General features: G+C 43.0%; 1 protein-coding gene across 1 annotated transcript; it reads left to right on the top strand.

The window, feature by feature from the left end:
- Positions 1 to 14,097: 14,097 nt before the first annotated feature.
- On the top strand, positions 14,098 to 18,576 carry hoxb1a (homeobox B1a). The gene is made up of 2 exons (XM_010874638.4): positions 14,098 to 16,367; positions 17,216 to 18,576. The coding sequence occupies exons 1-2, from the start codon at positions 15,743 to 15,745 to the stop codon at positions 17,539 to 17,541; spliced, it is 951 nt and encodes a 316-aa protein (XP_010872940.1). The 5' UTR covers positions 14,098 to 15,742; the 3' UTR covers positions 17,542 to 18,576.
- The last annotated feature ends 52,430 nt before the right edge of the window (positions 18,577 to 71,006 follow it).

Below are 71,006 nucleotides of genomic sequence, written 5' to 3'. Positions count from 1 at the left end.
TGTTTTTAGCTATGACTTGCATTTGACTAGTAACTGAATAGAGAACTACTGCTGTTCAGCTGTTCTCAATTTATAGGTGATTAGAATGCTCTCTCATGGGGAAAATTACAAGACCATTATAAATGGTAAAGAAACTTGCATTTTCTCAAAAATGTGCAACAATTTCACAGGGTATGAATAATGTTGGACATGGTATGTTTTGTAAAAATGTGAAGAAATTCTAATACTTACGTTATTCATTTGTATCTCGAGCACAATGTTGTACCATGTTTTGTCACTTGTTTATGTCATTTCCAGCCAGAAGAAACATATTGGTCAAATACAAATTCACTATGGCTCAACATTTGGCATGGGTATGAATACTTTTGGGCTTCACTGTATATTGTTTACCAGCATTCAAGCCATGACTGTGGAAATCACTTGTCCAGTTTGGATAAATGGCTTGGATCTTGGAAGGAATGCCGGAACATCCACATGGTGAAGCTAACTAGCCTGCTATCCAAGCAACACATAATACGTTGCTTTAGCTTGTGTTAGCCTCCTTTTGTCAGTATGCACAGGTGACTACCAAGGAGAAGTACAGAAAGACATGATCACAAAACTAATCCAAGGCTGGTTTTGTAGACACAGATTAAGCCTACGTTAAGACTAAATAATAAAGGTCCATGGATTTCTTTAATATGTATTTAGGCCGTCATTTCAATGTTACATGACATAAGGTTTTAGCAAATTAGTTAGTAAAAAAATCTACACCACATTCCCTGATTACAATTAGGAGTTTTATGTGTGTTCACATGGATTATTTTCTAGTAGGAAGTTGTGCTAACAAATTTCCCACATGACTTAAATTAAGGATTAGAGCTAGATTGCTTGTAAGTGTCAGGATATGATTTGGAATTCACCCCCTGCTTAAGGATTTTTCACCTGAAAACACTTCAAAGGAGGAACTTTTCATAAACAGTTGTGCTCAAAAGATTGCATACCCTTGGAGAACTGGTAATATATGTACCATTTGTAAAGAAAACATGAGTGAGCAGGCAAAACACGTCTTTTATTTTTTATGGGATTCACATTCAGCTGTAGGTCATAACAGAATGGCATAAACATAAAACAAAACATGGCAACAAAGAAAAAAAAGTCCTAGTTCTTAAAACTGTGTATTGCCTTCTTTAGCATCAATGACAGCATGCAGTCTTTTGTAATAGTTGTCTATGAGGCCCCAAATTATTTTAGGTGGCATACCTGCCCATTCGTCATGGCAAAATGCCTCCAGGTCATGCAAAGTCTTTGGTCGTCTTGCATGAACCGCATGTTTGATATCTCCCCAGAGTGGCTCGATGATATTAAGCCTTGTGCCTTGTGCTTAGGGTCATTGTCGTGCTGGAATGTACAAGAGCGTCCCATGTGCAGCTTTCATGCAGAAGAATTCAAAATGTCTGCCAGTATTTTCTGATAACATGCTGCATTCATCTTGTCATCAATTTTCACAACATTCCCGTGCTTCAGAGCTCACACACCCATTAGAGCTCACACATTAGTGAGCCACCACAAAGCTTCACAGTGGGGATGGTATTCTGTTCACTATAGGCTTTGTTGACATCTCTCCAAACATAACGACTCTATTTTGGTCTCGTCACTCCAAATTACAGTGTGCCAGAAGCTGTGAGGCGTGTCAAGGTGTTGTCGGGCATATTGTAATCAGGCTTTTTTGTGGCATTGGGGCAGTAAAGGCTTCTTTCTGGCAACTGGACCATGCAGCTCATTTTTGTTCAAGTATTGTCGTACAGACACTAATTGCAATTTAAAAAGCCACAGGTGTGGGAAATTCACCTTTAATTGCCATTTCCACCTATGTGTGTTACCTTGTGTGTCTGTAACAAGGCCAAACATTCAAGCAAGCAAGTTTATTTATATAGCACAATTAATACATAGAAGCAATTCAATGAGCTTTACAAAGAAAGAGAAAAAATAGAAAAAATACAATAGCATAAAAACAAATACTCAACTGAAAACATCAAAACAACATCATTATAATTAAACATAGAATAAGAAAATAGAAGTAGAATAAAAGGGGATAAAAACATAGTAAGCTATAAAAGCCGTAAGGCTAAACAGTACGATTAAGTTGAAGTGCTCAGTCATAGGCGTGTGAAAAGAGAAGTGTTTTTAACCTGGATTTTAGAAATGATATGTTTGGAGCACATTTAAGATCTTCTGGTAGTTTATTCCCGTTGTGTGCAGCTGGAAACGCAGCTTGACCATGTTTAGTTTGGACTCTGGCCTCTACTAGCTGACCTGTGTTCATGGATCTAAGAGTCCTGCTTGATTTATATTCTTCAAACATATCAGAAATGTATTCAGGGCCTAAACCATTCAGTGATTTATAAACTAAAAGCACCACTTTAAAATCTATTCTGTAACTGACTGGAAGCCAGTGCAAAGTTTTAAGAACCGAGGTGATGTGCTCTGTTCTTTTGGTCCTGGTTAACTTTCTAGTCTTTTTGGGGAGTCCAGTTAAGAGGCCATTACAGTAGTCAACCCTACTAGAGATAAAAATATGGATGAGCTTCTCTTGGTCTTTTTGGGACACCAAGCTCTTGATTCTGGCTATATTTTTAAGATGATTTTTGGTGACCACTTTGATATGACTGTTAAATGTGTTGTCTGAGTCAATCAGAACACCAAGATTACGCACTTGGTCCCTGGTTTTTAGGGCCCGTGAATCTAGCTCTTTACTAATACTAGTTTTTTCATTTTTGTTGCCAAACACAATAATCTCTGTTTTATCTTGGTTTAATTGTAGACAATTTTGGTTCATCCAGGTATTTATGTGCTCTATACAGTAACAAAGAGAGCCTATTGAGCTGTTGTCATATGGTTTGAGAGCCATATATATTTGAGTATCATCGGCATAGCTGTGGTAGTTAATGTTGTTGTTCTGTAGAATTTGGCCCAGAGGTAGCATATACAGATTGAACAGAAGCGGTCCGAGAACTGATCCCTGGGTAACTCTGCATGTCACAGCCACCCTATCACATTCATGAATACCCATGGTCCCGGTGAGTCCTACCCAATTTTCCAGCCTATCCATAAGTGTTATACGATCTACAGTGTCAAATGCTGTATTGAGATCTAATAGAACCAGAACTTACTGAACTTACTTTATAGGAATCAGTATTCAGCCGTATATCATTTAAAACTTTTATCAGGGCCATTTCAGTACTGTGATGAGGGCGGAAGCCTGACTGAAATTTATCTAAGAGACCGCTTGAGTTCACAAAACTGCTGAGTTCATTGAAGACAACCTTCTCAATGATCTTGACTATAAAAGGGAGATTCAAGGGTATGTAAACTTTTGATCAGGGCCATTTGGGTGATTTCTGTTATTATTATGATTTAAAAAGGAGCCAAACCACTATCTGTTAATACATGGTTTCATATGATCACTATCATTACATAAAAGTTTTGTTGCATGATCAGTCATATTTTCAAAATCACAATTACTGCCAGGGTATGCAAACTTATGAGCACAACTGTATGTAAGATTATGTATTTGAAGAAATGTTGTAGTGTATTCCTCTTGCAAATGTGCAACACTAGCCAGCAGCTAATTTCAGCTACAAGCAAAAATTTTGCATTTGATTGTTTTCCTGTGTTTGCTGTGCTGTTTCATATTAGCAAGGCTGTGGCAATTGACCTAACACTAGAGTTGTTTTTCACTTTGTTACAAACTTTTCTCCGCTGATACATCTGCTTCTAAGGAGTGTGCTCCACATTTTCAATGGTTTATTCACTTCTCCTTGACCACCTTTGTAGCTAGTATCCAGCTTGGTCGTGACTAATTTTAGCAGTCTGTGTTTTAGTAGCCATAGTTAAGCTGACACTTTGCGCTGGGCATGATTCTGGGTTTAGTTCGTTTGTGGTTGAACTAACAGAGAGGGCTGTTGTTTGGTGGTTAACAGTTGTATTGCTTGGTTTCTTGTAAACTTTGACCCGATTTACACAGATGTTATTGAGTGTGTAAATTTGACATTGCGTGGTGCCCAGATTGTAATCTCAACGTTCTATTCAGCTCTAGCCTCGCTGACTATAACGTCCACATGCACATGCGTGTAAGTAACAGATCTGAAGAACTACTTCCCAGCGGCTGAGCTTCCCCAAAGCCCCTCCAGTGGACAGCTTGCGTATAGCAGTGGCATTTGTGATACAACGTAGCTATGTTTGCCAAATCACAGTCCTGAGCTGTTGAACAAAAAGCCATTTTTGACCGCTCATTTAAGAATTGTCGTGCAGTTACACAATTTGAAAGAGGGCACATGACTGAAATTAGAGGTCCACCTTTGGGCATTAACCCTGTTGCTGCCCATATCCATAGTCTGGCAGTGGGCCAAGTTATTCCATATTGGCCGGTCTGTCCGCCTCCTTGGCAAATGTTTACAGTGACAATGAAAAAAGAACACTATGCTGTCTATCTTGCATGTGTTTGATATGCTGCCCAAAAATATTTATTTCACACATTTTTTTGTGATACGTATGGACGTATATTGAAAATGTACGTCCATAGAAAATGTCTGATTATCGTCATGGGTTCTGGGGACTGTCGTGAAATACTCTATATAAAATGCTTAATTTGGAGTCTATAGTCTGATTCTATATCTATAGTCCGATTGTAAAGGTTTCTTATAGGACATAGAGTCGTGGTTAGATTAACATTTGTTTTGGCCAAGATTGATATGGTTGTTTTACGTTACCAGAACCTTGGAATCATTTTTGTCTTTGCCCAGATTTGAATGGTTGTTTAATGTAAACACAACCTTGGATTAACATTTGTCTTGGCCCGGATTTAAATGGTTGTTTTATATAAACACAACCTTGGATTCATATTGGTCTTGGCCCATAGACGTCTTTGCAACTGGTAAGGAACGCTTTAACATTGAGTCAAAAATTGAAAGCGTGCATTTCATGAAGCCCAATTTACATTAGCAGTTGTTACAAAGTGCTTTAACAAAGACCCAGACTGAACAATAAATTGACACAGTGGCTAGACAAAACTCCCTACTGGGGTTGGAACCTAGAAAGAAACCTAGGGAGGAGTGGGACTCTGAGGGGTGGCCAGTCCTCTTCTGGAAGATAAAAAGAGTACATTATCTTTTTGTAGCACGTCCATTTTTCTGCATGTTCAAATGACCAGCATGTCAATATATGCATGTGGACTGTGTCCATAGACTTCGGGCAGAGAATCAACAAATATGGGCTATATAAATACCCTTGACCATCAAGTAGACCACCAGGTCCTGGTATCAAAACTGCTCTGCAGACACTACAGGCCCAATCAACTATGACAGCCCAGTTGGCTATGATGGCCCGCACACGCATTTCATTTACTTTATTTACTCTTCTGTTTCAGTTGCATTGTCGTGAGGGAGCTAACAAGTAAGCATTAATTCATACCTGTTTCCTGTTCATATGACTATGAAACACTTAAACTACTGGCATGTGACTTTTACTCAGTAAATCAGGTATTAAATGAGGTGAAAATGAGACTTGAAGAGTCACTTTAAGGTTGGAAATGGCAAATGGTGTTTGTTATCGACCGAAAGGAAAGCCCATCTGAACTGCCCAAACTTGTATCCTCAGTGGTGCATCTCAGCCGAGAGTTACTTGGCTCAAGTTCAGCTATCTCATGCTAGCACTCCCAGTCTCCTAAAAAAAAAATTGCTATGAGAATGGACATGTTCATTGAGCTTCTCATGCGAAACACCACTCGCCTCTACCTGGGACCAGACAACAACACGGATGTAAGCACGAGGAAGACGCCGGCCACTGTTTAGATAACAGAAGTGGTGCCCTGGAGCCCTGACCAGCTTGGTAAACAGAGCTGAGGGGAAGCAATGGCAGACCGAGATGGGTTATGGGCTTGATAATGTGAGGCGTGGCACCCGCGTCCACCCTTATCTATTGGTATTTGCTTTCTTTGGCCTCCCGCCAATACTAAGAGAAGGCGTCTATCAGCTGTGTTCTCTCACAGTTAGCGAGAATCAAAATGTTTGTTTATTTCCCTTTCAGACAGTGGCCATATTGCTGAAGTTCTTGCTGTGTATTTGCCTTGGGAGGTGCCGGCTAGTCAGGTTGGGCACGCAGAGGTTTTTGATGTGAAGAGGAACTTTGCTTCCCCAGATACCTGGATTGCTGTTTACACAGTCATGTTTAAACGTACATGCAGACTGGCTCTGGGTTTGCACCTTGGCTGTAGTGAATTATATTTGTATGGGCAAAATGGCAACGAATCAAACTAGGTGTAGCGTATCAAACTCTGATGAGACTAATCACTTTGTCCTATACGGCCTGATGTAATCGCACAAGAGATCAAGCCCCTGTAAAAACCTCACACAAGGTCGGAAAAAAAGCTCAATTGGAAAATTGAGGCCACACCACGTCTCCTCACACTGTATGAATTAGACAAAGGGTTCGCTGAGGGAAATGAGAGACACCCACATGGTTCTAGTTGGATCAGAGGCAGCCACATCAAAGTGCTGCTGTGTTTAAAAAAAAAATCAGGGATGAGGGAAAAAAAAAAAACAGTCCCGTGAGGTGCTCGACATGACAGTTCACAGACAACTGCCTGAAGAGATGCCGCTTGATGCCGTCTAGTCACGTCCAGTGGTGGAATTACAACAAAAGTCTCTCTAACACACTGGGACAGATAACCCTTTCCATGTAGCTGTCTTACTGTCATAGCCTGGTGGTTAGAGCGCTTGGATCAGTTACCATCAGGTTGAAAGTGAGCAAGGCACTTGACCACAATTGCTCCTTTAAGACGGGCTGGATGATAGCAAAATTACACGTGTTAAAATCTACACGTGACTTATTCTTTAAGTTTGTAACTCGGTCGGCAATTACACACCTATTCCCAGATACATTCAAATTCCATGTGGTTTCCAAGACTACAAAGCAGCCCGTAAAGTACTGAGTAGGTAGACGGTGTCTCCGTCTCAGCCCGTTGGTATTTACTTCTGTTTTTCCAGGTGGCACTGTGCGGCGATAACACCAGTTGACAGCCAGATAACTTTAGGGGCTTATCAGTGATGGTTGCACACAGATAGGACAAATCCATTGTGGCAATGAGTGGCCGTCCAATATGGCTGCCAGAGCGCTGAACATCACACGACTGCCAATGTCCTTCAAGTGCACCCGGGGCGATCCGTATGGAAAAGGAGGCAGGAGCCAAGAAATAGACACTTCTTCCGATTGGTTGAGAACTGATTAGTAGTACTGCATTGTTCTGCGTCATTCTTCATATCTCATTTTATTGCCTCACTAAAGCTGCACCAGGCCCACACATAAACACACACACAAACTGTTTTTGTCATCCTTATGGGGAACTGAAACCCTGTCCACTAGCCATAAACCTTAACACCTAACTGGTAATGACTGAAAGCTAAAATAACCTAAATTCTAACAATTTGACCAATTGTAATTTTTGCCTTAAACCTAACTCCAAATTGTAATTTTTACCATAGTCCTAACTCCAAATTGTAATTTTAACGTTAAACCTAATTGCTAAATGAGAAATGGTTCATTCACACACACACACACACACATATACACACACAGGCACGCACACACACAGACAGTGAGAGTTCATAGACATTGGTGTGGATACATTACTTTGTCCTCAGTAACTCACACACACACACTGTAACTCAGTATAGGTAACAGGCAACAACAATAGTTTTTGTAACCAACCGTATTTTGCAATGTTCTCTCATGTAGTTACATGAAACATGAAAACACCCACAAAATAAATAATGAGCAATAACATTGAGCAATAATATTGACTGGTAATACTGACTTATATGATTTGTTTTCATTTTGCCAAAACGGCAACATTATAAATAGGTCTCAGTTGATCTTCCTGTTCAAATAAAGATTAAATACAGAGTAGAATTCATATTTAGACACACAAAAGCACACACACTCATAACACTGCATATCAGTTAAAGATTTCACAAGTTTCGCCTTATCCTATCAAGTTGGAAACTTCCACATCTGACGCCACTTGGTAAATGAATTATACATAAAACTATATTATATCATAACAAGCCTGGTGTGGCCGCTGAAGGGATTTGGGGTTGGTCACATCCTGTGGTCAAGAACACGGGCGGAGAATGTTGCTATAGGCGGTTCTAGATTGTCTCCTCCATCAGCGCCTCATTCAGAACCCAAACAGCCATGACTCTAAGGCTTCCACATTGGCCCTCCAAATCTAAGGCGGAAAAAAAAACTATTGCACAGTCATGTTTATTTTTGCCCTGACCTCACTGCTTCCTGAACGTCTTCTCCCTGATACATGACACACACACACAAAGGGAAGCCAAAACGATGCACACACAAGAAAATCACTAATAAACGGCAGGCTTATTTTGTGTTTCCCTTCGTCTGGTGTTGTTTGCTTCCTGTTTCAGCCGGAGAGTGGCTCTGCCTTTTACATTGTGGCAGTGTTAATGTAATATAGAGTCTACTCAGGCCGTCGAGAGGGAAATCTCCTCGCCCCGTCGCCTATCACATTCCACTCGTTTTCCAGAAAGACGGGGGCCTGGTTCCAGGAATGCCGTAATGGGCTTGGAGTGTCATGTGACTGTCTGAAAGGCCCGGAGCTTGCTCTGTGGTTGTTAGTGTGCCATCTTCTGTATAACGGAAGGATCTGATGACAGAAAGCTTGAGAATAGGCCAGCGACAATCCAGGCACTTTGACAGTAATGTCTATAAAGTATGAGTACGTAGTTTTATCCATATCAATACATCGACGTGTCAGAATACACACTGTCAGAAGGTAGAATGACACTTGCAGGGGCTGACAAGCTCTTTAAGGAGTGTGTCTCACACAAAGTGGTTTTAGTCACAGGATGGGACTCTGGCCAAGCCAGCGGTTTCATCTAAATGTTTTGCTGTGTTCACATGCTTTTAGAGTTATCACAGGCTCCCAGTTCCCAGTGGGAAAATGTCATTTGAATGACGCTCCCTGAGTTGGTTGGAAACTCCGAGAAAATGTACATACCAGAGTGGCCAAGTTTCACCCCTTCTTTACAACCCTTTTTATCCAACTAAATGTTTTGACAATTAAAACTTCATTTACATAGATTTTTCAGCTGGACTATGGTTAGAGTCACTACAAACAGATGGTTAGAGTCACTATAGACAGTTGCGTAGTGTCATTAAAGAAGTTGGTTAGAGTAACTACAGACAGGTGGTTAGAGTCACTACAGACAGTTGCGTAGTGTCATTAAAGAAGTTGGTTAGAGTTACTACAGACAGGTGGTTAGTCACTACAGACAGGTGGTTAGAGTCACTACAGACAGGCAGTTAGAGTCACTACAGACATGTGGTTGGAGTCCAGGTTAGAGACAAGTGGTTAGAGTCACTATAGACAGTTGGTTACAGTCACTACAGAAGGTGGTTTGAGTCACTACAGAAGGTTGTTAGAGTCACTAATGACACATGGTTACAGTTAATGTTAGAGACAGATGGTTAGAGTCACTACAGACAGACAGTTAGAATCCAGGTTAGAGACAGGTGGTTAGAGTCACAATACTCACAAGGCCCATTAAGCATCGTAGAGATAACTGAAGGCTGAAATCTTCTTGTCCCCCAGGAGACCCTAAAAGGCATTGGAATAATAACAGTTAAAAACAGTAAACTTTATTATAATGTTTAATTATAAAGTGATTATAATCCGGGTACCTTTGAGGGTGGTATCAAATAACGTCAAATATTTGTTTGCACAAGTCAATTCAAACTTCAAAGAACAGTGCTATGACATTAGGAGTTCAGAACCTGATCAGACAAAATAATTTAAACAGCAAAGTATAATGTATTAAATACAAACTGTAGCTATACCTATGAAGTATGCTTATTGATTAATGCTCTTTAATATAACGTGTCTTATGTGCGTTGTGTCCAGGATCTCAGCAGTCTAATGGATTCAATTTGATCAATTAGCGGTGTTGCGATAACTCGGTATTGACGATGACCGTGATATTCAAAACATGTAATATTGATATCATGTTAATATACAGATATGATAATATCATATTAAGAGTTCCTCTGTGTAGTGCAGTTGCTTTTATTATTATGGTGTATTCAACACTGTTTTAAACCCTTTTTCCCCCATTCAAACAGGTAAAATCTAAATTCACCAACATGTTTAGATTGCCAAAATTCCTCGCAAGAGTTTCTTCAAAATGTTAAAGTAAATTGCTTAAATTCCTTAAAATAGGCATGCATCTTAAAACATTAAAACATATTTTCATAAACATTTTGTCCATAGCGATGTGTTTGAACATATTTTTCGCTATTTATTTTAAGGGTCATGCTAATATACAGTACCAGTCAAAGGTTTGGACACCCTTTGGTAAATGAATGGGTAAGGGTGTCCATACTTCAGACGGGTACTGTAACTCTGTTGCTAATGTAACATACTGGTATGACCTGAATAACTACCAATAGAGGGATACTTCAAATCCTGTGCCATCAACTGAGTCCCCGTTGCATTTGATAGATGACGCTCAAAACACTATAGAGACAAGGATTGAAATGAATTTTCTTGATGGTCCAGCTTATCTCAACAACTTCCCAGGAGGTTTGGGAGAGTTGAATGTCAAGACATGTGTCCTCCGACGCACAACTCTCCCTGTTGTTCGGCTTCTTTTCCCATCCACTCGCTCAACCTGAACATATTTTTAGCTGGGGGGAGCAACAGATTTGTCCTACCTTACTGGCTCTGGGAATCAACTGGATGTCCTTTTGGTTCCGGTCAAATGATCTAACCACTAGCCTGTTATACTGCTCCAAAAAGGCGATTTTGGTTTGACTGCCTTGTTCAAGGGTAGAAGGACAGATTTTTAACCTTGTTGGTGAAGAGGTAAGCCACCAATGGGTAAGCCCCTCCATGGGTCACTAGGTGATTCGGTTATGATTTAAATGGCCCTCTCATTCTGCCACTTAAGAACAACAGATTGTTTTTAAATAGTAGAACCAGCACACCTGCTCTGATATCAGTATAATATGTTGACAGTTTGTTTGGAGAAACCTATCAAAACAACAAGTACAGCTCAGTTCATGACACTGTATACTGCATACTGTTTCTTTCCCACTTTTATTTACAAGAAGTTATTCATGATGTTCAGGAATAACTGTCGAGAACCATGAATTGCCCTAAGCTTTTCAATGTCGGCGAAAACCTAGGAGAGATGTCGTGGTTAAACTGGTTAGCCTCTTCAGAGATGTTAAACACAAAGTAACATTATAAAGGCTATATTTAGACACTTTAGTCTGTTTCTGTTCATGCCAAATCAGATTCTAAATCCAATACTGGTAAAATATTTCTACTCAAAGTGACACAAAGGGACTCATTTCACGAAACAACCACTGGCCTTATCCCCAAAATACTGCAAGTGGATCAACTGCGACCCATTCAAGTCACCCACCAGACATACTCCGTCATGTCAGCCAACTCTAATCCCTCAACAAACACACGGCGCCATTAAACATCCTGAAACAACACACGGGTGCATAACTTTTCATGTTTTCCAAGCAGGTGAGACCAAATGCAAAGAGACCAGGATATTTGAGTACAGTACACAAAATGAGATCCCATCACCGAGTGAAAACATAAAGTATGTCTACCTTGCTTGGATGGAGCTAGAGGAGAGGAGGTTTGCATAGATAAATGCTGTCTTCATCTGTCCAAGGCACTCCGGAGGCAGCAGGGCATGTCTAAAAAATAAAGGTCCAAAAGAGCCTGTCAACATTTCAACACAAACTAAAACAACAGCACTCTAAAACAATGGCACTTGCTGGCAAAAAATCGCTTAGTGCCATTTGTCCAGTTATCTGCAAAAAGCGTTTGGGAGTCCGTCCCAAATGGCACCCTCTAAAGGACCCTATGGGACCCGCGGCCATTTGCGACACGCCCTTGGTCAGGGCCAGATCAGCACATCTTGGCAGCTGAGGAGGGCGGGGGGGGGGGGGGGGGGGGGGGGTGATGCCTCCATATAGAGTTAAGCATTCAGATCAAGACGTCGTTCCTAGGATGTTAGCCGACCATCCCACAACCTATTCCTGCCAGGGACTCATATGACAACATGGCTTCAAAGTAGTGCACAAAGGATGCACAGAAGGCCAGACTTGGATCCGGAGTGTACACTCTAAATGATATGGTTCTAAGACAGATGTGATCCCGAGAGGGTCAGTTGGAATGGCATGATGCTGGCCAGTCACACCACCAACGTCACTGAACACAGGCTTCTTGTTTGGGCCACAAGACGGTGTTAACCCACCGAGCTCATGTCTAGGCCTTCGTCTGGGGAGCCAACACCATTCTCTAGTTCTCAAGTGAGGTTACTGATCCTATGAGAGTGGATTGTGAACAACCCCTGTTACACAGACATTGTAATAGTCTGAGGAAATCAAGAGGTTCTAAGGCTATGCTTCAGCTGCCTGCCGTAGACAGTCTTATGGGAATTCCTGAGTCATTCTCAAAGAATCCTCTTTGCACTTAAGTTTCCCTTATCTGCCTGCCCTGGAATCTTGCACTGAGCATTTAACTAAAGGCGAAAAACTGGTTGGACTTTATTCAACGGTAAAGAAACACTGTTACAAAATGTTATACTTCTGATATTATGTGTCCTTTTAAACTGTGTAGGCTATCAGTGCATTTTTATTGTAGCTTAATTTCCCATATATCTCTTTCCACTTGCTTTACTCTATCATAGACAAGGCAACACTCAGATTGGCAATCTTGTAATGACAATGTTATGACGATTACAAACGGTGAAATCAACGCGCATTTGTGTGCGTTATCACATGAAATGTTATCTTATCCTTTTTAGTGCTACTACAAAGCTATAACTGATCCTGAAAAGATAAGACGAGCAGGAACGCGAAGCTGAAGAAACTTCGCACAGAAGACCAAACTCTCAGAGTTGTCGTTACCTCCTCGCGCCACTAGGTGGGTATCACTGGTGTAATTGCCATTAGCTTGTAGGCCCTATCAATTCTGTTTGTTAGCATTTGCTGTAAAGGGATTACACGTGGAGAAGTGTTAAGTGGGGGTCGATGATCAGAGAGTCCCATTCTAATCTCTTCTCACATTTGCATTTGAATTCATCTGTAGATGGATTAAGATTTCTTTCTGTGAACTTTTGTTAACCTTGCAGCTACTGTTGATTTTTACACAAGAGTGTAAATACAACAGAAATGTGGCTTCATGTTCCCTCAACGGCTTGAAGGAGCTCCCGATGTGGATTGTGTTTAGTTAAATATAATATTATTTTCTAAATACAATAACTTAGATATTTCGAAGAGCATGTAATAAAGCATTTTAGACGAACGAATTTGAAGAATATCCAGACGCTTCCCTGACTATGATCTCATTTAGTTGGCGAAAATACAAAAAAATAATCACAAACTTTTCGGGAGGGTATTACGGTTTTAAAAATGCCTAACCTAATTTCTAAACTATTCCAGGATCAGCAACCTTTTAAAGAATCAATTCTAAATGTATTGAAAGCTAACCTACACCTAGGTTTTAAAATCCTTCTGTCTACATTTTTGTTACTCCGTAATACATTAATTGCCAGTTAGAATTACTTTGCTAAACAAAATCGCGATAAAAAATTATTAATTGTTCTTATTAAAGTGAAGCATAGACTAGTGTATGGGCATGGATAAGTTTATTGCATGGCTACACTATTGATATTTGAGCCCATTTCCAATCAATAATAACTTCGCAACATCACATATTTGTATGGTCAACAGCGCCTGAATACAATGCAACCTCGCGTGTTTTCCATTAAATGTAAAAATATATAACATTTAAAATACAAACAAAAGTTTGATGATCAAATAATATCCAGCGAAAAATTCTAATCGAAAGAAGATAATAATAATCAAGAATAATTAGATTTTATTGAGTTTTCAACGCTATATTCAACTAATGATATGGGTCAGTTGTCAGGGGTAGTGTGTGCTTGATGGGGGTGAGCAGGTTGACATTATTCCCCCATCCCCCGTTCATCCCCACCCCCTGAGAAATACCAGGCCTGGTCGTCTTCCTTGCAATCAATGTTTTCTGAAGAAACATTCTTAACCAAAATACAAAATGTTTCTATTACAGTCAATGGGAAAATGATAGTAGACATACCTATTAAGGGGAACTATATAAACCGTGATTATTTAAAACGAAACAGGGACTAGGCTATGGGGGAACATATCGAATTACACGCTAAGGGTTGGATCTCCTAAACCGATAAGTAAATTCGAAGGGTAGCTAAAAGGTTGGAGTACTCTGAAGAGAGAAAAGATATCACTTACGTAAACAACAAGCTACTTGGACTGAACTTTTGGCCGCGCGGAGCAACCATCCCATTCTCAGAGTTGGGAGCCCAACAGTAAACATCCTGACAAGTAACAAATTACTGTGGGCGTCATATTGTTAGTCTCTCTTGTCCACCATATACCAGCGAGCAAATATATCAGAGATTCTTCAGTCTCCCCTCTTTTGAGTGTGGGCAGCTTCATCAACAGGCGTACTTTCCAACCTATTGTCACCGCAATTAACAATTAGCCTTTTCCATTTCCTCCTTTCCCCGAAGTCACCCAACTAAAGTTTTTAATAGATGTAGCCAACGCAATCATTACACATTCGCGTGGGTCCTGGTCACGGTGGAGTGTGGAAGACAAAATCTATTATTATATTTCCACATACGTATGTGGCGCTTAAAATGGCTGATCGGTGATATAAAGTGATATGAAGTGCGGTCAGAAGTCAGAATAGAATGTTAGGCTATATGAAGCACTCCAATAATGTGATTCCGATAGGAAACTGTACCTACAATCCTAATCAGTGAGATATTCTGCCATCTCTCTTTTGGTCCAGGGTTACCAGAAGGTTTGCTGTCGGCCTAACCTCGTTTTTGTAACAGATCAGCTCACTGATTCAATTAGATAAGCCAATGCAAGCTCGGGACCGATCTGAAAACGATGGCGTCACATTGAATCTGAGTGTTAAACAGATTTCCACCCAAAAACAGGTATTGGGTTCTGTGGTGGGCTCTTTTCGCTTGGAACAAACATATCTAATAACATTACGCAATACATTGCCGGCCATGTTTGTTTGTAATGCAGGCCAGGCAATGGAATATACTGGAGCAGATTTCAGCCAAAATATGTTTGCTCAGTGAGAAAAGGGCCTCCACCTCCCATACCTCAACCCCGATAGGCTTAATGAAATAGAATTTTACACTTTATAAAGAATTATAGGACATCCAAGAATTTGGAAGAAACTAAATGGGGGATATAATTCTAGAGAATTGTTAGAGAACTCTTTATTTCTTTCTCTGCCGGTTCGGGAGAGGCTTTTCAGAAGGGTTTGACATATACGTGCTGTTATCAGATTGATGGGCCAGTTTGATTGAAGTGGCTTTGTCATGCAAATGTCAGCCGCTTGATGGATGATCGCAGTGCGCTGACAAACTTCTGGAGGTCCCCCTCACCATTGGCGCCGTGACGTATCACGTGACCAGCAGCTGAGGTAAGAAAAGTGTTATAGGGAAGCCCGGAGTGACTGCTCAGGGAGGTGAGCTCTTCTTTTTTTTCTCTTCCGCATGACATACGGCCGAGAGGTTGCAGGGCAGGAGGAATCCCCCGAAACGCAGGTTGACCCTCCGTCATCAATTTGCGCATGGACAATTCCAGAATGAACTCTTTCTTAGAGTACTCAATTTGTAACCGTGGGACGAACGCCTACTCACCCAAGTCCGGATACCACCACTTGGAACAAGGCTTTGCGGGCCCTTTTCACTCGGGCTCCGGCACGAGTGACAGCTATAACGGTGATGGACGGCTTTACGCGGGGGGCAGCGCCCCGGCGCCGGTGCCACAACATCAGCACCAAAGCGGTGGTTACACGCATCATCAGTCCCAGCAACATCACGCCAACATGGGCCTTCCTTATGCCAGCCCAGGGACTGCGGGGTACGGGACGCAAGCTTGCGCGAATCCGGACTATGGACCCTCACAGTACTTCATCAACGAACAGGACGGCTTGTACTATCAATCATCGGGCTTCTCGGCCTCCAACGTAGGCCCCAACTACGGCTCCCTAGCCGCGGCTTACTGCGGGGCGCAGGGGGCTGTCCCCGCAGCACAGTACCAACACCTCGGCTGCGAGGGCCAGGACCACCAGCGAGGTTATTTGCAAAGCAACTATGTTGACATTTCGGCCTCACGGGAGAGGGACGCAGAGCAAACGCAACAGGGAAAGACATTCGACTGGATGAAAGTAAAGAGGAATCCCCCTAAGACAGGTGAGATGGGAGAGTCCAAGCAATACTACTGCTTTACATAGAAACGTTGCTGTCACATTAACTGTAGGTAATTCAAAGTTAATTCAGTCATCCAAGTAACCCAGCGTGTCAACCCTGCCGGTGTAGGCTAGCAGATGCTGAGGGTCCATACACTCTTGACCGGACAGACACGAGTTACCTACTAGTGTATCTGACTTAATACTCTGTCTCTGATCCACAGCATAGGGGAGGTTTCTCAGCACCATTCCGGGTCAGAGAGGTCTCTCTGACTCTGGCAGGTCTCTCTGACCTGGCAGGCCCGTGTGCCTGATGTATTATTATTTCCCTGTCGACTCGGTCTGTGCTCTAATACATCCAACAGACTTGCTTATTTACGCCCTGTGAAGTGGCCAAACTCTGTTATCTTTTATTTGTACAAATTGTTGGTTTGCTCTATTCGCCTATTTTATTTTTTAATTTCCAGTTAATTCCTTGCCATGCTGTCGCGGTCTGAATGGAGTGCACCGATTCACATTTGAACTTCACTCAGTAGGCCTGCAACTGTGGGTATAAATAATATTCCTAGTAGGCTATAAATTCACCACAGCAAATACAGAACTGTACGTATCATATGCGTTTTTATCTCACCTAACGTCGACTAATTTTTTTCTGGAGTGAGGAATTGGGGGAAAAGGAGTCTGTAAACCTGCCCTACAGTATAGTAGTTTATTGTTATGTACTTCAAAGGTCGTCATTGATAATGGATGGAAGAATTTAATATGACTTCGAATATTGGGTCAGTTGCATGTTTTAAGGAATGCAATATATCTCAGATTCTAACGCGTCTGTGTCTCTCTATATTCTCACAGCTAAAGTGGCTGACTATGGAATGGGACCTCAGAACACCATACGCACCAACTTCACTACCAAACAGCTGACCGAGCTCGAGAAGGAGTTCCACTTCAGCAAGTACTTGACGCGGGCAAGACGAGTGGAAATCGCCGCCACTCTGGAACTCAACGAAACGCAGGTGAAAATCTGGTTCCAGAACCGCAGAATGAAACAGAAGAAGCGCGAGAAAGAGGGCCTAGCTCCCGCCTCAGCCTCGAGCACGGGTTGTTCCAAGGACCTGGAAGACAACTCAGACCATTCCAACTCCACATCTCCTGGTGCGTCTCCCAGCTCTGAGACATAAGTGGACCAAAAAAACTGAAACTCCATGCACTAAACTTCAAACTGATGATCTCGAATGCGAACAAAAACGTCAAATGATGAGGGTAACTCAAATACCCTCATGTTTGGATATTCCACTCGTTATGCAAACCGTCTGTAAAAGGGCAGTTTATAATTTAAACAAAAGTAATTGCACAAAACGAGGTGACGAAAGCACAAATGTGGATTATGTGCGTAAAACATTTCTAAACTATAGACTTTTTTTGCCACCATAAGCAATCTGTTTGGATGTACAGTGTCGTAAATCTAAATACCCACAACGATGGGACTTGGGGAGTGATGCACTTTCGCATGTTTACAAATCTCATAGCGAGCCGTAAAAAGATGGTTTTACAGGGAGCCTATTGGCAAAATATTAACGTCTTGTGGAAAGTGTTTATATTTTGTAGAATATCTCTGAATGTATTTTTTGTTGTTCTTGTTCCTGTTTGTATAGTGGTTTTGACATCAGGAAACCGTACGGTAGAAAGGGTTAATGTTTCACTCTCTGCACTACGATTACAGGGTATTAGTTTACGCGTGTATGTTGTGTGTGTGTGTGTGTGTGTGTGTGTGCGTGTGTGACTTGGCCAATGATCCTCAATTAAAATCGAAATCGAAATAACACAATTAAAAACAGGTCTCTGGATTACCCCCTCTGATAATATCAACACTTGACGTGATATAAACATATACTGAGAATGACATAAGGTTACGCTATCTAAAAGTATTCATGGAAATTACTGTGTGTATTTAGATTATGAAATGGGTTCATTGCAACTGTTGACACCTGCCTAAGTGGGGGGAAAAAAACTATTTACTTTTGAATAGAGAGTTTTGGTGGTATATGCAGTGCTTCAAACATGGAATCATTCGTTTAGTGTCTTGGGAAAACTAAATTCTAAAAGTTAGTTTTATTTAAGAAAGTTAGACGTAGATTTCAAGACATTAAGCGTAATTATAATTATTTGTACGTGCAGATTGACTGAGTTTTATTAGTTATGTCTGTTTTACACGTTTTTGGAAAGCATATCAATCAAGATGTTGTTTTACCTCTGTCTACCTCAAATAAAATAAAATATTTTAGATATTCTGTTGTTAGTTTTGTTATTTGTTACATTTACTTCATTTATTGTTCTTAATAATGTTGTCAAATATTCCCTTTCCCCTCTATTCCATTTAGGCGTCCCAGCGCAGCTCTATTTGTTGCCTGGGTCCATTAATTTTGAATCCGTTTTGTTCCAAAATGTGGGATAGGCCTAGGCCCATAGCTAAGAGGCGACTCCACACCTTACATTTACATGAATATAGCATACGCTCTTATTCAGCAGGATTTTCAGTTACAATTACACATGGACATTCAATGGCAGCCCTGCAATACAGTAGGGTACCCTTGGTTTGACCCCCGCAGAACTTACAAAACTGGCCCTACTAGACCAATAGTGTTGCCCTGCGCGGGGAGTGGAATGTTGCGCTGCACTCCGGGTGGCTCGCGCTGACCTTTTTACCCCTGGACGCCTCTGGGATATCTAAACATGTAAACACACTCTCCCCTGCCCAAGCCTCTTTATGCCTCAGCAGTCTCCGTATTGGATCTAAACAAACTTGTACTAATTCTGTACTCTTTAGTTCATTCCCTGAAACTGAAACACACCCATTATTTTGGCAAGGGTAAAATCCTATGAAAAAACGTCGTTCTGACTGTATAAACAGACCCATGACATCAGGACTATAAGCACATATTTGGATAACACGGTTGTATAGAAAAACAATTATTTTATCTAGGATGCTATTTCAGTTGTAGTATAATGCAGTATCATTCTTGTTGTATTCATTTTAGAGACGTAAGCACAGGCCAAAAATGGCAATATACTGTACATCACAACACCCCAAAGTGCCTTATTGCCATTATAAACGGGGAAACATGTTATTTAATATATTAACACCTAAAACCTGGAAAACCCCGCCTGATATACTACACCTGTCAGTCAACCAGCATTCTGGGCTCAAACAACCCGGTACATAATGTCTGATCCTGAGGGCTCTAAACCAATCAGCAGTCAGTGTTCGGGTTTATCATGTCTGACACGGCAAGGTTTCGGCCAATCAGAATTCTGGGTTCGGACCACCCGGTCTATAAAAAGTATTGTCTGTGATTTTATTTATGTATGCTTCATTATGAATTGGTTTAATCACACAATTAAGTTTAATTATCAGAAGTTTAATTATCTGTAAGTAGTTCAATTAGCAGAAAGGCTATTTGAATTGGAATGTTTCTTTTATTACCATCGCGTAGTCAAGCTCAGTCATCAGCTTGTCTCTACCACTGGGGTTTGATGAAAGGCGTCTGTCTCTCTCCCTCTCCCTCTCTCTCTCTCTCTCTCTCTCTGTCTCTATCTCTCTATCTATCTAATCTCTCTCACACACACTCTGTAACTCCCTGTAAATTTCAACAGCAATTTGGGATATTTTTTAAAGCAATACTGGTTAAAAAAAAGTGTACAGAAAGTATTCTGTGTAATTCACAAAAAAGTCTGGTTGGTTGTGTGAATAATCCAACATGCTGGATTGTTGTATAAATTGGGTTTACCCAACAGCCTGGTACAAGTTATTTCCAGGGGGTGTGACAGAGAATCATCAGAATATTTAAGCGATGTGTAATAGTGAATGTAATTCGTCTTAATTATTTATTGTTTGGACGCTGTGAATTTACTATTTTGACCACTTTTTAAAATTCATATCCCAATGAGAAATGCATAACAATATAACTTACATTCAGTTGTTGCAGGTATGTGTCCACCTCAGGAACCTCACCGCTTATTACTGCATTTCAGTGGCACATGCTCTTTGTACATTTAATGTGTCTCTTTGCACATTTAGAAATGCCATTGTGCTTGCATTATTTTAAACAGTTGTTATACAGGACTACCTCGGACTACCTCGGGGTAGTCCTGGCTATCTCTGCATCCCGGTTGTTAATGCTACCATACTACATTACTCCTTTATTTGCCTCGTTTGCACATCTAGAATGTCATATAGAAACTGCCATTTGCACCCGAACAACTATTATCCCACTTTTAACATACACTATACCTAATACTTGTAAACTTTCTGACCTCCTCTATTTGCCTTCATTGCACATCTGAACATTCCACTTGTAGTATACGTATACTTTATACTGGTAAATACTTGAACATTTTCTGCTTTCTGTTTAGACTTCCGGTTAGATGCTAGCTGCATTTCGTTGTACTGTACTTGTACTGTTCAATGACAATAAAGGTGAATCCAATCATCTAATGTAATATAACATTCCCCCAAACTTGGTATGTGAACAATCGATTGAGCAACTCAAGCGCTTAAGCGTCATCAAAGCTGCTCAAGTGCTTTTGTCCACCCTTAACCCCAGCGAATATTACATCAGAATAATTCGAGTTATTTTTTACTTTAACATGAACCCACGCCTCCTCCCCTACTGCATAAATAACCTAGCATCCAAATAACCCAGCCATCAGCATCAATAACCCTGCAATATATATAGGAAACAACTGTGCAACCATCTGTTAGGTCATCCAAAAGCACACACATGCGCTTGTGTTAGGACCTGCTAAGGCCTTATTCCGACAACAATAATTTTTGCGGCAAAAATGTAATTCAAACAAACAATATTTGTGCAATCTGTAAATAACATTTTGGTTTTTTCACGTGCAATGCGAAAGAGTCTCACTCACAAAGCTCAGCAATAATTTGAAAACAAGCAAGAGGCCCCTGTCAGTCATGGAAAGAAGCATGCTAACAATGTAGCTGAGCTTGGCAGCGCTGTGGGTCATGTCAGCCAGGCTAGATAACCAGTGAAGCACACGCAATGTTGGGCACATTTTAATGAATGTATGCTAGAACAAAGGCTAGCTAGCTAACTAGCTGTTGCTGAGTTAGCTAACCAGTTTTCACAACTGTCCTTCCACCAGGTGGAGAGTTGGTTAAACCAATCAGTATTCGATAATGCTGACTGGCAGGTAGACTAATTTATAATGTTACTTTTTCACAGGCATTTATAATGTTACTTTTTCACCTTTACATTGGACATTTTGACTTTTGTAGTGGACTTTTATTGTCTCTTCTGGAGGTGACAGGCGACAATTTGACTTTTCACGTTTCCACTATATATATAAAAATACGACGCAAATGTTAATTTTATCTCGATATACGTAGACCAACTATGTAATATAAAATAATTTCGATCCCAAATGAAGATATAGACTTAACTTATTTAAAGTAGTAGAAAATAATTTGACCCTCTTTGAAGTCACCTAGATTCAAGCATGTCACACTGTCTCTCCTGTATAAATTACCAGCATAGATTAGCTCTCTGCTGACATACAGAAATACTGACTATCAGACATGGTCTCAGAGATGGTTAACTGTAGAGATAACTAATATCCACCAAGTTCGGTAGATCAGCATTAAGTTTTTCTGCACATCACAATTGAAATTAGTTAATTTTAAATTGATTGAATTGTCGCCTCTAGGGCAATCCAAAACAATGATATAGGAATATTTCTATGATGAATGCGTTTGTGTCTTATGAACAGTGTGTTCCTGTTTTTAATTGCATTTTTTGGGGTATGTGATCCCCAATCCCATTCATTCTACTGTTTACTATTTGTGTCTAAAATAAAGGTCAAATAATAATAATAAAATAAATTCAATTGAATCTTGACTTAAACCCATAGGAATTATGTTGAAGTGTCTCTCAGTTACTGGTATAACCCTCTTATCATAGGTAATCTGTCAACCATCCCCATGATTAGTCAATAAGCATTTGTTCTTCGGGGTATTGTATTGCATTTTTGATATTATTTCCTTAGGGAGTATTTACAGTATGTATTTTGTAAAAAAAAATCTCTCATATTTAGGCCTGCTGAAAAAAAAACCTAAGGACATGTAATCACTGTAGCTTTCGCAAATGACCATAAATGTGAAGTTTTATACTTTTTCATATATTAATCAATCGGGATTCTGTTGGTTCTGGAATTATCCGAAATGTATTGCCATCGAAACATTTCGTAAGATGAAAAGTCGGCGATATAGACAATCCTCCTATGATATAACAGAAAGTCGTACCATCTGTCATACTGTGAATCCACACTGTGCCAATGACGTGCTCTTGTGACCATCTGTGGTGAAGTTGGTGTTAATTTCAATCCTGCTGTTTGGGAGTTTCTCCTGAACCCCTCCCGGTACACCCTTTGCAGAGCTTTGATCCGGCCACTGATCCCCGCAGTGGCACGGCCATCACTAGTTGAAGAGGCGACGTGGTCTGCCATGCTAGTCCATAGGTTCAAAATCCCAAATCGCCGGCAACAAAGACTCTCTATGACAAATCATAGCATTGCATAGACCTATATTAGGCAGGCGAGTAGGCAACTTCGTTTTTTTTTAGTTCCACTAAATTGTTTAATGGAGTGGGTTGTTTTTCTGTACTACTCTCCATTTTAATTGTATTCAGCCTGACTATATTCATCTTACCTACCAGTGGTATCCGAGTTAGACCTAATCTTTTTCCGATTATGTGTTAAGTGTTTTTTGAACTGTTGAACTGTTGAACATTTGACTTCATTTTTTACCCATTTTAACTCATGTCACCCTCTCCCCAAATTCAAATGGGCTACTCCATCAATGTAGGGGGAAAAAATGTTTGCAGTAGTAACATCAGCTTGCTGAACTTGAGATGAGTTATGGAAAGAACACTGAAGTCAGGGGGTAACCCGATGAGTTCACCCTGAAAGAATCTCAACCTCACCCCCTCCACTCACTCCACCTCATTCCCCTCCATCCAAAACACGAATCTCAAGTCATTTCGACGGCCGCGAGATAGCGCGGTCTAAATGTGTCACCAATCAGAAGACCCAATTTAGCCCAGAGTGGACAGGTGAGCACCAGGGCAAGCGCTGTTTAAGGAGTTAAGAATGGGTTCCTGCAGGGTGCTGACAACAAGCGGGGAGGGGAGGGTGTATGTAACATTCGGGGGGTCCTGACCAGTTGAGGAAACGAGTTTGCTAACTTTTTTCCAAGCTCTCTCTCTCTTGTGGCCTCACCTCTTCTCCAAAGTTTACGCGGACTTGACAGGTCCATTTCATCCCCGACCCTCTGACGAACTGCTTCAATATTTACACAGGCGGATAGGTTTGCCCAGGGCCCTGCCTCAAACAGCCCCGGTCTGCCAGCCTTGCTCTCCCCGGGCCCAGGTTCACACGGAGTTCAGGCCCAAATTAATTCTGGATAGGCGTGGGTCAGCCTGTCAACAGCCACGGATGAGCTTCCATCTATTTGGGGTCATACACGGGTCTCTCTCTTTCTCCAAGCGCGCGCCCCGGAGCAGCACTCGGGGGGGCTTGCTTTGTCCGGGTTAAATTCTATAGAATCTCACCGTTGTTCTCTGTCTTCCAGTTCTCCTGCCTTTGATTTTGTTTAGGGAGTTCTGTACTGTAAATATTCATTTTGGTGGCGACAAAAGGCCCAGCTTTACAAACACATGGCCAGGCGAACCAGTTTCTACACGATTGACCGGAGTTTTGTTTCTCCTCTTCTTGCCTGTGAAAAGGTCAAAGTTCAGGCCTTCTCTGAATACAGGCGTACATGAACGAGATGCGTAATGTACGGTGGCCGCACATAGCACAGACCGGCCTTGTTGTGTAAGACTATAAAAGATGCTAGGCCAATGGTGCCAAAACAAATGCTTTTATTATGCACTTTCGATTGTCATATGCTAAATGTATTTTTAAAAGCCTTTCTACAAATATTTTTATATATTTACAGACAGAGACCAAATTATGATTTTCCCTTTTGAATATCCTACATTGTTTCTTATATTATTGTTTTCTGTATCAAAATCATTCTCACACATCATTGTATTACGTTTATTATAATTTTTTTTGCCAATGAATGCTCAAAGGTTACACTTTGCATTGACTTGTAGGGATATCATTCATTTAGTTTTCATTAGATAGTTGGCGAGTCTATGGAGTTTCTAAATGTTAAATAATTTGAGTTTGGTTTGAGGCCTTTATATCCCCAGATGCGTTGTCCATAATTTCGATTACCAATATCTTATAAGGTTAACTTTTTGTAATTAGATGTAAATAGCCTCATTTAAACGTTATTACAATCTAATAACTTAAGCATTGGCCTACTCGTTCACTCATTTTAAATAGCCAAAGGCAAAGGGAATAGTCTGAAACTTTGAAGGGTTATTCTGAAATGAAACAAATGTGTTTCCACTTAATATTTTGGTTGAACTGTATTATCCGTATCCATTTTTATGCCTTTCACTAAAATAGATTTCAGCAGACAACACGATTTCTTAATATAAATAATATTTATATATTTATATTATAAGTTTGCATATATTGTATGACTTATGTATGGATAAGAACAGAGAAAACTGACACTGATAGCGAAACGCTTACGATTGATAATTAATTTATGATATTCTTCCCCCATAAAAGATTAGTCGTCGAACTGTTTTCTATGAACATGTTGAGACACACGTTTCGAATTTACATAATTACAAAATAATTTCTCCTTACATTTTATTTAGAAAAATGCAGAAAATATTCTAGGGTGTATTGATTCACTGAACAGCATCATACATTTCAGCAACGCTTTTGATTGTGTCCGTCTCAAAAAAATTATAATATTAAAATAGTGAATACACTATATATTATATAAAGGACTTTTTTATATCGAATAATTTTTACCAAAGGCCTATTGCTAATTATTTTATTGAAAACCTTGATTTTGGGTCAATAAAAAAAAGTGGCTATAAGAACGAATGATACGCGCAAGTCATTACAGAGGCATAGAAAGTTCAAGTAGCTATTGTAAAGGAGCCCAATCGAATGATGCATTACATCGCTGTGTATTGGCTTCGGTTGAACAGGCTAACTCATTTGCAGATCACTGTGTTTGATCGTGTTCCACGTCTGGTCCAATTCTGTGCCATATTTAGAAACGAAAGTCATTAGGCCTACTTAATTATTCCTATAATTCGCTAATAGATGCTCAAAACACATTTATTAAATACTTATTTTATCCGAGCAATAATGTTAGATTTCTCGCTATGCGGTTTCTAAGTCCTGTTTTTTTCTTGAAGAAAGTCCTACAGCCAATCCCTGTTTCACATCACATTTTTGGGTGAATTCAGATCAAAAGGTTATCGCCTGAAAAATTCCTTAATCCTTGCGTACCAGAGTGAAAAAGGCCAGAGACAACACCAGAATGCTGTCAGGCGGTGGAAAAGAGAAGTTTCAAGGTCACAAAAACACACAGGTTTTATGGAATATTTAAACAAAACATTTCACAGAGTGGTTGATTTCATAATAAAAGTTTAAAGTATTTTGTGGCAAGACTGAATTCTATTCTATTCTAAATCTAATCAAGAACAATATTGTAATGTTCGAAAGTAATACGTTACAATGCTTGATCGTGCTTGACTGCTTTAAACGTCGCCATGCATTCATATTGTATTGTGTCTCCCACCGTAGCAATAATTCAACTGCAATGTCAATGTATCTCACATTTGAGCACCGTGATGTCATAGTCAGGTGATTGAAACAGGCTCACTCCCCAATGCTTTTGAGGGGTATTGCCCAGGGCTGCAAAACTCTCTTCCCTGGAGCTCTTCTCTTCAAACCCAGTCACAGCTTACCTGATCTTTTATTTAATCCAGCTAATTATTAGAATGAAGTGTGCTGTATTAGTGTTGAAGAGAAAACCTATAGGAAGGTACCGCTCAGGGTGGAACAGGAGACTTTTTCATTTGATTCCCAAGACACATTTGATGCTTTACTGTCAAAGACAGTATGGAATGAAAAAGGAGCAGAATTAACTTTGGGATGGATTCGAACCCACACTGCAGCAGTACATGTGCCATGGAGGCAGTGGCTGTGACCTCTGGACGACCTTAGGTCATGGGTATTTTTAGGCAGTGCCTTATTGACACGCCTTATTTTACACATTTATTTCCACAAAGTTTGGAAGGTATGACAGACTAGCAGACAGAGGGTTGGGGGCATGAGACAAGGAATATGTGCAGAAACTTGACCCACTCATCAGTCGCCAGATATGGGAAAAAGGCTTTTCAGATAAAACAGGTAGCCTAGCGGTTAGCACGGCCAGTGAGAGAAAGGTTGTTGGATTGATTCCCAAGCTGACAAATTTGATTGCTGTACATGAGAATGTGTTCACGTCTCCTCTGGCAACAAAAACAGCAACATATTTGACCCTTTTACCCTCTTCCTCTGACAGTGATTTATATATATGTGATCATGTGGCTGGTTCAACCCGCTTGAAATAGTTTTGTTGAGTGCAGTGCTCAGGGCTTGAGCAGTAACTATTGTATGTTCCTAAGATAGCACGACATCTACCGCTAAATGAAAGTAACGTGGGAAAGTGTTGTTTAAACATCTGTTCATAATGCTCCATTACACCCCCCTGGCAGATAAAGCTGCGTAATGTTAGCATTGAAGTATTTTCTTTCTTAAAACATGCTTAAAACATTGTATAAAAAAACTATAACATCATTTTGAAGTATCCACAATCCTTAAAACATTTTTTTTAATGTGTTACTTTATTTTTTATATATTTTTTTGTAATTTTGCATACATATGGAAAGTCACATTTACCACCTGCATATGCCCTATAATATCACTATCAACAAACTATCAAAAGTAAATGCTTAACATGATTGAAAAAAGGGTTACGTTGAGAATAATTCTCAAGAGTAAGAGTTAGGGAGAGGGTTAATGTTAGGGTTCGTGTTATTAGGTAGTTAATTGTAATGTTTCTGATAATCTGTAGGGCATCTAAAGATTAATTATCCAAATGAAGTCTTTATTTTTGCTTTTTGGGTTGTCAGTTGAATTCACAAAACCTATGCTACAGTGTTTTGTCAAAGGCTGTGTGTACCATCTAACTACATCTGCCTGTCCTGCTGACACACCTATCCCGTCCCCTGTTGCTAATTGGTCTGAATAAAGAATAAAAAAAAATGCATGTAGACATCCACAAAACATTGTCTCTTACCATCAAGTCATATGAGGATATTGGTCATTTGGATTAAGGATTTTGTTTTGATGCTGTCTTTTACATACATTCTTACCTCCCAAAACATTCTTTGTAACCTCTTGAAAACCTGCCCCAATGTTTAGATTGAGAACCAGTGTTACAGGGTACCTTATAACACTGCTTTTTGTGTCACGCGCACAAAAAAAACTTTCAAACACACTTCAATCATCTGCATTTCTATATTTGCCCATTCATCCTGATAGATTGTCCATAGGGTTATGGTCATTACAACTTGATTTCAGCCAATCAGCATTCAGAGCTCAAGTTTTCTTCCATGCACTATACACATATTCTAGAGTAAAACCCCTTCAACCCTGTGACCTTGTGATCACATCATGACGAAGTTAATGAACACACATCAGGATGTGGTCCTTCCATGATGAAATAAAGAAGAATGGACGTTTGCGAGGGCAACGAGTCACACTGACGCAATTACCAATATATTGTAGATATCAGAAGGTGAACACGGTCCTCTGGACTTGATCAGGAACTGGGAGGGAGCAGGGGGTTGGAAGCACACACTATACTTACAACTACGACACACACACACACACTGGTGGTTGCTGAATGAAGCTGGCCACAATAGCAATGTTTATCTGGGCCCAACACAGCATGTAGGCACATGACCCAGTTGGTGCAGAGAGGACATTAGTGGCTAGCGCCTAAATGCTCCAGTCATTCTGCTCCTCCATCAGGGCCGAGGCTGGAGCCGATCCGTCATGTGGACAATAATGACCACCCTGCAACCACACTTGGACCACACAAGGACCGCAGCCCATCGCACAGCAAACGGACCGCAACCACAGTCGCTCAGTTTTGGCTCATTCTCTGTGACGACCAGATGTTTCACGATCACTGCTGTTAGAAAGCACTTTTAAACTGTCTGATAGTTTGTCTTTTAAACTCTGTGGACTCCTCTTAATAGCCAACTTCAAGTGTCTCCCTTTTAAATAACCTAGTTACACAACCAGTGAATTTACGAGACAACCAACAAAACATAAATTACGTTATTCCAGCTGTCATGACCACACACACATTGACCATGTTAAATCTCAGTGCACTGGCCACATCATAGCCAGTCATTATGGGTCCTGGGGTTGCCAGGTTAAGTTGCTGGGTGAGGAACTCTCATGGCCTGACTGTAAATCCATTAGTCTCCCGATGACGACCACCGTGCCTCTATCACCCCTGGCTCGATGAAGACATCCTAATCTCGGAGAGACACCCGGGTCAATTGCCTGGGCTCAGTGACGGTGTTTGACAAAGAGTGGCAAGCCTGCGTTAATGACGTTTTGGGGTCAAGAGGAATGTTTGTGTCAAATGTAAGCCCCTTGCACTCTGCCTAGTCCCGATGGTGCTCCTTATGCTGTGCTCTTTGTATTGGACTAAACTACACAGGCCAAGTCAGCTATAAATGTTGGCGTGTCGTTTAGCAAAGTCTGTGGACAATTGTCAGCATCACATCATATGAAGTAAGCTTCATAAGCTTCATAATGTTGACTCAGAGGTCGAGCATCCATAAAATGACATGCTAGTCCCTGTCAGTTTATTACCACAAACTGATGATTGGGGCCAATTTCAAATGAACTGTGCATCTCTTGCCTTTCGGTTTTTACTTGTGGTTGTTGTAGTCGACTGGGAGAGTGGGTTTGACTCCAACTCCCAGAGTTCCCTAAGGCTTTAGAGGAAATTCAGACAGAAGAGGTGTGATTTCCACTGAAAGGTTTTAGACCGCAAACTCTCCCCAATGTAAACCCCTCTGAACCCTGTCTGAGCCTCAGCCATCACACAGGGTCTCCCAGGGGCCTCTTCAGGGGCCCCACACTTATTGGGCCAAGCAGAAGGAGAACGATGGAAGTTGAAGACAAAAGAAGACAGTATATTAGAAAATATGGGGGACAGAAGGCGAAATGGTGATGAACAGAAGTGGGAGTTAACCCGGAGGACTGGCTAGGGACAAAGAAGAGGCTGAAGAATAAAACATTACAAACGGCAAAAAAACATGATATTATTATCTGCAAAGGCACTCAAGCATCCTCCAGATGTAGCCCCTTCTTCCACTCCTTGTTTGTATCTTCATGGTGTAATTCTGTTCCATGGTGCAGTCAAAATTCTGCTAAAACCATTATTTCCCCTGTTGATTTCTGTCCACTCTCTCTATTTCACCTAACATCAATTTGTCTTTCAATCCATCTACTCTCTTTCTCTCTCCCTCTCTGTCTCTCTGTCTGTATCTCACGCTTCTCTAATTTTCTTCTTTGTATCTCCCCCGGCCCCCACCCCCTGCTCCCCCGCTCCCCCGCTCCCCTTCTCATCACCTCTCCCTCGCTGCGTGTGAAAACAAGCTGATGGGCCTGGTTGGATCTGGTCGGGTTGCTGATGCTCGGTGTGCTGAAACCTATCTGCAGGAGCCGTCTCTTTTCTCATCACCAGCCGCCATCAATAAACAATGAGGTCTCTCCAATTATAGCCAGCACCCGCTATTCGACACCCCCTCCACCCCCACCGCCAGCCAAGGAGGAACAGTGCGTACACATGTGCGGAGGGGTGCTGGTGTCCAGGGTTGAGGGAGGAAGGGGTTACACCGCTGGGAGGGGGGGGGGGGGTGGTCAGGGGTCGGTCAGCTGTCACTCTAAACCCTTTTTTTGGACATTCCCGTTTGTGTTCAGACTGGAGGCTCCTTTGGCTATTTCTCCCAGTCCGTCTTTCCCATTTCTCCTTGGCTAACAATAACAGGAGGTACCAGCATGCCAGTCTGTTGTCCCCACCTGTGTGACTGTCCGCGGAATGGGACAGGCAGTGGGCATCCAGCCTGTAAGCTCACCCTGAGCATGTTTTAGAGTGGTGTGAGCGGCTGGTGTATCCAGTGATTCTCTCTTCAGTTACATGTGAGAAAGATTAAGAGAAAGACATTAGTATACACTGTAGATATTTAATGCCTAACAGACCCACACCGTATATCTGAAAGGTCGCAGAGAGGTGAAAGTGGTAATGGGGGAGGAAGGGCTGGTGGAACGCATGGAGCTAGGGGCAAGGTCAGCGCGGGGTCACCCGGCGTGTCCATCTTCCATATCCTCTACAATCACGCCAAACCCCCAGACTTGATATGGTTCCATTATTGTCTTTTGAACATTTGCAGCTTCAGACAAGCCCTTATACCAACCTGGGAACCAGAGACCATGGGAATTCCTACAGCAATGACCCAGGAATTGCGTCCCTCCATCTGGGAGCTTGTAAGCCATCAAGGCCTGTCAGGAGCCCGGTGGGAGTCTGGAGGATTATGAAGGGCGTGGAGAGAGCAAGTGGAATGACAGAGGGAAGGGATGTAGAGAGATGGGAGAGGTCAGACGCAAAGGACAAGATGGCCGGAAACTCAGGCTAGCTTCTCTCTTCCAACCCTTTGACACCCTTCGCTGTGCGTCACCCCTCTCCCTTCTTCCACCCTTTGTTCTCATCTCCGGTTAGCGTTCATTTGGCATTTACCAGCTGGAACCACCGTGGAACTCTCCAGGGATGCCGCAATGTCTACCTGACAGGAAGAGAATACATTCAATAATAGACTGTCCATGTCTTGGATCGACAGAGCAAGAAAGTTTAGACGAAAGGTTTCCAATTCATTTATATGGTGATGTGACACCACAAACGTGACGTACATCCACAGGTTTCCGAGGAGGTTTCATTTGACGATTTTGCTGCCATCTTCACTTAGCTTGCTACTGTTGCACTGAAGACATTATTCTTGTGAGCACCTGTATAAGCCCCTCCCAAGCAATGAATTTGATTGGGTTATTGTGTTTTGCGACCCCCCTTTGCAACAAAAATCCTAAAGCTATTCTCCAGGCCTAGCGACAAGCCCGGCCTGGTTTTATCCGTAACAATTTCTTCAGTTAAAAGCGCGATCCGGGAAATTGCATGTATGTGGCTGTATCCCTGGTGATGGAAGTGATAGAATGCGGCGGCCATTTTGCCAAGTGAATCACAGTTGAGATATGCAGAAGTGAGACCACAACGTCTAGAGTTTCAGTCGCCAGGCCTCCTGGTCACTGAAATCACATCCAGCAATGAAGACGAGCCCTTGCACCACTCGACAGGTCACCTCTGTCTGACCCCCCCCCCCCCCCCCGTCACCTCCCTGCCTCCCCCCTACACTTCTAAAACAGGCTCATGCAGTCATGTTAGTGGAGGTTCAGGGAATGCCTGTAGTCTCCAGTGCACTCGTAGACACGCTACCTAGTTCACACACACACCGATCGCCTCAGGGTCATCCCTCGATCCCCAGAAGCCCGAACTCCAGCAGTGTCCTGCCCACACGACCTGACCAGGTGAGCCCCACGGTGCAGCTCTGCCCCTGGGCCCGGTCTCCTCTGCCAGTCATTCATCACCCAGCCGACACATTCCTGTCGCACGCCTGGCAGGCGTACTGTTTTCAGACGCCCACGGCCCAGCAGCTTGCACTGGGATGAGCTCACTGCAGAGGCTCACTGTTCCACAGGGTGTTCACTTCAGATAATTGGCTTTTTGATGCACTGCTTTACATTGTACTGAAAATAAGCGCAAGTTGATGACAAAAAAAAATAAACGTGGTTCATGCATGTTTGAGTCTGGGCCAACTGCTATTTCGGGCAAAAGCGCATCCCTGGTTTTTCCCCCAACCGCTTCTCTCAAATGAAGAACTAATATACATTATATAAAAAAGTCTTAGGCCCCTGAAAGTTGAAACTAAAGTCATTTATTTGGATAGTAAGTGTTTATTTGTAAAACATAATAATATATATTATACAGTTTCATGTATTCATATATATTACATAAACACCGATCAGCCATAACTTTATGACCACCTGCCTAATATTGTGAAAGTCCCCCTTTTGCCACCAAAACAGCCCTGACCAGTAGAGGCATGGAATCCGCTAGACCTCTAAAGGTGTGCTGTGGTTTCTGGCACCAAGACGTTTGTAGCAGATCCTTTATGTCATGTAAGATGCGAGGTGGGGCCTCCATGGATTGGACCTGTTTATCCAGCACATCCCATAGATGCTTGACTGGACTGAGATCTGGGAAAATGTGATCCATCAGACCAGGCCACCTTCTTCCATTGCTCCGTGGTCCAGTTCTGATGCTCACGTGCCCATTGTAGGCACTTTCGTCAGTGGACGCGGGTCAGCATGGGGACCCTGACTGGTCTGCGGCTACGCAGCCCCATACGCAACAAACTGCGACGCACTGTGTGTTCTGGCACCTTTTAAAGCACCAGCATTAACTTTTTCAAACATTTGAGCTACAGTAGCTTGTCTGTTGGATCAGACCACACGGGCCAGCCTTCTTTCCCTATGTGCATCAATGAGCCTTTTCCTCTGCTTTTCCTTCCTTGGACCTCTTTTGAAAGGTACTGACCACTGCAGACCGGGAACACCCCACAAGGGCTGCAGTTTTGGAGATTTTCTCACCCAGTCGTCTAGCCATCACAATTTGGCCCTCGTCAAAGGAGCTCAGATCCTTATGCTTGCCCATTTTTCCTGCTTTTAACACATCAAGTTTCAGGACAGAATGTTCACTTGCTGCCTAATATATCCCACCCACTGACAAATGCCATGATAACGAAAATTATCAATGTTATTCACTTCACCTGTCTGTGGTGATAATGTTATGCCTGATCGGTGTATACATTTTTATTATAATGCTTACTACCCAAATAAATGGCCTTAGTTTGACTTTCAGGTGCCTAACTTTTGCACAGTACTGTATATAAAGTACCTACTTCAAAAATTGGTTTGGCACATAATAATGTTGACGGAATCCAGCGTTACTGTATCTCAGAGTGTCAACAAAATCCACAATAAACCTTCCAGAATTTTCTCTGAAAACATATTGGTTGTGCCAGCTTTTCCCTGCACTCAGTCACTTCTGTATCTCAGTCTTAACACTATCTCCAGCACTCCATCAGCCCAGTCAACACATCTGATCTCAACACGCCAAAGGCCGATAAAATCTGCGTTTGCTACTCCAAGCATTTTCATCCCTGCACAATCTGATGGCTTCCTATGGTTTATGTTTCCCTCTCGCTGCTCTGAGTCCCAGTAACAGCTGGAGCAGCTGGGGATGATTCAGACTGATTCATTGTTTGATGTCCTCTGACACCATCGCCTGTTGTTCTATGCACCAACTGCCATTCCAGCACGTTGGAGTGAATCCACAGTGGTGAAACCTCCATCTCCCGACTATACAACCACACTAGCTAACTCTTATAGATAAATGTTTACAGATGATTACATGTATATTGTATCAAAAGTAACTTCTTACGTGCCCAACCTAACATATTGTAACCGGGTGGGCTACAATTTACAACTGCGTAAATAACTATTCTTCCAATTATTATTGTTGTCATATTTGTTTTTGTTAAGGAATAGGCCAAATAATGCAGACCCATCCTTTTAGTATTTCAGAGTCAAACTTCTAAAAGACTGTAGCTGAACTCTGTTAAATAAATGAGATAGAAACCCAGCTGAATATGTTGAGGTATGTATCTGAATAAAATATGATCAGTTATGAATGATACGTATATTCAACAGGCCACTTATTTATTGACTTTAACACTCTGTTGCTGTCTAAGCCTGGCGGTAACCCAACTATTAGGAACAGAGAATCGCTCTTCAGGCTGCTGCAGACAACTGACAAATCTGTTTTATACTTCTTCTCAGGAACCAGCGAGGCAGCAACCCTTATTGCTCGGTACCATTTAGAAGTCAGCCAGAGTTAGCGCCAAGCTTGATGTGGGCCATCAGGCACAAACAGACATTGCCTTCACAGCCCCAGCGCCGGAGCGGTGGTAACAGCATCTGACCGGTTAACCAAAAAGTTGCTATATGGAATCCACTAGCTGACAAAATCAGTTTTTTTTTATCCTTTAGGAAAGATAGTCAGGTAACTGTAGTTGTATCCCTGGTCTCACCGGCTCCAGGACAAGACCTGGAACTTAATGACGGTCAGGACAAGACCTGGACCTTAATGACAGTCAGGTGAAGATCTGGACCTTAATGATGGTCAAGACCTGGACCTTAGTGATGGTCAGGACAAGACCTGGACCTTAATGATGGTCAAGACCTGGACCTTAGTGATGGTCAGGAAAAGACCTGGACCTTAATGACGGTCAGGACAAGACCTGGAGCTTAATGAAAGTCAGGTCAAGACCTGGACCTTATTGATGGTCAGTACAAGACCTAAACTTTAATGACGGTCAGGACCTGGAGCTTAATGACAGTCAGGTGAAGACCTGGACCTTAATGATGGTCAGGACAAGACCTGGACTTTAATGATGGTCAGGACAAGACCTAGACCTTAACGGCAGTCAGGACCTGGACCTTAAAAACGTTCCAGAAAATTCCAGGTAGACACACATGGTCGTTAGATGGGTATGGATCTATTGTGAGCTGGAAGAGATCTGAGGATGGAGAAAAAAAATGACCACATGTGTAGTACAGGTCCCAAAGACCTGAAAATCATTGAAAATCTGGCCACGGGTGGCAACAACGAGAATTTCACATGGAAATAGTCTTTCATCTTCCTGGTATTGATTGAATGGGGATTGTTGATTGACGGGAAATTGTTGCAAATTTAAATCTTGGTGCAAAGTTGATCTCAGTAGTTTGTGTATGTAAGCCTTTCCCAAAGTTCTGAAGTAAAACCTCAATGTAAACTCAAATCTAACTTGATTAACATAACAAAAAAAAATCTAATATGTAGTACAAAAAGTCAGTGTCCGAGATTGATAGGTTGACAAATTTACAGACATGGAATTAAACAAGCTGCATAGCAGTTAAATCATCTGACCAATAATGGAAAGGCTGCTGGATAAATAGTTTTTCTGTCCTTGAACAAGGCATTCGACCCAAACTGGCTCCACAATTTGCTCTGGATCAGAATGTCTGCTAAAAGACAAAAATGCGATGTCAGACATCTTTGAAATGCTCCTACTTTGTCAATATATTTTTTCTTGTCTCAGCTCCTGAATCTCATTGGGTTAAACATTTTTCATCCACAGCTGTGTCAACAGAGCATCACATAATTTTTGTCTGAATGTGCTCCGATGTGTGTGTCTGTGTGTGTGGGTCTATATCTATTTATGGTTCTGTGTGTGGTAGTGTCTTTTTTAATTATGGTTCTAAATTACAGTAACTACATAAGGACTGGTGAACTGGTTTGGACCGCTGGTCATGCCTCTGGTTTAATAATAAAGTACAAATTCAATTTCTAACCAATGCTACACACTCTGACCCCTGTTGTTACCACTACACACTCTGACCCCTGTTGTTACCACTACACACTCTGACCTCTCTTGTCACTGCTACACACTCTGACCTCTGTTGTCACCGCTACACACTCTGACACCTGTTGTCACCACTACACACTCTGACTTCTGTTGTCACCGCTACACACTTTGACACCTGTTGTCACCGCTACAAACTCTGACCCCTGTTGTCACCGCTACAAACTCTGACCCCTGTTGTCACCGCTACACACTCTGACACCTGTTGTCACCGCTACACACTCTGAACCCTGTTGTCACCACTACACACTCTGACCTCTGTTGTCACCGCTACACACTCTGACACCTGTTGTCACCGCTACAAACTCTGACCCCTGTTGTCACAACTACACACTCTGACCCCTGTTGTTACCACTACACACTCTGACCCCTGTTGTCACTGCTACACACTCTGACCTCTGTTGTTACCACTACACACTCTGACCCCTGTTGTCACTGCTACACACTCTGACCCCTGTTGTCTCCACTACACACTCTGACCTCTGTTGTCACCACTTCTTCCCTGTCAGAAGAAAGAATTAAGACATGCTGAAAAATATGATTATTGATTTCGTTATCGCTCCCTCCTATTCTATTGTTAATTATTGCGATTTTAATTTAAGTTGCGGACATACAGAAGGTTTCATGATTTTCCCAGTCATAATCCGAATTTGGAAAATTTGTTCTGAGCAGCTTTCAGTCTGTTCTGATTCAACTGGGAGAGTAAAATAGCCTTTCTGCTCAGCCACTGTACACCAAATTCTTATACACTGTTAATCGCCACAACAGATGTTAATCACAACAAGACCAGATGATATCCTGTTGTTGTGTGGCGGGTGTCAGATTCTCAACCGATTCAGGCAGCAGTGTGTTTCTGTTGAGAACAGGGAATTGTGGGAAGCCTTTGTTACCGCTATGTCTTAATCAGAGAACCCATTAATGCAGCCCTTACAGTCAATGTGCGGGTGGACTGAAGAGCCACACAGATTGAACAATTAATAGAATCCATGGATGTTGCAATAAAAGATCCATACCATTAATGTACAAAGGTTTGTGTTTAGTACAGGGAATGCGTCGTTGTGTATTCAATTTATACCTGTTTAAGGCATGATCATACACAGTCATACTAACATATAGGCCAGAAAGAGAAGACTTAGAGCTGTGAAGAGTCAAAGTATTAAATGGATATTTTGACATGTTAGACCAAATTTCCCACCTGTTGTTTAAAAGCATGATCAGAAATTGTTTTTGACCTATGTTTAATGTCAGAGATTTATTTGGCTGTCTCGTGGCATAAGCAAGTTCTGCAGTGACTCACCCCAAAATATGTTCTAAACCATCTGCACATAATGAAGGCAAAACAAATTTGAGGGCCTTATGGAAAATAACATGAATTTTCTGGGTGCTTGAAGAAATCCAAATCCAACTAGCTACTTCAGCCGTGATATGCTGCCAGTGTTTCTCCACTCACTGACTAAATGGAGTTGGCATGGCCTGTCTTGTTTGTCCGCAAAGCCTGTGTGGCTACACATGCTGAAATACAGATTTAAAAGTTGTAGCGCCTAAAAAGTGGCATCAACACTGTAATAGCTTTAAGAACCCAGATCTCTGGAATTTTTCAGGTGTATGTGTCTAAGCAAAACTATAGCTGGTCACGGAAATGAATGATGAGTGTCGAGACAAAGGCAAAGCTTTAAATAAATATAATTATTCTAGTGACACATATTTATGATACTACATGTAATATAAGCGTTTTTTGCAAAGTAGGGCCTATACACATCTCACAAACATGGGATGGTTGCATAGTTCATTGTAGGACTGTATCGAAAGCTTCATTTTAAATTGCGCAAACACTCTGAAAAAGAAATCCCCCTTTAACTGCAGCAGGTAATAAAGTTCAGCCCTGTTCCGACCATCCAGACAGACTGACCTCTGAACCCCACAGGTGGCATGTAGAGACGATCTGTCTGGATCCTACTACCAGGAGACTGGTTTATATTGCTGTCTCATATAAAAGGATGAGCATGAGAACCAGTGATGAGTGTTGTTTTGGAAACTTCTCTCCCGCTCCACCCATTCTTCATCTGTTGCGCTCTGCTCCTCCCAGGATGGTGGGACTTCCTGCTCCTGTGTGGTTTAGCTGGTAGGACATGGCACTGGCACTACCAACACTTGAAGGTTTGACTTACGGCACTTTTACGTCCAGCTTTTGGAAGGATTCTTTGACATGATTAAATGACCTTTCTTTGTGGGTTTTTGTTTATGGTGGAATGTGCACGCAAAAAAAATGACATCCTTTTCTTTTGACTAAAATGCATCCCTATTCCAGATTGTGTTTTCTTGTGTTTGTTTGTCTTGGTTTGTGGGCCCTGGCTGAGCATTTTTGTGTGATGGTTTGGGCTCATTTCGGCGCTACGGTTTTACGCTGTATGCTGTCGTGTACAGACATATTCACCACATCAAGTCGAGTCCCAAATGAGAATCAGCCCAGCAAGGTTTGCGTCATAGAAAGGGAGAGGAGAAGAGAGGGAGGGAGGTGGGGGTGTGAGGGAGAGAGGGAGGTAGTAGTAGCTTTAGGCCAGATGTGGCTCGGTGAGAGAGACATGGCTGTCTGGCAAAACCGACTGCAAGGTATGAAAGAAACCATCCGCTACACAGGACAATGTAGAAACCTGCAGGACACTTAGAAACCTACAGGACAATGTAGAGACCTGTAGGACAATGTAGAAACCTGGAGGACACTGTAGAACCCTGCAGGACAATGTAGAGACCTACAGGACACTGTAGAGACCTACAGGACAAGGTAAAAACCTGGAGGACAATGTAGAAACCTACAGGAAACAGTAGAGATGTGCAGGGCAATGTAAAAACCTACAGCACAATATAGAAACCTGTAGGACACTGCAGAAACCTTCAGGACACTGTAGAGACGTGCAGGACACTTTAGAGACCAGCAAGACACTGTAGAAACCTACAGGACAATGTAGAAACCTACAAGACACTGTAGAGACCTACAAGACACTCTAATGATATGTAGCTGCAGAAAGACAGGAGAGAGAACAGAGAGGTTTAGTGAGACACACTGTAAATAGACACATAGACATACAGTACCAGTCAGACGTTTGGACATTCTAACCCATTCAAGTGTATGGGTAAGTGACTTGAAAGGGTGTGGCCAATATATTTCTATATATTTACTGTACATATGCAGCAACTATATAGAGGCCAATCGATGAATAAGTAGACATTGATAAATAGATATTGGGAAATATCGGACGAATCTGTTGCTTCATTATGCCAGGCTGTTGAAAAAGAGAATAGACAACAGGCTTGTAGAGCCCGGCAAGACAATGGGATGAGGGGAGCTGTATTAGAAGTGTGTGTGTGTGTGTGTGTAACATGTTTTGTGGGGCAGCCAGGCTGCCTGGGACGACAGGCCTCAGGGCAGGGGTCTGCACTGTGCCCCCTTTAGCCCTGTCACCCTGGCTGTTATTGATGGGACAGCAAGGCAATGGACCACTGGGGCACAAGTGTCCCCAGCGCCCGGAACCCCCACTTCAGGGAAAGCCGAGGACAACCCCTCCACCCCAGATGAATAAGAAACAGCTTGGAGAGGACTGTCCAGCGACTGAGGTCTGGGGGTTTGGGGGGGTGGGGGGGGGCATCCCCTCACCGAATAAAATCGGTTTCTTTTCAGGTGCTGACAAGGGTGTCAGTGTTCACTGAAGACAAGAGGGAGAAGCGGCAGGTTTTTAACCACCACGGAAGAAGAGAGGCGAATGGAGAGTCTTGCTCGACAAAGGGGCATTCACAGCTTTTAGGACCTGTATTTTGACAACTACTGGTCTGATTTTAAGGCCCCTTTCCTTGTACATTCGCAGGCAATTCAAGTTTCAGTGCTGTTTCCGCAGTCTTCACAGATGCAGTCATTTGTCTGCTCCACAGGCCCCCCATGCTGCCCCGTTGAAACCAACGACAATTATCCCTGGCTCGAATAGACAGGGCACCCGATCAGAACCCCTTCCCTGTGCGGAGCAAGACCCGATGCGTTCTGACAGAGCTGTCAGCGGCCAGGTGGCGTGTTGTTTTTTTTCTCTCCTCCTTCGCCAGCCCCGGCCGTCACAGACACAACCTCTCCGCCTCTCCACTCCACAGCAGGTAATTTCGGCGGCTGATGCCGGAGCAGGGTGCCACCACTGTCGCCCGTCACTGGCGTCTTCATTTCCCCCTTGTTCCGGCTGACAGTGAAAAATGGTTCGTCGGCTCGCATCTCTTTGCCGGAGTGCACAAGGCCAAACGGCACAACATCTGGCGCGGTTCATTGTCTCTGGGTTTGCTGGCACGGCTTCCTGGCTGGTGTGTCTAGTTTCTTTTCCTTTTTTCTCTCCTCTTTTTCCCACAAACCTTTTCTCTCCGCCCAGTGTCATACAACCCTGCTTTTGCCTTTCATCGGCATGATGAGAGCGAGACCTTGATTTTATCGCTAATGTGCACTAGGTAGAGGCGTGGCTATGCAGAGGTACATTTTACCTCAGAGGACACCAGGTGGATCATTCCCTGCATTGCACGGCCTCACATACCAGCAAGCATCTTTCCTTCTTATGCATGAATAAAAGAACTTGACAGTACTGAAGAGCACCTTTTCAACACCAGTCACATTGCACAATCTCATCCGGTGCCTGTTTCTTTAAGCTATTAAAACATCAAAGTAAACCCCAGGATTGTTCAGTGATATGTCTCACAAGTAACATGATGGGCAATATATCTGTTTTATAGGCATGGCCTTGAGTCTAAATAAGGGCTCCCATAATTCATTGGTTATCTAATCTGTGAATGTTTCTATGATGATATATGGCCACACGACTCTTTTCCTCTCCGGCTGTGTTCTTTGGCCCAGTGCCTCGTTTGGTTGCTGTGGGTTCAGAAGCAATGCATCAGCACGGCCCTGTTCTGATTTAGACAGTGGATTTGGGAAAACGCGATGCTATAATAGTGGTTAGCGAGGAAGCTATGGAACGTCAACTTACTGTGCATGCGCAGGTGGGTGGTTAACTAGGCTGATACATTTTAATAGTGTCACGCTAACATGAATGTGAAAGGATTTTAGGATGACAGGGTTACGATAAGTGGCACCCCTAACTCAAAATATTATTCCACAGTTCTGAGGGCCAAATTGTGCTCAAGCATCTGTCATCAACAAGAGCAGAGAACCATGATGTAACACTTATTTCCGTATGCTACTTATCGCGTGGAAAACTTACTGTTCTACTGACCCACTGATCCCCCACAGCACTTCTCCGTCCTGGGGGGACATTTATGACAAAACCACAAGACTTCAAGAGTTTCCAAGTTTTGAAGGATTCACTCAGGCTTGTCCATTTCGTTGTCCCAGCCATGCCATGATATCCACGTGGACTCTATATCCAGGCCTCCTGTTACCACTGTTGACGCTGCTCCCCTGATCAGAGAGAAGCGTTCAGTTACTGCAATTAATCTCCCGCCTGGATAATTCTTTCTGTTTTGAAACAAAACGATGTAGACCCGTGAACAGATGTCGTTCTAGGATTTAAAGCCTGTGGGAAGGAAGACGTAAGGAGAGTTTCCCAATGAGTCCACACAGCCGGGCAGGTCGTAATTGTTCAATATTTACGACCCCGACGAAGAGTTGTGTAATCTACGGCTTTTTTGGAAGTGGAAATTCCTCGTGAGACCAGTTATTAAAAACAGATTTATTCACGGCCACCAGAATATTCCGCCCTCTCTCCTCCCTCCACCTCCAGCCTTTAACTCTCCATGGGATCGGTTTTTTTCTCATCGCCGGGCAGGAAATTTACTATATCTCTCTGCAGGCGAATCATTCAGCCAGAATGCTACTGTAACTGAACGGGGACAATGAGGCCTTTTTAGCTGAAACCGTAGGGCCAAGGCAGATGAGAGAGGCTAAAAGAGACAAGATTTCAGATCCGGCCTCACAAATCTACTTTACGAGCCCCTCCAGAACAGGCAATGGATTCTCTTTTGGCCTTTCTCTGCTTCAAGTTTATTCCCTCAGTTTTCATTTTCAGCCTCTCTTTAGGTGTGTAAAAGAGGACAAATAAAGATGAGTAAATCAGACTTTTACTGTACCGTTGCTACGCCTCTGTAAACTGTGGGAAGACAGCTTTATAAGATCGTGGTGCTTTAAGATTGTGGAGCGAAACAACAGGGCTTTTATGTTGTCGGGTTTAGTTTTAGTCTTTGTTCCTCTGGGTCTGTTGCTTTTCACTGTGGAGACAGCAAAGCCAGCCAGAGCCAAATTGGAATTGAAACTGTAACTTTTTTCGGTTTCACTAATTAGCTCAGGCCATCTTTCTCTCCACCCGACTGCAACTCGTTAAAAGACAAAAGGGAACAAAACTCCCATCTAGTCCAACTGATACATTTATTGGATTCTAGTCCTCAGTGTCCTGTCGCACAACCACAAACATGTTCTGCACACGTGTCCCCGAAAATGAAAGAAACCTGTGTCCCCTGTTTCTTTCATTTTCCCTCTCTACATCATTTTCTCCCTCCCTCTCTCTGTTGAAACCTTTACAGAGCATCCAGGGGGACAGGACAGAAGGAAGACCTGGGAGGAAGCGAGGATCACAATGTAGAACCCATGCTGGGGGCAGTTGTCGCCAGGCTCTTTTACAAATCAAGTCCCAGCCCTCTTCACTTCCTGGGCCATGTGCTGGTTCACTCCATAGGGGAGACGCTTCAAAGGAGGTTGATGAAAGCAAAGTCGGGAGGGGCCTCGGGGGACGTCAGGGAGACGTTTATCCCCACGTTGCCTAGCCAGGTCTCTTTCATGTCAGACAACCCCTGTAGCATTGCCCGATAGGCCGCTGGCTCAGAACTCAGGGAGGAGGGCTGAAGGTGGGAGCAATGCTGCCAAGGTGAAGGCTATGTCACATGCTACCTACACTTAGCACAAATAGATGTAAAGTCAGCCGCTATGCTAACAACCCTGGAGATTAGCAGTAGGTAAATCCCGCTGACGTAAACCAAATTGCTACACATTTTCAAATCTACTCTGCAACAAACTTTGATTTATAAGTTGATATCTGCGGAGCCACAGCAGATGATAACTTCTTGTTAGGATGTTCACTCAAACATCCACAGGGTGCCGTGACACCTGGATATATTTAAAATGTTTCCTGTGACATCACTGGAAACGACATTTCACATCAACGTACAATTCACTGTTTGTTGAAGTGTGACCTTGTCCACTGCTCTTTAAAATCTGGCCAAACGCTGATATGCTTTGAATTGTAGTTTCAACAGTTCATATCTACTGAATTTGAGTTCTATCACATGACAGTCTGTGAATATGTGACAGTATAATGCATGGATAAGTACGTGTGCACGCAAGCGCACACACACACACACACACACACACACACAGCTGAACTGATGAGCAGTGTTACATCGGTTTGAGATCAAGTGCAATAGAAGGAGGACAGGGAGGAGAGAAGAGCGAGTAAGGATGAGAGGCGGGAAGAGGACGGCAGGAAGGAGGAGGAGGAAAGTAATAGAGTAGGGGAGAAGGGAAAAGAGGGGAGGAGGGGTGCAGCGTGAGGGGGTATAGGAGGAGGAAAGGGGGAGAAGACGGAACTCAATCAGGGCTGGGTCACATGGGTTCAGAGCGGCACTTCAGCGCCGCGGCGGTGCTGAGAAATGCGAGGTGACAGTTCATTTTGGCTGGTGACAGTTTTTGTCGGTCTCACTCGCCGGCTCCCCGGTGGACAGTGTGTCGGTGGCAGCCACGGCAGGAGAAGAGGGACAGGGAACGGGGGGAGTGAGCCAACCCAGCAGCCTATCAGATGAAGAACGGGGGGAGGGGGAGCTAGACAAGCAGCCGACAGGGAACAGCTAAGGAGAATGGCCAATGAGGAACATCCTAGTTCAGAGTGACCAAATAGATCAGAGGAACATCCTAGACCAGAGGACTGTCTTAGACCAGAGGAACATCTTTGACCAGAGGGCTGTTTTAGACCAGAGGAACATCCTAGTTCAGAGTGACCAAATAGATCAGAGGAACATCCTTGACCAGAGGACTGTCTTAGACCAGAGGAACATCTTTGACCAGAGGGCTGTTTTAGACCAGAGGAACATCCTAGTTCAGAGTGACCAAATAGATCAGAGGAACATCCTTGACCAGAGGACTGTCTTAGACCAGAGGAACATCTTTGACCAGAGGGCTGTTTTAGACCAGAGGAACATCCTAGACCAGAGGGCTGTCTTAGACCAGAGGAACATCCTAGACCAGAGGGAAATAATAGACCAGAGGAACATTTTAGACCAGAGGAAAATTATAAACCAGAGGATCGTCTTAGACCAGAGGAACATCCTAGACCAGAAGAACATCCTAAACCAGAGGACTATCTTAGACCAGAGGAACATCCTAGATCAGAGGAACATCCTAGACCAGATAACTGTCTTTGACTAGAGGAACATTACAAAACCAGAGGACTGTCTTAGACCAGAGGAACATCCTAGACCAGAGGAACAGCCTGGACCAGAGGACTGTCTTTGACCAGAGGAACATCTTAGACCAGAGGAACAGCCTGGACCAGAGGAACATCCTAGACAAGAGGGAAATGATGGACCAGCGGAACATTCTAGACAAAAGTGTCAAAATACTGTCCATGTGTATGTATCCTGTCCATCTTACGGCATCCTTAAAACAGTTGTCTGACTGAGACGACAGTTACAGCCATCACAAAGTGTATGTAGAACAATTCAAGGAACCTTCACAGGCATTCTTCTGGCTCCTACCTGACACACTTTCACAATAACACACGTACACATTAAAACACTCTCATAGATGGTCACGCACAGTAACTCTGGGGTTCATTGAGCAGGAGAGCGACACTCAACCGACAGACGCATGTGTGTTTGTCAGTGTGTTTGCACGCACGTATGTGTGCGTGCGTGTGTGTGTGGCCAAGACACCTCAGCGTGGTTTCGGGGACGCGAGCGCGTCCCGGCCGTTCGATTGACACACTGGTAAACGAGAGGCGATGGATGGCGGCGTGCGGTTGAATGGACCTTAATTTGCATGCTAATTGGGCGATGGTCTGCGGATGATTGTTTTGGTCTGGATCAATGGGGAGACGGGCCGCGGCAGCGAGGGGAGATGACACAGACACGTCACAGAGAGAGACAGTGTCAACACACTCAGCCATCAACGCTCCGCTTTTCCCTGAACCAAACAGCGATGAGATTTGGAGAAACAAGCGGCCCGAATTGGGGCCCATGGAATTAGGGTTTGACAATGTGTGTAAACCTACTTGTGTATGCTTGTATTGGACGGGATTTATTTGAAAAGGACAACTGTAGTAGGTGCATTTTTCCTGTCTCTATGTAGCGTGTGAATTTAAATATATTGCAGGGATAAACATTGCTCCCATGTGTGTTTAATGGGCATGTTCACATCTGTTGCATCTCAGATTTAGCATGAAGTGAATGTGTGTGTGACATCTTGAGGTGTAGTACACTTTTACGTTTTAGCTGGAAACACTTGCAAATTCTGTTCAAAATGACTTTCTGTTGCTGCATGCAGTTGTGGACAATATCTAGTAAGTTTCAATGGATCTAACTTGCATCATCAGTCATGTAGAAAGTAAGCGATTTATTGTCTTCCAGCTGTCAATTCTTGTATTACACATAGGCATGAAGGAACCAGGGTTGTTGCTGTTTGTGTGATAGTGTGAAGTGTGTCTGTGTGTTGGGGGGTGCGAGAGGGAAGAGAAGATAAATATATATCTCTTGCATATATACATATTTATATACAGTATCTCACAAAAGTGAGCACACTCCTCACATTTTAGCAGATATTTGTTTATATCTTTTCATGTGACAACACTGAAGAAATAACAGTAAATTATAACAGTGTAAATATGCTGTCCCCACAAAATAACTCAACACACAGCTATTAATGTCTAAACCGCTGGCAACGAAAGTGAGTACACCCCTAAGTGAAAATCTCCAAATTGGGCCCAAAAGTGTCAATATTTTGTGTTGCCACCATTATTTTCCAGCACAGCCTTGACCCTCTTGGGCATGGAGTTCACCATAGCTTCACAGGTTGCCACTGGAGTCCTTTTCCACTCCTCCATGACAACATCACGGAGATGGTGGATGATAAAGACCATTAATGGCTGTGTGTTGTGTTATTTTGAGGGGACAGCAAATTTGCACTGTTATACAAGCTGTACACTCACTACTTTACATTGTAGCAAAATGTCATTTCTTCAGTGTCACATGAAAAGATATAATCAAAAGGACATAAATAAATATTTGTATTATCATTTTGTATTTTTTAGTCCTTTTCATGGGTCCCTAACATCTGTACTTGTTCTTTACACAGACATTACTATCAACAAACATTCAACAAACTATCTGTTGATAAGGTGCGTGCTGAGATTAGGGTTAGAGGTCGATTTAGAATAAGGTTTAGCATAAGGGTTAAGATAATGGTTAATGTTAGGGTAATAGTTAGTTAAAATGTTGCTGATAGTCAACTGTTAATCTGTAGAGCATTTACAGACATTTTGGACCCTCAAAATAAAGTGTTTCTGTGGATTTAACCTTTATAACCTTTCAATAACTTCACTTTCAGTAACTAACAGTCTTCAGATTACCTTTCTTCAGCCGGAGACCAAAGGGGTAATACCACAGAACAAATAATATCCAACCAGAATGTTTCTTTGGTTGTCTCAAGCCAGGTAAGCCAGCTCGTAGGCTAGGGCAAGAACTTCAGGGTCTGGATGGAAATAATTTTCAGTTGAAGTCAACTGTGTTAGAGGTGTATTTTGGAATGACAGTAGAAACAAACCAATCGCAATTTGACTTGAAATGGGTGGGATTGTTTTTGTGAACAAAGTGTGGCTGCAGCAGGTGTTGTAGTGAAACCGCCTGTGTGTGTTCTAAACATGGCCTTCCATCTCCACTGAGATGTCCCTTATCCAATGCCATTCAGTGCCAGAGTCACAGGCTTACTCGCATCACCCCAGGACATCCCCAAAACTCATGCGATGGGAGTAAACTCTGTTGGATATACTCTGCGTTCTCGCAGGTTGTTTGGTAGGTGTCCTTTTGTCTGATGCTTGGCGTTATTTCCTGTCTGACCGGGCTTACCTTCAGATGGGGCCACAGTGTCTCCAGACCCCCCATCTCAGTCCCTATTTTTACACTGCAATTATCTGATGATTTAATACCAACCCCACTTTTAGAGAGAAGTCCCACAGTAACCCTGAAGCCACCTCTCATTAAAACCTGTTCCATTTTATTCCCTGAATGTGTGTTAGGGTGTTCATGTTATCTAATAACTGTTTATATGGGGTTAGGGTCAGTCTGAATTAGCTGTTGTGCTATCCTTTTAGATCCATTAAATGGTCATCCCTGCTCTCATCCACCCAGTCATCCCTGTCCTTGTCTCCCCAATCACCGCTGTCCTTGCCCACCTGGTCATCCCTGTCCTTATACACTTGATTGTCCCTGTCCTTGTCCACCCAGTCATCCCTGTCCTTGTCCACCTGGTCATCCCTGTCCTTGTCCACCCAGTCATCCCTGTCCTTGTCCACCTGGTCATCCCTGTCCTTGTCCACCCAGTCATCCCTGTCCTTGTCCACCTGGTCATCCCTGTCCTTGTCCACCTGGTCATCCCTGTCCTTGTCCACCTGGTCATCCCTGTCCTTGTCCACCTGGTCATCCCTGTCCTTGTCCACCCAGTCATCCCTGTCCTTGTCCACCTGGTCATCCCTGTCCTTGTCCACCTGGTCATCCCTGTCCTTGTCCACCTGGTCATCCCTGTCCTTGTCCACCTGGTCACCCCTGTCCTTGTCCACCCAGTCATCCCTGTCCTTGTCCACCTGGTCATCCCTGTCCTTGTCCACCTGGTCATCCCTGTCCTTGTCCACCTGGTCATCCCTGTCCTTGTCCACCCAGTCATCCCTGTCCTTGCCCACCCGGTCATCCCTGTCCTTGTCCACCTGGTTGTCCTTGTCCTTTTCTACCTGGTCATCCCTGTCCTTGTCCACCTGGTTGTGCATCTGATCTGGATTCTGCCTAAAGACTCTGGACACAGCCCATCTGCATTTGTTGGCCCCATGAGTTATCTGAACATACAAAAATATTGACATGGCCCAAAAAGGTAAGGTGCTTTCATTATTTTCACCAAGCACAACCAGAAGAGGACTGGCCACCCTTTAGAGTCTGGCTCCTTTCTAGGTTTCTTCTTAGGCTCAAATCCTACTAGGGAGTTTTTCTTAGCCACTGTCCATCCAAGACGGTTCTTTCTTGCTCTTGGGGATTTCCGGCAGGGTATCTGTATAAGCACTTTGTGACAACTGCTGATGCACATTGATCAGTGTGAGATTTTAATCAATGAATCAAATTTGTCCTGTAAAGCCCTTTTTACTGTATGTTGGGTTACGTGCCAGAAGTGCCTTCAAATCAACAAAATATCCACCATATTGCTTATCCATGTCATTGGGGACTGAAAGACACAGGTTTTCAGGTCAATACATTGTGAGGGCTTTCCCTCAATAGAGCAGAACTGATACAGTCAGCAGCATCACTGGAAAAAGGACAATAAGATGGAGCAAACAATACCCCAAATCCAGGACCCCATCTTGGGGATTCAGTCTCTCCATAGCTGCTCAGTCATCTATTGATCAGGATGGGTATTGATGGAATGAGTCAAGTGTTTTGATTTGGACTTCACTTGGACATTCTTCTTCCCAACTTGGATGTTGATTATCTTTCCATTTCTACAGTAGAGAATTGATTGTTGAAAGAATCAATCCCTGGAGGAGTCTTTTTGTGTGAGGTGACCAAAGCCACCGATGCACAGCTTTTAAATGGAGGTTGGGGGATGGAGAACCCGAAAAAGAGAGAGAGGAGCCTTTTGAAACTACTGCAGTACAAACTGTTCTGCAAAGGATAAATGGCAAAAATTCCTCTATGCCTGAAAGATCATTACACAGATCCAATCTTTGCTTGACCTACGAGTGAACCTGCAAGCCTTTTGTTTTGTCTGTCACAGGTCATGTTTTAATGGTAGTCAATGCAGTAGCAAAACATGTTGGTTCAGGATGAACGTTTGTACGCGTGATATGAGTGTGTATATAGGTGTGCAACCTGGAATAATGGTAGACAAGTTAAATCCTGCTCAAGTGAACTGTATCTAGCTAGCATTTATTAACTGATGTCCAGCATCCATTTCAAGTTACAAGACATTCATTATTTTCAATATATATGGTGTAACAATTTGCAATTTATTTACATTAGCTGGAGGACTACATGTACAACGCCAATGTTAGTTTGATGGCTAACATAAAAGTTTGGGTATACAGCACAGTTATTCATTTGACATAAACATGTTTTACAAGCTTTTCTTTCCTTTCAAAGTTCCATCACATCCAATGTTATCATAGGCAAGACAGGCCAGCCAGCGCAATAGCCATGGCTCTTAACTAAACCTTGGGTTTATCTTGGTGCTAAGAAAGAGCAACTCAGATAGCTATGCCAACTGGGATTCCGGCATCCTTCTTTAACATACAGCATCAGTCAACCTGACAGAGAAAACCTTTATTCAGAAAAGAACGGAGGAAAATCCCCAAATACAGTTGTGCCAAGCTTGTAGCATCACACCGAATTGCTGCCAAAGGTGCTTCAACAAAGTTCTTAGTGAATGGGGTGTGAATGCTTATGTTAATGTGATATTTGTGTTTTTGAATACATTTGCAAACATTTCTAAAATACAGTTTTTGCATGGTCATTACAGAATATTGTGAGCAGACAGAGGAGAAAAATGTAATCTGTTTTAGAATAAGACTGTACCATAACAAAATGTGGAATGTGGGAGTGAAGGTGTTTAAATATTTTCTGAGTGCACTGTATGTTGATGGTTTCAAAATGTAATTGTTTTGACAATGATTGTTGTCTAAATATGCTCATATATTCTTTCGGCAGGCTGTTGCTGTGAGGTGCTCAGAATGTTTTATAACTGGACCCCATAAACAATAAGGGTCAGACAATCTCCAAATATATATTTTTTTAAATTACACTAACTTCCTGCATGTCAGTGACTTACAACAAGATTGCCTTTATTTCACAAACAAGAACTGTATGGAATTAGCAATTAGTTATTAGCTACAGTTTGGATCGGTGAAGGACAGCCAAGGGAATATTTGAATGTTTTGGTAAACCTATCGCTGTTTTGTAGGTGGGCTGATATTCTGCACGTTTCTCTGAACCCCAGGCAGCATAGGAGCTAACAAACGCGTTCCTCTCCCCAGGCAGAGGCAATCTGCCATTCTCCCAGCTTTTATGAAATGGGGCCTGAATGGAAACCCCTCTCTTAGCTACTAATGCCACATATACTCACACAGGAATGCAGCGGATACGCCCTAGCCCTGCACCAGGATTAAAAACACTAGTTTAGCTTCACATGCGTCACATGAAAACAACTGTAACTTACTCTGTGTACTAGTCATCACTACAGTCTGTTCTGTTCTGAGAGATACATCTCCGGAAAAAATTTAATAATTACATTATTTTCCAAAAAAGTCAAAAAGGAAGGTTTTGAATGAGGAACAGAAGGGTTAAAAGGAAGAGACCACTGCAAATTGAATGCTTCTGTTCCTCACTCAAAACTTTCCTTTTCAAATTTTTTGGGAAGCAAAGAAAAAGTATCTTCATTTTTTCCGGAGCTGTAGGTTATGTCGTTCACCAGATTGCTCCATGCTCCCTAACACTGATAAACATTCTGTGCTGTCCACATGGTCTTAAAGCCAGCCAGTAATATTGCTAAACAGCTTTACCAGTATTTTAGTAGCCTGCTTCCACTTGCTGGCATTGATCTACGGTAACGCTGCCCTAAACGACCTCACCACTGCTCTAAACAAGCAATTCTGTGTTACAATTTTTATTCTCTTCGCCAAAACCTTTGATACGGTCGACCCCTCCATTTTGGTTGAGCTAACATGTCTCTGAGTCTCTTTGGACTGGAATGTTAACAGTCAGAAGCTGGGCTGTCACAGCCTCTATGTGATTTTTATATTGTACCCACTGGTTTGTTTCCAAGCCTCCCACTATTCCCAGTCAAGATCAACCCCATAGCTTGGGCCATAGAAAACTCTCATATACAGACATCAAGCGCCCTCAGTCTCTAGCCTTGTTGTGAGCACCCCTAGAACAAAGGTCCTGTGGTTCAGAAAGATTTCTTAAGCTTATTCATGAATCTTCTTAGTATTCCAGCCTGTCCGATATGCCTAAGACAGCTCACATCCTACACATAGAGCATATTGTGGTGTTTTAGTATGTTAATAAAGAACCCCAAAATACTTCCCTCTATCTTTCCTTTTTTCATTTCCTTGCTGCTATTGACAGGAACAAGCTGCAAAAAGGATGTCGGGAAGATAGTTTTGTCCCAGTGGCAAAGTGGCAATGTTAACAATAAGTAGCGATCGGGCGAACATAACATTAAAGCTCATGTGAGTCCAAACTACACTGTGGTACATTACACATTAAATGAAACAAACACCCCCCACAAAGACATTTTGAGTCCCACCAATATAACATTTGGGTTAGTGTCAGTTTATTCAGTTACTCCTGGTGCACAGAAACCCACGTGGAGCATTATGACGGCAACGTCAACTGTGCCTCCATTGATGCGTCTGCAACGTATTGTGAGGTTGCAGGAGGTTGTTGGGATGCGGCCAAAACCCCTGCCAGCCACAAAGATTCACAACGGAGCAGCGCATTTTATGATGACATTCCCTCATCTATTGCGAAGATTCCACAAGTGCAGTCTGCCGTTAAACATCAACTGTCCTATAGCGCCACCCCCAAAACAGCTGTTAGCCACAGCTGCTCCATTCATCCACCAACCACTCAACTTTATTCGTACTTTCCAGCTTGCTTTATGTTAATGGCTGGCCTCATTTAAATGTTTATTGGCTGATGAGCGCTGAGTTGTTTTATCTCTGCATTTCATTCCTAATGCTTGGATTAAAAATGACTTCCCAAGAGAAGTAGGCTAGCTAACTTGAAGACATGATAAACCACTATCTAGCAGTGAAGTGGACGCTCCAGGCCAATCAAAGTTACTCTTCATAAGGCTGAAGCTATAGGACTCAGTGTCCCACAGAATTAACTTACCCGGCCAAAACCCTTGAGCTCCTGCCAAGCATGTGCACTTGATTGTGGGCGACCATGGAAAATTAAACAAGGGCTTCTGCCTGTCGGACCCATCTGCCACCGAACACTGAGGCTGAAGCACCTGCATCGGGCAGCTGACTTACTCAATAAATATTCACCAAAACATATGCTTTATTAGATAAAGCATTTTTATTTAATAAAGCTTTGGCTATCTGTTATGATATAACATTTTGACCTGATTGAACAGCAGAACAGTTATGACATGGCGACATGACTGAGCTGGTACAATATAATGATGTGTGTTGAATGAATGACAGTACTGAACACAGAACCACTCAGTCTCTGTGATGGACCAGCCCAGAGTCAGGTTCAATCACTTGAAAAGGTTTCTCCATAGATGTGTTGAGGCCAGGCTGTGTTGCTGCAATATTGTGTTGCTATAAAGTTGTGTGGCCTCTCTCTTCCTGTAGTTCTCTGGGGTTGTGAGGTCTCCCTTCCTGTAGTTCTCTGGAATTGTGAGGTCTTTCTTCCTGTAGTTCTTTGGTATTGTGAGGTCTTCCAGTAGTTCTCTAGGGTGGTGAGGGCTCCCTTCCTGTAGCTCTCTGAGGTTGTGAGGACTGTCTTCCTGTAGTTTTCTGGGGTTGTGAGCTTTTTTTTGGATTCAGCTTTATTGTCATTGAACAAGTACAAGACCTTTAACCTCGTCAGATTGTCAGTGTAGATAGAAATGTGTCGATAGTTGCCTGTTAAAATAAAGATTACAAAGGAAAGAATATATCAGTTTGTTATAATGAAAGTCTAGAAGTGGTGATATGTTTATGTGTTAACCAATATGCTAATTAAATACAGTTTAAGTAAAAAGATATGCTAGTTGTAGACTTAATTGTAATTCATGGGGCGTTTTCACTCTACAATACATGGAAGAATACTCGAATCAACAGATAATTATGTCTTGCAAAGTTCAGAGAGTCTTACTTTCGAGACTTGTATGTTATAAAACAGTCCATCCTCACAGTATTGCAGGCTGAAAAGTTAACTATAGAATGTTTATTGACTGAAAAAATTGCTCAAGTTGCTCAAGTTGATAATTCTTGTAAAAAAAATAATATAAAAAGTAAGATGATATGAAGTGTTGTTGTAGCCAGACACATGACAATAATTTAGTAGTACTTGCAGGGAAACCTGTTTAAAAAAATATATTTTATTATTATTGCAATTCAATAGTAAATGTATTAAAAATTAAGAAATTTGACAACTTTTACTTAATATGTGTCAATCCCAACTTTCACTTAATATGTGTTAATCCCAATATTATGTTACTGATTACAATTCTGGAAACTAGTAATGTTGTTTAAAGGTTACATTTATAATATATCATATATTTTCTCACTCACACACAAACACATCTAACCACACTCAAACACATCTACCCACATCCACAAACACATCTACCCACATCCACAAACAAATCCACATGCATCCACAAACACATCCACAAACACATACACGAACATCCACAAAAATATCTCCCTATGTACACAAACAAATTTACCTAGATCCACAAACACATTTACCCATGTCAAAAACACATCCACCCTACCTACACACAGAAACACATCTACCCACATCCACAAACAAATCCACACGCATCCACAAACACAACCACACACATCCACCCGCATCCACAAACACGTCTACCCACACACAAACACAAACACAATGATCACATGGTCCTGACAGTAATGCATTGTGCTGGTGGTGCATTAGCTCTAATGCATGCTCTCTGTGGGGGTATTTTGGCAGCCGGCACCTGCTGAGGCAGGGAGGCTGGCCGCAGGATGCCAGGTTGTGTAGGCCCTGAGCACTAGAGGAGGATGACACCATTACGGAGCCTCAGAGAGAAGACGGCCCTCATTTGCAGGCAGAACTCGTTGAGGTCACGACCCCTTTGCCGCATCCGTCACCATGGCAACTCTGTAACATTGAGAGACGAGCACATTTCCAAACTCCTGGGTCTGCCTCTGTCTCTTCCGTCTTTGTCTTTTCGGTCCGGCAGTCATTCCTTCTGTCCTGTCTCGCAACTCTGACAACTCTGGCGGCCTTCTGAAAGCCAGATTTGGTGAAACAAGTTGAGGTGCATGAAGAATTATGATGAATTAATATTCCTTTTTGTATTTGGGTTTGTATGATTCCCTGTATGGTAATATTTCTCTTCCCATCCATCTCTTTTCCTCTCAGCCTGGTGGGTCTTTCATTCCTCTATTTCCCATCTCATCTGTCTACCCCCTTGACCTGCTCGCTTTGATAACTACGCACGATAATGTGTTCGATGAAAGCAGATACTGCCCTCCCACACACATGCGCACAATCTTTATCTCATACACACACACACACGCACACACATAACACACAGACTCACACTTCAATGCTTGCGGTCACATTCTGAATATCAGGCTCCTCTGCTAGCCTTATCTCCTCTTCTAGCCCTGAGATGAGCAGATAGAGGACCGCAGCTGGAGGGCAGAGCTGCAGGTCACCAGAGACTCACAGATAGCGAATACGGAGCCGGTGTGAAATATGGTCCAGTTGTCATAAGCGCTAACAATTCTGCCATGATACATGGGCCACTGCTATTTAATTGACTCCTAGTATGGAGCCAACGGAAATGCACAGAGACATAAACATTACACAGCTGTGAAGCAAGAAACACACACGCACACACACACAAACACAGAGAATCGCAGAGACACATGCATAGACTCACACAGAGACACACTACACAGACAGACTTCCTGGGGGAACTAGAAAGTTTGTCCCCACCAAATATAGGTAATATGATAAAGATTTAATTTTAGTTAATGTGTGGGCAATGTAACTGTTTGTTCTTGTCTACCGCCTGCTCTTATTTCAATTCCCAGCCACCCCACCCTCCTGAATCCATTCCATTTGGAACTAGCCCCTAATGGAAATAGCCTGTTTCTTTGTACAGCTATTTTGTGATTTACCCTTTACCCTGTAGCTAGTTAACTTCTTCAGCAGTAAGTATGTAATGTGGACTTGCAGTATTGGCAATTTCAATTGCAATACTAACTAACCTTATTTTTGTAGCTAGCTAGCCCAACGTTGAATAGCATTAGTAACAGTGCAACAGGGAGCTAACACGTTAGCGTAGCCAGCCTAGGCCTTTTTAGCGAGCCTGTCTGGCTGTTAACTCCCTAGTAGCAATAGATTAGCAGGATATTAGAATATCTTATCACCTGCTCTTTCTCTGATCATTTTCTAAGTGTATTTTGCACTCAGGGCAGTGATAGCTCTTATAATGACCAAATATGAGTAATGGGAAATCAACAAAAAAAATCTTATTTTTTACAAAATAGTAATACATTTGTCATCATTAATAAAGTATTAGGTGACATCAGTATGTGTTCTGTACAATGGAATAATTATTAGATGTACATCTGAACAGCTGAGGGAATGTCCAGTGTAAACCAGTTAGGTACAGCATTTATTACAATGCCCTGTGTTACCTTTTCTATGACGTAGATTACCAGCCTGCAATCTGTTATTCTTGTGTCACTTATATAAATTCTATACAGTCCATTGTTTTGATCATAACCAAAAATACAGAGCGATGCACATTATATGTGCTGTTCTACATGAGACCAGCATGGCACAGTAAGAATACGGCTGTTATGCTTAGTGGTTACTTTTCTATTCAGAATCCTTGACACAGTGGCTTATACCCATTGGCTAATTACCATTGCGAGCTTTGACAGGATGTGACTTCCTGTGACCACGACTTCCTGTGAACCAGTGTTCTGTTGTTATCTAAACACATTTAACTTACAACACAGCGTACATTCATATGATATTCTCACAGCATGGATAGACCTGAACTGCCGCTGCCTGTCTTATCTGTGGTCAAATGAGCAAGATGAATATGTGACAGTCTACGGAATTTACATCTCTTTCCAATTAAAATTTCTCCTGTGGGAAGACCACCCGGACACCCCTCCTACTTGGTCCTCCCCAATGTGTAACTGACTGTTTTAGCTTTCACACACAGACACACAAACACACACACGCTTGTGTGCTCAAAGCACTCGTATCTCGGTGAACAATACAATATGCTGCACAGCAGCATCAATGACTTGACCAGCAAGCTTTGATAAACAACCATGCATAACAATTCACTTCCTGGTTTATTAAGAAAGCTAAAAATAGATTTGTTTAGTTCTTTCTGAATATCAAGGCAAGTTGGCTGGCTACCTCTGTGACCCTGCTTTGCAGAACACCCTGCTGTGCTTGAATCCCACCTTCTTCCCAGTATATCAAACCTGTCACATGTATCCGTCCCTCGGTTCGGCAACGCCACCAACCAATCAACACATTCCAACCTCTTAGCAGGTCTATAATACAGTATTACATTAACCTCCTGTCCCCGCCCCCTCTCTTATACTGTTGTGGATCAGGTCTTAGACTGTGCCCTACAGATGAAACCCAACGGCACCTAACGTTCCCTGCAGAGGGCACCGCTTTTGACTCAAGCCCAGTGGACCCTGATCCCCGGTTGTGCACTATGAAGGGAATAGAGTGCCATTTGGAAAGCTTTTTCAGTTGTAATGGCCAGTGGGGCAGTGAGGACCGTGATTGTCATTCCCATGTGGGCCTATAGTGGCCTGGGACAGACAGGTCACCCCTTGTGCCCAATAACTGCTGCAGCAGGGATGTGTGTGTTTGTGTGTGTGTGCGTGTGTGTGTGTGTGGTGGTGGTGTGGGAGGGGGGCTCTACAGCTTATCTACCATGGGACAGCTCTGGCAGGTAGAGACAGCAGCACGAGAGGGAAAAGAGAGAGCGAGAGGGGGATGAAGAGAGAGCAGGAAGGAGAGATAGTGCAGGAGACGGAGCGGGCATATTGAGGGGAGGGGATATTAATGGAAGACAGAGAATACAGAGTCAAAGAAGGAGTAGGGGAATGAGAGGAAATGTAATTGTAGGGCAGTGACTGAGAGAGACAGAGAGAGAGACAGAAAGAGAGAGAGAGAGCAGACAGAACGGTAGACAAGGAGGCGCGAGCACCACAAGAGAGAAAGACAGGAAGAGAGACAGAGAAAGAGAGGGGGAAGAGAGTGGCGCAGTAATGGCTCTCGTCTTCTCGCAATCGAATTCTCACCGCTCTGTCGCACAGGGGACCGCTAATTGACAGGCCACCACTTAAGTCTTAATTTTCTTTTAAGATTGCTGGGTAAAAAATAAGGAGAATGGAAGAAAAGATATGAGAGGGGAATTCTAATAAGAAGGAGAGTGTTGGAGAATGGGTTCTTAAATTTGATATTGCTTTGCATTTCCCCCCAGACACTGCGCTCTTATTTTGGTGCATTTAGATCTCCCATGGTAATAGCCCAGTGACTAGACACTAAGATCATACCTGAGGGCGGGCGCTGTACAAACTAACTTTGTTAGCGTTAATGCTGGACACACCATATTTGCTAATCAATCAACATTCTTTTTAGCGTTTGAATTGATTAACGTGGTTAAGCCAGTAAGCTGTTTAGCATGCGCTAGCATGCGTGACACACACACAGACAGGTAGATGTTGGTTACATCTCAGTCCGGGCACACACACACACACACAATACACAGAAGGATACATAACATGACATACCCATACATAATGAATCTGGGAAATGTGTCCTTAGTGATTGGACAAAAGGTGATAGTTAAAGATGACAAGGAAAGTGTTCAAAACAACAGTACCATGAGACAGTGTTTAGTGTTGCTCTTTAAAAGGGACATCAGCGTCAGTGTGTCATTATAGTCCAGTGCACATTATATGGTCATTATAAAAAGATAACCACTGTGTGTAAAGTGGAAATATGTTATTAACAGTGACACAACGGCCCCAGTGGTGGTTGGCTCAGTTTCTTCTGGGCTACTTCCCCTTTAAAATGTACCAGAATTCTGCCTCTCAAGGCTGTTAGCTTCTCATCAGTGGGCTGCATGACATGGGCCAGGTCACAGACAGTGAAGCTCGCCCCCTAGTGGCTGAGATGTGGCACTCCAAGATCCCATGGTGTAAATCTGCTGGAGGAGGCTTGGCAAGGATCACAGAGGGAAACAGAGAGGAAAAATAATCTTGTAGAAAACAATGGGCCAGCGAAGACTGTGCCTGTCGACATCTACTAAACTACTCTAAGGACAACGCTGACACAAAACAGCAAAACAAACCATATAATAAATGAATAAAGAACACATTGCAATATAGTTTTTCAAGATTGCTACCATACTTTGTATGAAACTGGTGTCCAGTTTACCTAATGAGCAAAGCAGTTTTGTAAAAAATAAGTTTTTTTTGTATATAAAGCGTTTTTGTTTCTGGATATTCAAGCTCTTAAGTCACATTCTTTGAGTCATGCCTCGGGTCATCTTTGGTAAAATAACTTTAGGGAAAGAATATACAGCCCTACTATGATAATGTTTACCTGCATTTTCTGGTACAAACTGTAATTATTGTATCAATTAATGGCAGAGACATATAGAAGGTATGCTTAGGTACAGTTGTGCTCATAAGTTTACATAACCAGGCAGAAAATGTGAAAATTTGGCATTGCTTTTGAAGGTCAAGTAGACCAAGAAGGATTTCAGCCAAAACTGGCAGAAGAATTGTTCAGGATACAAAGAATGACTGATTTAAATAGTTTTCATGAGATAACAAGTTGTACATTAAGATGCAAGTAATACATTTTGTGTCATTTATGAAATGTCTTAACAGTCTAGAAAAACTGCAGATGACCCAATTAATGCATCGTTTGTTCAGTTTTCAGATAAGCATTAATTGACCCTGGCAGTGGTTTTCTCTGAGATTAAATATAAACAATGTGGCTTTAGTGGAGTTACAATGGGCCCTGTCCTGGGGTTAGTCCCACACATACGGGCCGGAATAAAAGGACTCTTTAAGGGCCCGTATCAGTGTGTGAGTGGATGTCTTTGTGTGTGCGTGTTTATAGCTTGGTGGGGATATACCACTGCTTTCTTATCAGGCTGTTTTGGAGACCTGAGCAGTCCAGGGTGCCTTTTATCTTCCTCAGGCCCCTTCTACCCCATCGTAACCCAGATATAAAACCTGGCCTGCATCAGTTTGGATGTCCTCCATCCCCTCCCCTTCAGCTCTATTTTACCACTCCTTAATCCAGGGTCTCTGTGTCGCGGGTGTAAAGCCTGGCCACTCAGCAACAGCCCATGAACGGGGCAAAAGGTTATCACTCTTAGCTTGTTGCAGAACTCCAGAGCCCCCAACCCCCACATCCAAAACGCCCACAAAGTCCTAAAGCCTCAACCTCAAGCCAAACGCCACCCGTGCCGTAATGGCCTGTTGCCACGGAAACCATAACCTTATCAGCAGGGCATTAACGGCAGCTTTTCAGAGCTCCTCAGCTCTGACCTGAAAACGAGGCCATCTGAGATAAAAGAAGAAAAAAAACCTGACAAACAGGGCAAGCGGCCAAGCGGTGGTGAGACGAAGTGCTTCCTCTGGAACGGTTGTGGTGAATGAGGACATGGGAGGGCACAGCTCTGACCCGGCATATTGGTCAGGTAGGGTAAGTTGATCCATGGAACATGGGTCAAACAGCGAAGACTCGCTCTGGCACGAAGATCTTAAGATTTCTGCGACATGTTGAGGTGTTCCACACAAACTGCCTTAAAGCTGGGGGATGGCGGAATACTCCGAATGTCAAAATGCCCGGCCTCATAAAAGTAATGACTCAGTCCAACCCCCTCGCGCTGTCACAATGGTGACATCTTCCCATTTGGAGCAGGTCAGTCCCATAATGCATCGGCGGAACAAAGCTGACTATCGTTAAGTGGTCATCAGGACTGGCTGATGGCGCCCGCGGTCACAAGGTCAGTTCATTGTGTCAAACCCACCTCTCAATCTGCATGATGCGCGGGGCCCGGGTGGATTCAAATCTCCTCGTGATAAACTTGTTGACGCAAAAGATAGCTAATCCCTCGGTAAGCATACGTTATCAGAGCAAACCTATTACCCGGCTACTGATCGGCAACATGCTTATTGCATTCCGTCTTCTACACCTTAAAGGTCAATACAGGCCCCTGGATGGAATGGAGACAGATTCTGTAATCGTTTGCCAAATATCGGGTCTAAAAATGACCATAGTTTTACATGTGGCATATTCACCAGGCAAAGAGATATGCTTTCTTTGCAGACGATTAAAAAAACAAGCAAACGCTGGTTGAGTGACGTTAGGCAACTGAACGAGAGTCGGTTGGCTCCGTAGACCCCTCAGAACAGAGCGCGACTCAGGTCCGGGCTCACTGTGGTGTCTCTCAGTTTCTATCTCACCAGCATGGCTGCTGTCAGTCTCTTCTGCAGACACGCAGCCGCCACGAGTGTTGAGTGAAGACTGATTTACTCTGCTTTGCCCCGAGCGGCAAGGAAGGACATCCGTTCCCTAACCTGCTATTGGTGAACAGCTCCCTGCGAGGATGCCTACCCCGAGAAAAGACTTCATCCCCCCGCCCTGTGCCCCGAATGATACGCCAAACGCAGGCCACTCTTGGTCCGTCTGACGGTGGGGTAGAAGGACGAAAAGAAGAAAACAAAAACAGCACCTGATTTCTCCCTCTCCTTCCTGTCCGTCATCGGGGGTCACATCAACGTCACGTCTCCGCGTGGTTATCTCTGGCGCTGAGTGTCAGGTGCTTGGTGGTTGGCCCCAGGATGTGCCATGGCATTGGAAAGCATCTCCATGGCCACTGTCCCTTTAAACTGCTGCTGGTTTGGCGTCTGCTCCCCGGAGGTCTTCGCCGCAGGGCCTAGGTGGACAATTGGTACTTCAAACTTAAAAAAGGGAGACGGGGCTCGGCTGTGTCACAAAAACCAAATGCTCCTCTTCAGGGAGTCAGTCACTGTTTCTTTACCTGAAATACTCATAGATGTTGTAAAAAGCAACCACACTGCTGAAGGACATCAAGGGCCATGTCGGTTACTTACGATTTATTTGTAACAGCTTAAGGATGGTTATTGGAATTTTTAAGGCATGCATGAATGAAGGTGAACATAATGTTGGTGTCATTAAGTCAACTGCATTCTATTTCAAAGAACATCCCCTCCAAACAGTAAAATGGCTGGTTTCTGGCAAACAATTGCTGCATTAGGCGTTTTGCAATAACAACAACAAAATATAAACTTAATATCTATTGAAGCGCTAATCAAAGTAACAGTTTTTAAGGTTTGGTTGTAGTTTTGGAGTTACAATTTCAGGATTAATTGCATGGAGGCAGATGGTAAGTCTGCTGTTGTGCTAACTTGCACATTGTTTCCAAAATGTTGCTGTGACGTGTCCTGACAAAACAACTGCGGAAATCAATCCCAAATGCCACATTTTCAGTCTTTACAGTAGCTTTTCAGGTACGGTATAAATAAGGTGTATAATCTGTTTGACCTCAAGTCTAATTTGCAATTTGTGCATGTGAGAGCAAGGTCAAGCCCTTAAGCCATGCCAGTTTATGTGGACAAGAACAGACAGACAGCCTGAGGGAGACTCTTAAGGCATCTCTTCCATTGTGTCCGACAGGTCGCAGCCCATGGTGTCAATTCACTTCTCAGACACCACAGAGTGTCTGCACGGTGTGTGTGTGTGTGTGTGTGTATAGATGTGTGTCTGTGGTGGTGCCTGGTTTTGTGGAAGGTTCACGGGTGAAAGGTTCAACAGTCGACAGGTTTCCGTCATCTCTTGGTCATTAAGTGTTGCCTTACCCTCGGGCCAATGAAGCTGTTGGCCTACAGGTGATCGTATCAGAGTTGGGCATCACTCCAGATGGAGCAGCCAGTATGTTCATTATCATACAGGTGTTATGATCAACACTCAACCCCTTTCAGATTGCAAAGAAAATGTCCGAAAAGTAGACCCAACAACATCTCCCCAACTAGGCTAACTATTGAGGTTAAATAAAGTGAAGAATTAAACATGGATTCGGCAATTAATGTATGAATATTAGGGAATATTTCTTTGTTTTACCCGAAAACTTTAACGCCTACATATTTGCCTCTAGGCCTTCCTAGCTACCTCTGTTAGCAATGTTAAATAGCTAGCTTTTATTTGAAAATACATTGACATTTATTCTTGTAAATATATAATATTTCACAAACTTGTGTGTTTGGTTTTAGAGCCAGTAATAGTGTTATGCCAGAAATCCTACAAAAGGTTCTAGTCACAGGCTAGCGAAAGCAAAGATACACAAGGGCTGTGAATATATGCACATTCCATTAAACTTACACTAGCCAGTAATGTGAAAAAACCATCAAAATATGCTGAAACGGCAATTGGCAGCCCGCAAATATAACACAAATCAGAAAGGAATGCCCACCTCGAACATATCTCTGAGCATTTTCTTATCATAGAAACGCGAGTAACTTTGCAGAATGGTCCTCGCACCGCATTACACCATGGTGGTGGGTGTCGTGGCGCCCCATCGTCATGGCAGCACGGTGGTGGAGTGAGTGTGGGTCTGATGCGGAGGTCACACAGAGTGCATTGAGGGTGGGGGGCAGTGGGAGAGAGACAGCAACACCAGGCCTGCGCTTGTGTGTGTGTGTGTGACTGATGATCAGGCCGTACGAGCAGCCCGCAAAATGAGTTTGCTGAGCAGCCTTGCTGGAGCCTGTCTGGCGTTATGCCAGCGACACCACTCAGAAACCACAGTGCGTTGGCGAGAGACGCGGATCTGACCCTTGTTACAGCTCACCCCAGCAGCTTTCAATTAAAGGGTTAACAAAACAAAACTGACCCTCTCTCCCACAAATCTGTTTTTGACCACTGTGGCTGTGTTAAGGAAGCACACAGTTTGCTAATGTTAAGCCCAGTATTCATTTCAGATGATCATTGTTTGTTTCACATTTTAAGATGAAAAGTGAGATCAGACTAGGCATTGTGTATAGCAGTAAGTGAATAATAGTCATTATTAATGGTTGCTTTGAGATCTGGAGGCTGATTGGCTGTAAGCACTGGTTGGCTATATCTCCCCATACCCCACAAATATTAAGAAACTGCTTTTAACTTGTGTAATGACAGTTGTGCTCAAAAGTTTGCATACCCTGGTAGAAACTGTAAACTTTTGGCATTGATTTAGAAAATATGACAGATCAAGCAAGGATAGTGATCATATGAAACCATTTATTATGACATAGTTGTCTAGCTCCTTTATAAATCATAACGTTAGTAGAAATCACCAAAATGGCCCTGAACAAAAATTTACATACACTTGAATGTTAGGCCTTGTTACAGACACACAAGGTGACACACACATGTGAAAATAGCAATTAAAGGTGAATTTATCACACCTGTAGCTTTTTAAATTGTAACTAGTGTCTGTGTATAAATAATCAATGAGTTTTTTAGATCTCACGTGGATGCACTGAGCAGAACTGTCAAAAGACCTGCATAACAAGGTAATGAAACTTTATAAAGATGGAAAAGGACATTAAAAGATATCCAAAGCCTTGCAAATGCCAGTCGGTACTGTTCAATCACTTATTAAGAAGTGGAAAATTCGGGGATCTCTTGATACCAAGACAAGGTCAGGTGGACAAAGAAACATTTCAGCTAAAACTGCCAGAAGAATTGTTCAGGATACAAAGAAAAACCCACAGGTCAACTCAGGAGAAATATGGACTGCTCTGGAAAAAGGCCTATAGTGAACAGAATACCATCCCCACTATGAAGCATGGTGGTGGCTCACTGACGTTTTGGGGGTGGGTGAGCTCTAAAGGCACGGGGAATCTTGTTAATATTGATGGCAAGATGAATGCAGCATGTTAGAAAATACTGGCAGACAATTTGCATTCTTCCGCTTGAAAGCTACGCTTGGGTTGTTCTTTCATGCACGACAATGACCCTAAGCACATGACCACCCTCCAGTGGTTACAGCAGAAAAAGGTGAAGGTTCTGGAGTGGCCATCAAAGTCTCCTGACCTTAATATCATCGAGCCACTCTGGGAAGATCTCAAACATGTGGTCCATGCAAGACGACCAAAGACTTGGCATTTTGCCAAGACGAAATGGGCATCTATATCACCTGCAAGAACTCACCTAAAGGATTATTAGGAACACCATACTAATACTGTGTTTGACCCCCTTTCGCCTTCAGAACTGCCTTAATTCTACGTGGCATTGATTCAACAAGGTGCTGAAAGCATTCTTTTGAAATGTTGGCCCATATTGATAGGATAGCATCTTGCAGTTGATGGAGATTTGTGAGATGCACATCCAGGGCACGAAGCTCCCGTTCCACCACATCCCAAAGATGCTCTATTGGGTTGAGATCTGGTGACTGTGGGGGGCATTTCAGTACAGTGAACTCATTGTCATGTTCAAGAAACCAATTTGAAATGATTTGAGCTTTGTGACATGGTGCATTATCCTGCTGGAAGTAGCCATCAGAGGATGGGTACATGGTGGTCATAAAGGGATGGACATGGTCAGAAACAATGCTCAGGTAGGCTGTGGCATTTAAAGGATGCCCAATTGGCACTAAAGGGCCTAAAGTGTGCCAAGAAAACATCCCCCACACCATTACACCACCACCACCAGCCTGCACAGTGGTAACAAGGCATGATGGATCCATGTTCTCATTCTGTTTATGCCAAATTCTGACTCTACCATCTGAATATCTCAACAGAAATCGAGACTCATCAGACCAGGCAACATTCTTCCAGTCTTCAACTGTCCAATTTTGGTGAGCTCGTGCAAATTGTAGCCTCTTTTTCCTATTTGTAGTGAAGATGAGTGGTACCCGGTGGGGTCTTCTGCTGTTGTAGCCCATCCGCCTCAAGGTTGTGCGTGTTGTGGCTTCACAAATGCTTTGCTGCATACCTCGGTTGTAACGAGTGGTTATTTCAGTCAAAGTTGCTCTTCTATCAGCTTGAATCAGTCGGCCCATTCTCCTCTGACCTCTAGCATCAACAAGGAATTTTCGCCCATAGGACTGCCGTATACTGGATGTTTTTCCCTTTTCACACCATTCTTTATAAACCCTAGAAATGGTTGTGCGTGAATATCCCAGTAACTGAGCAGATTGTGAAATACTCAGACCGGCCCGTCTGGCACCAACAACCATGCCATGCTCAAAATTGCTTAAATCACCTTTCTTTCCCATTTTGACATTCAGTTTGGAGTTCAGGAGATTGTCTTGACCAGGACCACACCCCTAAATGCATTGAAGCAATTGCCATGTGATTGGTTGATTAGATAATTGCATTAATGAGAAATTGAACAGGTGTTCCTAATAATCCTTTAGGTGAGTGTATATATATTGTCAACTCTCCAAGGGTATGCAAACTTTTGAGCACATCTGTACATTGGTAATCTTGTGTAAGTTCATTGGTCACATGCTATGGTTAAGGGCTTTATCCAGGCACTCTGAATTGTGACGTACCTCAGAACTTTGATTGTGGTACTGTATCTTGACCACACTGCCTTGGGTAATTATTAAGCCACAGAGGGAAGTGTTCCTACTCTCCTTTTCCTGGCCAGCTGCTGTTGTGCCTACATTTTTGATGTCTCTTGGTGGTTTGTTGAATCAGGTGTGTATGTGTTAGGCAAGGGCAAATGCAGGTGTAAAGTATTTTCAGCACTGCGCACCACTTCAGTGCTTATAGCGCTCTCTATTTTGGGGCCTTTTGAGCATTGAGGAAGCTGACAACCGCTCTCAAAGGTGCTGTACTGTAAGCCCGCTGAACTCACACAACTGATGTATAACTATACTGTACAGTTTAACTCTGTAGTTTGCTCCTCAAAGACAAAACTGGGAACGAAGACACAAGGTTATTATAGTGTGATTTTATGACATTTTATTTATATCGGCCTATTTAAACTTCTGTTTAGTTTAAATTAGGAAGTTCAGTTCAAGTTTACATAATGGAGTATTTTTGATGCTCTTCAAAAGGGTGGAGGCACAGATCTTTTTTGAAAATGATCAGGAACTCTGCTGTCATAGCATCAATGGGAAGCTCAATAAAGTAGGAGGACAGAACAGAGTAATGTGTGAAGGACTGGTTGACTTGGGAGTATTTGAACAGTTGAACAGCAGTTAGTCTGCTCAATTCTAAATACATTCTATAGATTTAGTGGCTCTTGGTGAGTGCCTTTGAAACAGTTAGTTGTAGTTGTGCATACATGGGATGGCAAGCTCCTGGATAAGTACCTGTGCAGTTCCTGTGTGGGATAATGTTGTGCGCTAGAAATGTTGTAGCGCATAAACATGCAGGGCGAGTCAGCTCACGATAGAGTGAGGTCCTGGAGAGTCCAAGCCTTTCACCAGAGTAAGAGCAGCCCTGTTTGGTTGAGGTTGAGCTTGAGGTGGTGGGTGCCCCTTGTAATCCAAGCAGAAATGAGTGTCGCCACATGGATGTAAGAGTGTAGAAGGAGAAAATAGTTAAGTGTTATCTGCATAGAAACTATAGGCAAGGCCATGCGAGAAATTGATGGACCCAAGTGACTTGGAGTGTAGAAAGATGAGAAGGCCTTGAACCAAATAGCAGACACATCCTCTCAACGTCCCCTGATGGGAACAGTCTGGAAAGTGGGATGCTGTCTAAGAGTGTGGAAAGCCTGAGACGCCCAGTCCTGAGGGAGTGGAAAGGAGATCTGATGTTTCACATTATCGAAGGCAGCAGATATATATCTAGGAGGATGAGAACAAAGGAGAGATAGCCAACTTGGGCACTGTGGAGAGCCTCTGTGACACAGTTAAATGACTCAAGGTGACAAGTTACAATCTATAAATGATTGCCATCTACTTGCAGGCTTTTCCCACCAGAAAGATAATGTTGAAATCACTGTTGGTAAAAAAGCTTGAAACCCCCAAATCTTGAAGGAATTACTTTTGTTTTACTCTCAATGATAATAGTTTTTTATAGTTTATATATTCCAAATGTTTTTCATAACGTTTTTCTGAATATTTTTCAATTTACATCATTTTACAAAGTTAAGATTTACATTTTAGTTTCAATTTTCAATTAATATAATACCCTTGCCAAGAATTCACAAAGGACTAGATCTCATTTAAGTGTTCGATCACAATTTACCTTGGTAAAGGCAGATGGCACACAGGGGGATTTGAACAGAGCACATGCCAGACCCCATGTAATTGGGTAATTGATCATCAATCAGATCACTTTAACAATTCGGGATACGCTGTAGTTCTGGTCTACTGGGACTGCGGAAGTCTTCATCACTACAGCGTGGACTGGGTGGACTGTGGACTGGTTACAGCACCACACCAATTATTAGACAGTCAGTCAGAGGATGTGATGCTCAGGGAGCTTACCAGCTGTAAGACAGGACAGTACTCTATGCCGGCTCCGTGCTAGGCAGCGGTGTGCCTATTGTGTCCGGGACATTTCACTGACATTTCACTATTACATTTATTTAAACAAACGTTCTGTTATGAACTCATCTTCATTTGAATACCCCTGACTTAGAATGAGTCACGTGAACGTCCGTGGTCTAAAGCGTTAGTCATCAGCTCCGGTTGTGAGGGTCGCAGTGTACGTGTTAATCAGGGGGCTGGGGTCCATGTTGACCAGGGGGCTGGGGTCCATGTTAACCAGGGGGCTAGGGTCCATGTTAACCAGGGGGCTGGGGTCCATGTTGACCAGGGGGCTGGGCTTCATGTTGACCAGGGGGCTGGTGTCCATGTTGACCAGGGGGCTGGGCTTCATGTTGACCAGGGGGCTGGGGTCCATGCTAACCAGGGGGCTGGGGTCCATGTTAACCAGGGGGCTAGGGTCTATGTTAACCAGGGGGCTGGGGTCCATGTTAACCAGGGGGCTAGGGTCCATGTTAACCAGGGGGCTAGGGTCCATGTTAACCAGGGGGCTGGGGTCCATGTTGACCAGGGGGCTGGGCTTCATGTTGACCAGGGGGCTGGGGTCCATGCTAACCAGGGGGCTGGGGTCCATGTTAACCAGGGGGCTAGGGTCCATGTTAACCAGGGGGCTGGGGTCCATGTTAACCAGGGGGCTAGGGTCCATGTTAACCAGGGGGCTGGGGTCCATGCTAACCAGGGGGCTGGGGTCCATGCTAACCAGGGGGCTGGGGTCCATGTTAACCAGGGGGCTAGGGTCCATGTTAACCAGGGGGCTAGGGTCCATGTTAACCAGGTGTCTGGGGTCCATGTTAACCAGGGGGCTAGGGTCCATGTTAACCAGGAGGCTGGGTCCTTGCTAACCAGGGGGCTGGGGTCCATGTTAACCAGGGGTCTGGGGTCCATGTTAACCAGGGGGCTAGGGTCCATGTTAACCAGGAGGCTGGGTCCTTGCTAACCAGGGGGCTGGGGTCCATGTTGACCAGGGGGCTGGGGTCCATGTTAACCAGGGGGCTGGGGTCCATGTTGACCAGGGGGCTGGGGTCCATGTTGACTAGGGGGCTAGGGTCCATGTGGACCAAGGGGCTGGGCTCCGTGTTGACCAGGGGGCTGGGGTCCATGTTGACCAGGGGGCTGGGGTCCACCCAGTCCACGCTGAGGGGGTTGAGACCTCTGCAGGCGCTGCTTGTCTATTTTCGTTGATCAATATTAAAATGATTAATACTAATATCAATAGAAGAAATGGGACTGGAGCCCTCTGATTCTGCCATGAACCATCAAGCACTTATCTAAATGATGAATACTATAAGGAATGCTGAAAACAAACATTATCCTGGGTCACTCAACAGAAAATATGTATCATGCTAGTGGTGAATTTAACAAAGGCTAGCTGAACTTAAATATGAGTGGGAATAGAAGAAGGTGGAAAAGACAAAGAACAACACTTAATGAACAATTAGACTGGAGCTACTTTGAATCCATCAAATGATGAATACTAACTATTTTACTCCACAGTTATTATTATTGTTTGTAAAAGTACTATAAAGTAATTGCATACCTAAAAGGAATCAAGGAAAATAACCTTAAATTTTTTTTTCCTAGGTGAGCAAAAGGAAATATCATGGCAGTAGAGTTTTTAAATAACTTATAATTGACTGTATTAATCCAATCCTGAATGCTGATTGGTATTGGGATACCAATCATATTGGGATATGGTTTATGAGACCATATCCCACCAGTATTTCATCAAATAACTTTGTATTGCTCTAATTGCACTGGGCTTATTATTCTAATTATGGCTCATAATAGCAAAACGGCATCTTGAGGGTTTGTGGGATAATGCCAATATACCATGTTAAGTGCTTTATCCATGCACTCTGCAATGTGTTGCAATGTGCACTCTGCAACAGCTCTTGGCCATTGTATATTGGCCATATACTACATCCCCTTGTGTCTAGTTGTTTAAATATAAGGTAACATAGAAGTGAAAACAGTTTAACCCTTGGTCTTGTTAATAACTTCTTTTTTTTCCCATACTGTGCAAAATAACATGTGCTGTTCTTTTTTAACAGACAGTGGTGTTCAGAAATTTCTTCCACCAATTAATATTTTAATTAACCAATCACTTCAGATCTTTTCAAATCAGAACTCATCAAATTGGTCAAATGACCAATTTGTGACCCCATACCCCAAAAAAAGACATGCAGAATGGGCTTTCTATGCGAACGCAGCCTTTGTCTGATGAGAGCCCAGGAGATACACCTCAAACTACAGTTTCCATGAGTCGCCACCGGATTTTCCCCATCACTGTTTGTCGAACGCCAGCCGGCCCTCAAAGTGGTCCTAATTCATCCCGGGGCTGGGGCGTGCGCACGCCGCGCCGCGTCGTTTACATTAATCGACAGGGAGAGCTGTCTGCCACGTGACAGCATCAAGGGAGGAATAGTAATAGTGGAAGGTGTGTGTTATTAACTCGTTTGACGGGAGGTCCTCAGCTGTTTTATGGCGATCATCCATCAAAACGCAGCCACTCTCCTCTCCTCTTTCCTACTCACGTCCAAAGGTATGCCAAAACTGCGGGGCAGAGAGAGAGAGAGAGAGAGAGAGAGAGAGACGATCGCAGTTTATAGGAGCATTAAGCAGACGGTCAGGCCCGCGCTGTAAATCCTCCCCCCATTAACTACCTATCTGGAGTGGGAGGCCATTATGGGAGGAGTGGATGAGGCCAAAACGTGGTTTAATTGGCTGTTTGGTGCGACTTGATAGACGGAGTTGCTGTTGAAAACAGTCGCTCAAACAACGGATTGAAACGAGTGGAGTTGCGATTGCGGTGACGAGCGTCGAGGGTTGGCATGACCTCCGTTAATTTGGCCGGGCCACACATGACTTTGGTCAGCTCTGGTACTGCCATCTGTTGGGGGGATTACTCATTAAGGAGTGTGGTGTCATAGGGCAGTGTTGCGCATTCCAACCCATGCTGGCATGTTCACTGGGGATAGGGTTTGACCATCCCAGGCCACACAAGGCCAACTAGATTAGTGGTTGTTACTCATCACATAGGCAATGGTGAAGTTGTTGTGGTGTTCGACCCACAGTGTATCGGTACAGGGTACTGACACAGACGCTGTAGGCACTCACTTCAATATTTCTTTCCCCTCTTGATTTTATAATTTATTTTTGGCCTTCATAGTCAATGCTCAAATACTGTACAAACAAATAACTGTGCCCATCTGGTAGTGCTCAGCAATCAAGTCTAATTGGAGTGTCGAGTGAGATATTTGAATTTTCAGTTCCTCAACACATCTCTGAGTTATGATGATTGGGTTATTCCTGGACCAATCTGCATGGCTGTGAAACAGGATTGCCAGGGCCTCGTCCCATCTACATGAAGTCACATTTTCTCCTTCCACTCTGACCATGAATCATCGCATTAATTCTGACTTCT

Source organism: Esox lucius, chromosome 11 (genome assembly GCF_011004845.1).
Source record: "Esox lucius isolate fEsoLuc1 chromosome 11, fEsoLuc1.pri, whole genome shotgun sequence".
NCBI classification, from domain to species: domain Eukaryota; kingdom Metazoa; phylum Chordata; class Actinopteri; order Esociformes; family Esocidae; genus Esox; species Esox lucius.
The sequence above is the reverse complement of the archived record's forward strand: the minus strand, read 5'-3'. Positions and strand labels throughout refer to the sequence as shown.

What these genes read in the sequence shown, in the direction of transcription:
- hoxb1a (XM_010874638.4), top strand. Translation starts at nt 15,743, where the DNA reads ATGGACAATTCCAGAATGAACTCTTTCTTAGAGTACTCAATTTGTAAC. An exon ending in GAGGAATCCCCCTAAGACAG is followed by an intron (nt 16,368 to 17,215) that starts GTGAGATGGGAG and finishes ATATTCTCACAG; the next exon opens with CTAAAGTGGCTGACTATGGA.